At 32.6% G+C, this 72,089-nt stretch overlaps 4 protein-coding genes across 4 annotated transcripts in view; 2 read left to right on the plus strand and 2 right to left on the minus strand.

Moving 5' to 3' along the window:
* The first annotated feature begins 14,815 nt into the window (after positions 1-14,815).
* LOC100259612 (LEAF RUST 10 DISEASE-RESISTANCE LOCUS RECEPTOR-LIKE PROTEIN KINASE-like 2.4) lies at positions 14,816-18,678 on the plus strand. Its single transcript, XM_010664520.3, has 6 exons — positions 14,816-15,881; positions 16,107-16,136; positions 16,283-16,318; positions 16,436-16,489; positions 16,696-16,719; positions 17,301-18,678. Exons 1-6 carry the CDS (start codon positions 15,014-15,016, stop codon positions 18,434-18,436), a joined length of 2,148 nt encoding a protein of 715 aa, XP_010662822.1. The 5' UTR covers positions 14,816-15,013; the 3' UTR covers positions 18,437-18,678.
* Positions 18,679-21,400: 2,722 nt separating this feature from the next.
* Positions 21,401-24,858, minus strand: LOC100854309 (rust resistance kinase Lr10). The gene is made up of 4 exons (XM_010664519.3): positions 23,942-24,858; positions 23,258-23,806; positions 22,770-22,799; positions 21,401-22,641 (listed from the first exon to the last, which is right to left on the minus strand). Exons 1-4 carry the CDS (start codon positions 24,633-24,635, stop codon positions 21,530-21,532), a joined length of 2,385 nt encoding a protein of 794 aa, XP_010662821.1. The 5' UTR covers positions 24,636-24,858; the 3' UTR covers positions 21,401-21,529.
* Positions 24,859-64,323: 39,465 nt separating this feature from the next.
* Positions 64,324-68,189, minus strand: LOC100854221 (LEAF RUST 10 DISEASE-RESISTANCE LOCUS RECEPTOR-LIKE PROTEIN KINASE-like 2.3). Its single transcript, XM_010664535.3, has 6 exons — positions 67,426-68,189; positions 67,269-67,316; positions 67,105-67,128; positions 66,632-66,685; positions 66,117-66,137; positions 64,324-65,621 (listed from the first exon to the last, which is right to left on the minus strand). Exons 1-6 carry the CDS (start codon positions 68,156-68,158, stop codon positions 64,501-64,503), a joined length of 2,001 nt encoding a protein of 666 aa, XP_010662837.2. The 5' UTR covers positions 68,159-68,189; the 3' UTR covers positions 64,324-64,500.
* A 1,394-nt stretch (positions 68,190-69,583) lies between these two features.
* LOC100854184 (rust resistance kinase Lr10) overlaps positions 69,584-72,089 on the plus strand; it is a 3,489-nt gene continuing 983 nt past the window's right edge. The window contains exons 1-3 of the mRNA XM_010664516.3: positions 69,584-70,377; positions 71,669-71,695; positions 71,808-72,089. The exon at positions 71,808-72,089 is cut by the window's right edge and continues 983 nt beyond it. Of these exons, the coding sequence (XP_010662818.2) occupies positions 69,705-70,377; positions 71,669-71,695; positions 71,808-72,089 (982 nt within the window). The 5' untranslated portion in view covers positions 69,584-69,704. The remainder of the gene's footprint in view (positions 70,378-71,668; positions 71,696-71,807) is intronic.

Here is a 72,089-nt window from a genome sequence, read left to right on the forward strand (position 1 = left end):
CCAGTCCATATCCATACACGACTTAGGATCACGAACTAGTTTTTGGGCTAGTCTCCCTAGAAGGCATTTTGGAACCCAATGAAATGGCCTGGAATATTGTTTATGAACTCATTTATAAGCCACGAAAAGTTAATGTACTAACTTAAAAGGAGATAATGTTTAAATTTCTGGAAGTAATAGTACCATATTATTTTTATCCAAAGATAGACTACTTTAGAATCTAATAGTAACAAATTATTATTGAAACTCACTTTATTTGATGGTTGTTTTCTAACTATTTCTAATCCTTGGAATATTTCACAGGCTATTTTACAGGAACATGAATGGTTTAGTAATTCCATGGCCTAGAAACTTGCAAAAGCCTACTCTTCAATGGCCATATAGTTGATCAAAGCTTTGTGTGTAGTAATTATTTTAATTTTTTTTTTATATTTTCCATAGAATGACATAGGCCAATTTCTACCTATAGTGATACTCTATGTGAAATTTTTAACATGTCTACTTGATCAAGAAGCAACAAGACCATGACTTCTTAATTATCATGCTTTTTACTTGACTGACTACATAGCATGGTGGGCTACAAAAGCACTGTATGGAATTATCACTCACTATAGCCTGGTTGATCATCCCATCGATCATCGTGGACCCTATTTCAACATTGATTGAAATCAAATGAACCACACAGAAAAATGTAAATTGTCTTAAGGAAATGCTATAATATAAATGATTAAAATCCTTGAGGCTTGTACAACCTATTGCCAATACAATCTTAGTGAAGAGCCTACCATTTTTTAATCATTTTAATAAAAAAAATTTCTTCAAAGTCACCATCACAGTGAATGGATTCATTATGAATATTTCCAAAAGCACATAATCAAAATATTCAATATCTTGAAGCTGTAAACAAAGAGTTCCCTTAGTAAAATTGCATAGAAAATGGGAAATTTTTCATAGGCTCTCCAAAAGCAAAAATATTAACATCAACATCTCTTCATATTCCCAGTAAAATAGTGTTGTTTATTGTTTCTCTATTCCTTAGAAAAACAGTAAAACATTTTTTTACTAGGTTTTCATCTATGAAACCTCTTCATGTACATAGATAATGATCACAACAAATATAAAATAAAATACATAAATTATACTTTAGGTGACCATATGAGACTAGGGATAAGTGACTCCATGTCACCTTAAGTTTTTACACTTACGGATGTATATGCTTGGCTCTTCTTCATGTTATGATTTTTTCAACTTGTTCCTTGGTTGAGTTTCATCTCAAAGCAAGATTAATATAGCTCCAATCCGCATTAGACCCTTTGTATCTCTACATATAAAAAAATAAACAAACAACAAGATCATAAACAAAAAATAAAAGAGTGAATTTTGCTTTCTATATGGGTATTATAGTAAATTTTTATTAACCAATAACAAATTTGTTGTATTATACATCTTTGGTAATTCCAATCACTGTTTTTGTTTCCATATGGTCAATCATATACATGTGAACTCATTGCAATTCACATTATTGTGTGGTACAATGTTCTTACATATGGCCCACTATTAATTTATAGTGATGGAATCTATACATATATGACTTTTGAAAAGAATACCCCCTAGTCAATCTTGGCATTAAATTGAGGTTTGTCATTACATTTGGAGTATTTGATTCCTTTGCCTTTGGGTCAATCTTGGCATTAAATTGAGGTTTGTCCTTACATTTGGAGTATTTGATTCCTTTGCCTTTGGATATGTGCAATGAGCTAGATGTGATAGATGGGAAATGGTGAAAACTTCTTAATGGTGGATTTTTTTTTTTGTAGAAAAGTGGATGAACAAGATGTGATAGATGGAAAGTGAGAACTTCCTAATGGTGGATTTTTCATGGAAAAGTAGATGGGCTAGATGTGATAGATGGAAAAAGGTGAGAACTTATTAATGGTGGATTTTTTGTTTGAAAGTAGATGAGCTAGATGTGATAGATGGGAGAAGGTGAGAAGCGAGTCAGTTTCGTTTTTTGTCCGTCTTCACTTTACAATATTTGTAAGGAGAGGACAAATTTCCATTTAGTGCCAAAGGAAATTGACGCAATGGGTTCTTATTGTCAAAATCAATTTAATCAATAGAAATTAACAATGAATTGTATGTAAAATGGACCACACAGAAATTATTGAAGAACTATGACCATTAATCTGAGCATTTTGAGTTTTTATTTACACTAAAAAATTTACAGTCTAAATAATAATGACTTTTGACTTGATATCATGATTTATTTTGATATGAAGTAGAAAACTGAGATTAGAGGAACCAAAGCATCCATTAATTAGGAGACTGTGGAATACTGCAATCAAACTATCCATGGATATTGTTTCAACCATTGAATATTATAGTTTTTTTTTTCAATCACTACGTTATTTTCATAGGAGTTTTTACTAATAAGACTTTAATGAGACACATTCTTTTATTATAGTGGACATCCGACATGTTATAAATGATCATTAATGATTGGAATCTCCACTTCAATTTGTAATTTTAATATTTACATTAATTACTTAATAAATGAAGTAATGGATTTATATGTTTAGATTCCATTTGTGAACCTATAAAAGGGGTATCCCATCCTGAAAATTATGACACACCAATTTTCGATAAATTATCATTCTTCTCACTCTCTCATTTCTTCCTAGCATTATTCATTTATTTTATTTATTCAATTTTATATTCTTTTTAGCATATTATTATTATTGCTATCATCATTGGTATGAATTATTTCTCCTACTAACAAAAAATAATACAAATTGAATTGGATTTTTGAAATTCATGAGAATGATGACATCTAGAAGGTCTTAATTAGAAAAATTAGACATTGTAGGGTAATTTCTACCATCGAAGTCTTACCCAAATTCATATAGAGCTTGACTAATTCTTTGATTGATCATTTCTCATTTTCCATGAAAAATGAACGTTATTTGTTTTCAAAAGAATTAATGAGAAGGCCATAAAAAAAATAAAAACATCAAACATGTAGAGAACAAGTTTTTTTTTTTTTTTTTTTAAGTATATAGTTAAGTAAGAAGTGAGAAAATAAAGGTTATGCTTAATTAAGAAAAACACCCAAAAGGGGGGGAAGGGGAGGGTGAATTGGGTTTTTCAAAATCTTTTTCATCACAACAAGTTCAAGCACAATATAAATAAAGAATAAATAGATAGAGTTAGAGAATTCAAACTTGGGTTTTATAATGGTTCAACACTTCCTTGCTTACGTCCACTCTCCTCAATCTCCTAACCAAGTGAGGGTTCCACTAACTTGAAGCTTCAATCAAGCTTCCAATCTTCTTACACTTGGATTCTGGTTCCAATAGGCTCTTACACAATCTCTTCAAGATTCAAACCTCTTGAAAACTTTAACACTCAGTTTTTACAAGAATGAATCCCTCAACCTAGGTCAAAGATAGCTCAAATACAAAACAAGGATAGGATGACTCCCAAAGGTGCACTAAAGGATATGCAAGTGATGATTTAATGCACTAAGAAAGAAATGAGAGTTTTTAGGCCAAGAACAGGTAGGTAGACAATTGATTGCAAGTGTTTTCTATGTCATAAATGAAGTGGAGCTCTCAATTTATAGGTTTCTAAGCCAGGGAGTCAAAAACAACAAAAGGTAGCCTCGACCAGTCGAGCTAAGGGTCGACCGGTTCACTAGCCATTGGAGTATTTAATGCTTTGGTAGGTTATTGTTGTCTCGACTGGAGGTCGACCAGACCTCAACCGGGAAGGGGTGAACCTCAACCGGGAAGAGGAAGCTACTGGATGATAGAGAGTGTTTTTGGCACTCTTCGACAGGACCTCAAAGGGACAAGGGCAACCTGATGACCTATTCCCCAACCAGTTGAGCCAGTTGGCCAGAGCCTCGACCGGTTCAGCCTTTTTGGCCCCGGAAACCTATCTTTTTCAATTTCTTTCTTTTCTAACACTTAGGCAAGATCTTTAGGTGAATTAATATGTTAATTTTAAAATGTTTTGCCTAAGGTACATTTGATAAAAGTCAGGTTTTAATTAAATCGAAATTTTAAAGGATAAACCGAGTTTTCAAATATGAATGAAACGGTATGAAAATCCTAAGTGCACCCATGCATTCATCTTACATTCATTTTCTATGATCAGGAGTCTTCTAAAAGTCTCGATCTTGTATCCATTTGGCCCTTTGATGAATTTATGAACTTATACCTGAGATTCTTACCAATCAAATTAATTAATCACTTAACCATGGTTTACTATCATCAAAACCCGATTAGGAGAACCCTTGGGCTAACAATCTCCCTCTTTTTGATGATGACAAACCTCGGTTATCTAGGAGAAAAATAAATCTCCCCCTCAAACCAATCATGGATCAATCAATTCGAAATTTATGAATTTAAAACCGAGATAATCAGGACATGCAAATTTTCAATAGAAAATAATGTAAATCATGAAAATAGCATATCATATATAGTAAAGTCAAATGTACACGAAACAAAGCTAATCTATGATAATGACATGCATGTATAGGTCTCCTAGATCCTAAATATTTCTCCCCCTTTGGCAACATAAAAAAGAAACGAAGAGGGTCTCGATGAAATCAAGGCTGAGGAAATGGAAACACGGAGCGGAGGTAAGCCATCATCTCCTCATGCTGACTCTCCTGGTGACTCTCAATGCGCTCAATACTCTGTTGGAGTTGCTCAAATGTAGTCTGCTGCTGATCCATACGCTCCTCCATACGCTCAAATCTCTGCTGGAGATGCTTAAACTGATAGGTGAAGCCCTTCTGAGACTAATCCATGCGATCCTCCATAGAATAGAATTGAGTATCACTGACTACTGCGAGCTCCTCCATACGAGTGTCAAGTGAACTGATCTGAGTAGATAAATCCATGCAAGGCGCATGATTAGGCACGTGAGGTGCCTAAGATGGTATCTCTGTGTGAGGAAGCTCAGTAAATGATGGCTGAGAGTATGGCCCCGTTGTGTAAGTCAGCTCAAACATCATAGGCTCAAACATCATAGGCTCAGAAAATGTAGCCTCAAACTGAATGCCCTCTAATTGGGGTGGAGGAGGAATATTAAGGTTGAGTCCTCTATGCTCAAAGTCTCTTAGAGGGTCTAACCCACCCTCCATCTCTCGGATCTCAGCCTCCTCCTCTACTCTAGGATACATCTGTCCCTGTCCCGGTGACCTGTGCTGGTGGTCGCTCAGCTCCCCTAATCCAGGAGCCATCGGAGGCCTTCTCAAACTTCATCCACCCCAATGACTGCTCATCATAAGTGTCATAAATGGTAGGGACCTCGAAGTCTGTTTCTCTGCTCAAGTCAACCCTAGCATCCTTGAACATTCTAGTAAGGAAGCGGTCATAGGGGAGTACTTGGGTCGTGCTCTTGCAGCATGATATTATGTGCATCATCATCAAATACCCTATGTGAATCTGTCTCCCCGTCAGAATTGAGTCAATGAGGAATGCCTCAAGATACGAGACCTCATCTTGGTCTCCTCTTCTTGGCAATAGGATGGAGCAGATCATGTGATAAAGGACTAGGTTGGTCATGGTCAGACTATGTGCCGATGGTTTGCCCACCCCCTAGGCGTCTGCAAGGTCGTACATTCTCTAAATAGCCTCTTTAGGCTCAAAACCCGGCACAGTGGGCCAAACCTTGGACTCATACACCCTGAGTCCAATTGAAGGGATGTCGAAAATGCGGCAAATGCTCTCCGGGCTTAGCCTGATCTCAACACCTCTAACGGTGGAAGTGATAGGTCACTCGTGAATAGAATGCAGGCACCAGAGTCAGGAAAATTGGCTTGAAAATCGTCACTACTGGCAGCCATCCCATCCATCCAAAGAGTCCCTCAAACCCGAAATACTGAAGTTGGGAGAAATTAACACTTCTCCCTAGAACTACTTTCCTCTGAGCAAACTTTTGCTTGTATCTCTGATAGTCCTTTACTGAACTGAAGAGGGTCGTGTCATACCTCGCCTTTCGGCAAGCCCCCGTTTGATCAGGCTAAGATGACTCAGCAGGGCGCTTGCCTTGAGCCCTAGAGGTTGTCGTCTCCTTCCTAGGAGCCATCAAAATAATAGAAGAGAAGAAGACGAAGCTGGTAAAGAGAGAAGAGAACACAACCAAGAGAAAAAGAACCCAGACAAAAGCCCTAAGCGCATGAAAATGGAGCTGAAGTTGGCTGAGGTGCACGGACAGCGGAGAACTCGTCCCAAATCCAAAGCCCTAGTCTCCAAAAATCAATCTGAAACCCTCCAAAAGTTGTAATGGCGTCAAAAATCACTTCTGGGAAACTGAAACGACACAACCCTTGAAGAACCATAGGGAATAGGTGAAAAAATAAGGCTCGGGGGGGGAGGGGGGGGGGGGGGTTTAAAACAACACCCTGATTAACTAGTCGACCGGTTCGCTAACCAGTCAACCGCCTGGTCAATGGTCAATGTGGTCAACGCTTTGATTTTTATGCATTTTCTCGTCTCGTGATCCTCCTACTGCCCTTTTCAGTTGAAATCCCTAATTTTTTATGTCCAATGCCAAGGGAATTTTGATTTTTGGTCAAAATTTGACCATTTTCCTAAGTGTATTTCTATATGATGCATATGATATGAAATTCATACAATCATAATGTATATTCAACAAGAATTCATCAAGCAATCATTTGATCATAAAGAAATCACCCCTAGTTGTCTTCTAATATCAACAAATTGTTCTTCATTTAAAGGTTTTGTAAATATATCGACCAGTTGATCTTTTGTGCTTACAAATTCAAGTGTAATGTCACCTTTTTGTGCATGGTCTCTAAGAAAATGGTGTCTAATCTCTATATGCTTAGTCCTAGAGTATTGCACGGGATTTTTTGAAATGTTTATGACACTAGTGTTATCACATTTAATAGGAACATGCTCAAAAGACAAATTAAAATCACTGAGTGTTTGTTTCATCCAAAGAATTTGTGCACAACACAAACCAACTGCTATGTATTCGGCTTCCGCCGTTGACAAAGCTACCGAATTTTGCTTCTTACCATGCCATGAAACAAGTGAGTGTCCTAAGAAATGACAAGTGCTACTAGTACTTTTCCTTTCAAATTTACAACCGGCAAAGTCGGCATTCAAAAATCCAATTAATTAAAAGTTATCACCCTTAGGATACCATAGGCCTATGTCCATTGTCCCTTTCAAATATCTAAGAATTCGTTTTATGGCACTTAAGTGAGATTCTTTAAGACAAGATTGAAATCTAGCACACAAGCATATGCTATACATGATGTCGGGTCTACTAGCGGTCAAATATAGCAAAGAACCTATCATGCCTCTATACATAGTTGAGTTAATGGATTTACCTTTCTCATCCTTATCAAGCTTGATGGATGAGCTCATTGGAGTCTTCATTGTTTTAGCTTCTTCCATGTTGAACCTTTTGAGAAGATCTGTTATATACTTTGCTTGATTGATGAAGGTTTCTTCCTTTAGTTGCTTGATTTGAAGTTCAAGAAAGAAGTTGAGTTCTCCCATCATGCTCATTTCGAACTCACTATGCATGCATTTAGAAAATTCTTTACAAAGAGAGACATTAGTAGCTCCAAAAATGATATCATCAACATATATTTGCACTAAGAGCATGCCATTTTCTTTGGTCTTTATGAAAAGAGTTGTGTCAATTTTTTCCATTTTAAAACCCTTTTTCAAAAGAAATTTACTCAATCTTTCATACCATGCTCTAGGTGTTTGTTTCAAACCATAAAGTGCCTTTTTAAGTTTAAAAACATGATTAGGAAAGTTAAAACTTTGAAAACTGGGTGGTTGTTCAACATATACTACTTCATTTATAAATCCATTTAAGAAAGCACTTTTCACATCCATTTGATATAAAATAAAGTCTTTAAAACATGCAAAGGCAAGTAGCATTCTAATGGCTTCCAATCTAGCTACGGGAGCAAAGGTCTCTTCATAATCTATCATTTCTTCTTGATTAAAACCTTGGACTACCAATCTTGCTTTATTTCTAACAATTGTGCCATTTTCATCCATTTTATTTCTAAAGACCCATCTAGTTCCAATAACACTTTGATTTGAAGGTCTTGACACTAATTCCCATACTTCACTTCTTTCAAATTGATTTAACTCGTCTTGCATAGCAATCATCCAATTTTCATCAATTAGAGCATTATTTATATTTTTAGGCTCAATTTGAGATATAAAAGCAAGATTATTGCAAATATTTCTAAGAGATGATCTAGTTCTTACCCCATTAGATGGATTGCCTATAATTTGATCTTATGTGTGGTTGATAACAAACTTCTAATCTTTAGGAAGGTATTGAATTGATTCACCTTGCACTTGTTGAGGAAGAGGTAGTACCAAAGGTGATTCCTCTTTCTTGGGGTCCTCTCCAATTTCTTCTTGTTGCCTTCTATCTTCAATTTGTAATTTTCCCATGGAGGTCTCCAAGCCTAAATCATCATCAAAACTCTCTCTTTCTAGGAGAGAATTGTTAGATTCATAAAAAATAACATGGATGGATTCCTCTAAACCATGGTTCTTTTGTTAAAAACTCTAAAGGCTTTACTTGAAGTTGAGTAAGCAAGAAAATTTCTAACATCGGATTTTGCATCAAATTTTCCAAGATTGTCTTTGGTGTTTAATATAAAGCATTTTCACCCAAAGACTTTGAAATAGCTAATGTTGGGTTTCTTGTTTTTCCAAAGCTTATAGGGAGTTTTATTAAGAATGGGTCTCAATAATATTTTATTTAAAACATAATAAGAAGTGTTAACTGCTTCGGCCCAAAAATATTTTGGTAAATTGTTTTCATTTAGCATGGTTCTAGCCATTTCTTGAAGAGTTATATTTTTCCTTTCAACTACCCCATTTTGTTGAGGAGTTCTAGGAACCGAAAAATTGTGGTTAATACCATGCTCATTGCAATAGTCTTCAAAATCAATATTTTAAAATTCTCTCCCATGATCACTTCTTATATAAGTAATAGTAAAACCTTTTTCATTTTGAACCTTATTGCAAAACTTTGAAAATTCATAAAAGGCTTCATTCTTTTGACTTAAAAACAAAACCCAAGTGTATCTAGAGAAGTCATCCACAATAACATATGCATAAGATTTTCCTCCAAGGCTTGGTGTCCTAGAGGGACCAAATAAGTCCATATGCAACAACTCAAGAGGCCTAGTTGTTGAAATGAAATTTTTGTTTTTAAAAGAGTTTTTGATTTGTTTTCCTATTTGACAAACTTCACAAACTTTGTATTTTTGAAAATTTATTTTGGGAAGGCCTCTAACAAGTTCATCTTTGTTGAGTTGGGAAATGAGGTCCATGTTAGCATGTCCTAACCTCCTATGCCACAACCAACTTTGATCATGCATGCTTGAAAAGCATCTATCATGGTCATCATATTTTGAAATATTTATAGCATAAACATTATCACATCTATGACCCATGAAGATGGTTTTATCATTTTGAATATCTTTGATGATGCAATGAGATGCTTCAAAAATCACTTTAAAACCTTTGTCACAAAGTTGACTAATGCTTAAAAGATTATGTTTTAAACCATCCACTAATAAAACACTTTCAATAAGAGAGAATGTGCCATTATCAATGTTGCCTTGACCAATGATCCTTCCTTTTGCATTGTCTCCAAATGTAACGTATCCTCCCTTTCTCTTTGTAAGGAAAGCAAACTTGGATTCATCCTCGGTCATGTGTCTTGAACATCCACTATCCAAGAACCACTTATCCTTCTTTGAACTCTACAAAATAAAATTCAAGTTGATTTAGGTACCCATATCTTTTTGGGTCCTTGAGGGTTAGTGACCTTGGATTTCTCAATCCAAACCTTTTTAACTTTAGCATTTGAATTCTTTTGAGAACCATTTCTTAAGGGACATGTGCTACTAATGTGCCCTCCTCTTCCACAAAAGTTGCAAGTAGTAGAAGGACTTGCACTTGAGGATTATTTTACAAAATAGTTTTTAAAATACTTTTGATTTTTTGAGGATTTGAATCCTAACCCTTGTTTGTCAAAAACACATTTTTGGCTAGCTAAGATCATTTCAAAAGATTTTTGTCCACAAGAAAAAATTGAAAGAGAGGAGGTTAACCATTCAGTTTTTTTTTTTTTTCAAAATCTCATTTTAATTTCTCAAAATCTCATTTTCTTTTTCAAGATGAGTTTTCGATATTTCAACAATTGAAAATTTTTCTTTCACTTCTTCAAGCTCTTGAATTTTCTTTTTAAGAGAATTATTTTTTAAACTAAGTTTTTCAAAATCCTCATATAATTCTTCAAAAACATCATGCATATCTTCATCACTAAAGTTAGAGTTTACCTCATCAAGGTCATCTATTGCCATGAAGCACATGTTTGCCACTTCTTTCTCCTTTTCTTCTTCGGAGGATTCCTCACTTTCACTCCAAGTGGCCATCATTGCCTTTTTCATTCTTCTCTTGGCTTCACTTTTGTAGAGAGGACAATCATATTTGATGTGTCCTGGTTTTTTACATTTGAAACACACCAAATCACTTTTCTCTTCCTATTTCTCCTTGTCACGACGAGATGAGGATTCCTTTTTAGAAAGGTCTCTTCTAGAGGTGAACTTTCTTCCTCTAAACCTTTCACTCCTCATGTATTTGTTAAGCTTTCTTATGATGAGGGCTAAATCATCATCTTCATCACTTGGTTTTTCTTCTTCAACATCTTCTTATTCCTTGGTTGTAGCTTTAAGAGCTATGTTTTTCTTCTTTTTGTCTTCACCCTTTTGTAGCTTCTTTGCCAAGTTAATCTCATATGTCATCAATGACCCTATGAGCTATTCCATAGGTAGCTTAGTCAAGCCTTTTGCTTCTTGAATTGCGGTGACCTTAGTATGCCACTTTCATGGGAGTGACCTCAATATCTTCATCACCTTCTCAGATTCCTTGTAGGTTTTTCCCAAAGCTTTAAGACCATTGACAATGTCAGTGAACCTAGTAATCATCTCAACAATAGTCTCATTTTCTTTCATTGAAAACAATTTATAGTTATGAACAAGTAAATTAATTTTTTACTCTTTCACTTGATTTGTTCCTTCACGAGTTATCTCAAGTAATCTCCAAATTTCTTTAGCTGATTTGCATTGACATATTCTATTATATTCATTTCTATCCATAGCACATTGCAAAGTAAAAACAGCCTTAGCATTTAATTGAAAATTTCTTCTATCAAGCTCCTTCCATTCTTGCTTGGGTTTTGGAACCAAAACTCCATCAACTAGTTTAGTAGGAAAAGTTGGGCCATCTTCAATGACATCTCATACGTCTAAATCCGTTGATTGTAAATACCAAGTCATTCTAGTTTTCTAATAGGGATAGTCGGTTCCCGTAAAAAATGGAGCTCTATGTTTTGTAAAATTTTCAGTTTGAGATGAGCTTGATGGAATAGCCATTCTTAGATGATGAAGTCTTAAGCAAGAGGTCTAGCTCTGATACCGATTGAGAAAATAAAGGTTATGCTTAATTAAGAAAAACACCCAAAAGGGGAGGTGAATTGGGTTTTTCAAAATCTTTTTCAACACAACAAGTTCAAGCACAATATAAACAAAGAATAAAGAGATAGAGTTAAAGAATTCAAACTCGGGTTTTATAGCGGTTCGACACTTCCTTGCCTACGTCCACTCTCCTCAATCCCCTAACCAAGTGAAGGTTCCACTAACTTGAAGCTTCAATCAAGCTTCCAATCTTCTTACACTTGGATTCCGCTCCAATGGGCTCTTACACAATCTCTTCAAGATTCAAATCTCCTGAAAGCTTTAACACTCAGTTTTTACAACAATGAATCCCTCAACTTAGCTCAAAGATAGCTCAAATACAAAACAAGGCTAGGATGAATCCCAAAGGTGCACTAAAGGATATGCAAGTAATGATTTAATGCACTAAGGAAGAAATGAGAGCTTTTAGGTTAAGAACAGGTAGGTAGACAATTGATTGCAAATGTTCTCCATGTCATAAATGAAGTGGAGCTCTCAATTTATAGGTTTCTAAGCTTGGGAGCCAAAAACAACAAAAGGTAGCCTCAACCGGTCGAGCTAGGGGTTGACAGGTTCACTGGCCGTTGGAGCATTTAATGTTTTAGCAGGTTACTGTTGCCTCGACCAAAGGTTGACCAGACCTCGACCGGGAAATGGTGAACCTGAATCGGGAAGAGAAAGCTACTAGATGAGAGAGAGTGTTTTTGGCACTCCTCGATCGGACCTCGATCGAACAAGGGTAATCGGCCGACCAATTCCCCAACCGATTGAGCCGGTTGGCCAGAGCTTCGACTGATTCAACCTTTTAGCCCCGAAAACCTATCTTTTTCAAATTTTTTCTTTTCTAACACTTAGGCAAGGTCTTTAGGTGAATTAATATGTCAATTTTAAAATGTTTTGCCTAAGGTACATTTGATAAAACTCGGGTTTTAATTAAATCAAAATTTTAAAGGATAAACCGAGTTTTCAAAGATGAATGAAACGGTATGAAAATCCTAAGTGCACCCATGCATTCATCTTACATTCGTTTCCTATGAACAGGAGTCTTTCAAAAGTCTTGATCTTGTATCCATTTGGTCATTTGATGAATTTCTGAATTTATACCTGAGATTCTTTATCATCAAAATCCGATTAGGAGAACCTTTGGGCTAACAAGAAGCATTGGACCAAACACACGATGCTAAATTAAGGTGGGGAATTGATTTACTAATTCTATTTATTACTTTCTTCAATTTTATTATCAATAGATGAACAAAATATATGCAAAACATGCATAAAATACTATTTTTACAATTCTTTTTCTTTGATTTCTTTCATGGTATCAAAGCCATTTGGTTCATTGCTTCTTTAGAAGTTCTTAATGGCAATATTTAAGTTCCTTTTCTTCCATTTTCTCCTTTTCAATTCCTAATGAAAGATTTTTTTATTTATTTTATTTCTAGTCTTGATATAATGAAACTATTTAGAAGGTATTGTCTTTGAATTAATCACTATATTAATATTTTATTAGTTATTTTAGGTTTGTTCTTTTATATTAATTCTTTGGAGAAAACAAAAATCTTATGTAAATAAAAAGAAAATTAATGACTCAAATAAACACATGATATAATGTGGAAAACTCACATAGTAACCTACTAGGTATAAAAAAATCATGAATGGTCTCTCGACCGCTAAATAATCCATTAAATATGAGAAAATGATACATAGTTTTATCAGATAAGATGCATCTCCTCTCTAGGGTCTTATATGGTCTGCACCTACACTTTTTTTTCCACGTTCTTGACACAACACTCCCCTATGCTCTTTAGTCGATTCTTTGAAACTCTTATCAAAGTTTCATAATAAGATTTTTGACCTTTGTTGTAGCCGAAAGTTATTCTTTAAAAAGATCTTGAAAGCCCATGTGGAAAGTTTCATAATTCTAAAATATTCAAAAGATGATTTTTAAACTCAAATACCAATTTGGAGATTTAAGAGGGCTAAGTTCGGGGGATTAAATTAAACAATCCCAATGACATAGCATCTGACCTATGGATCCTATGAATGGATAAACAGGTCGATCTGTAGAGACTTAATTTGCATTTATACTGTTACACAAAATGCAATGAAGATATATATATATATATATATATATATATATATATATATATCAATATCCTCTCTATAGACATTTCCTTTTCCATAAATAGCATTTAATCAATTCTTTCAGCAGCATATTGGCATATGCCTACCTGCTTTATTGATGAACCTTTATTAAATGTGACCATGTGAATAATGAGAGCTCGAGAAATGACTTCAAAATACATAATCACCCAATTTACTTAGTTTTCTAATTGTTGGACGAACTGTATTTAAGTCATTCATAATTAATAGGTCATTATTGGAGGTAAATTTTCATATGACACGAGAATACAATTCAAAAGCGATGACATGAATTTTAACAAGTTTCAATTAAGAATAATTATTACCGTATCATAATTATGTCAACCCGTGTAACTCATTTAATTAACCAATTGTGTTAAGGTTTGGTTACTCAATCCATCTAATTTGTTGAAAATGTTTATTCAATCTTGTTAAAATGACTCATTTATGACTCAATTCAACCTGGTTTTATTAACCCAAACAAGTTTATTAATTTGTCTATTTAAAGTTATAAAAAATGAATTTTTTTTAATTATAAATATGATATAGTTAATAAATTAACTGTGTAAACTTTTATAGATTTTATTATAAAAATAGAAAATATTTTAAATAAAATAATCAACAATTGTAAAATTAAAATTTTAATTTACTTTCTATATTATAAACATGTTATTACTAAAATTAAATAATTAAATTAATTAAGATTTAAAAGATTAAAACTTCAAAGGTAAACAATTTTAAAGTATTTTAAAATAATATATTTATAAATTTAAAATTTTAAATATGAGTTATAATCTAATTAATAGTTTAATAGGTTATATTAGAGTTTTATTAAGGGATTCTAGGAGTTAGAATTGTATTGTGGAAAATCATGTCAATTCATGTACAATCTAAATTTACATTTATTAACCAAGTTAAATAAGTTATGTTATATCAGTTGTGTAAATATTATTATTATTATTATTATTGATATTATCACTTCAAAAGTATTATTTCCAATACGTTCATGACAAATAGAGTGGACTTGGACTTTTTCAAAGAAGACCCGTGAAATTAATTTCCCAGCGGTCCAACTTCTACGTCCACATTTTAGAGGGATTGACTCGTCTGTGAGGAGAAAGCAGCCTCTGGCTAGATGTGACTTGAAGAGAAGAAATCACTCCGAGGGAAGCAAATCTTCAAAGACCTCCATAAATTTAGAGGAGGATGAGAGGCAGCCTGCTTTACTTGACCATGGTAATGGTATCAATATACTGAAAAGTCTGTACAAGAATCAAGTTACCAAAAAGCCCCAACTTCCAAGCTGGTTTATGGCATTGGGTTATGTGTGACTTACAACCCAATACCGGAGCATCTCTCTCTCTCTCTCTCTCTCTCTCTCTCTCTCTGAATATGATGTGGAGGGACACAAAGCTACTGGCGTTAGGCCTCATAACTGTACTCCTACATGCCTGCTTCTTTTCAATTTGTGTTGCTAATTCAAACAAGACATGCAGGCCCTCTTCGTGCGGAGATATTCAGAACATCAGTGACCCCTTTCGATTAAAAGGTGATCCTGATGGCTGTGGTGATCGGAAGTATGAATTGGTTTGTGAAAACAATCATACGATGGTAAAACTGTACCATAGGAAATACTATGTTGCGGAGATCAACTACCCTAATCATACTATTCGGGTAGTGGATCCTAGCCTAAAGAAGGGCAACTGTTTCTCCACTCCTCCTTATTCCTTGACAAGAGAAAACTTCGGTGATCCATATGGATACACTTATGGAGATCCATATCAATTGCCTTGTGAATGGAGACTGAAGCCTACACTTTTGATGAATTGTGATGGTCCAGTCAGTGGCCATAACTACATTCCTATTGTTCCATGCAATTCTCCTTCCTCCCAAACATATGCTTATGCACTGGTAGGAGACTCCATGCAGGTCAGTGATATTCCGTATTCATGCACCATGGGCGTGACCATTGTTACTCGATTGTTGAAGGCACATTCAGATCACAGCAATCGTTCAATGGCAAATTTGCAAGAAGAGCTTCTTCGGGGTGTTGAGATTTCATTTTTGCCCTTCCGCTGCAAAGAATGCGACGTGAATGAGACACTGTGCTGCAGTCCAGATTTCGCTAAGAATACAATACAATGCGAGACCTGCAGCTACGGCTACGACGACGAAAGACCCACCAGAAATGGTAAGAATTATTCCAAGATATTACTGAATGAATATAATATTGATTTACTCAGAGTAATGATGTAGGGTGTAAGGACTGGCTTCTGTGCATCATCAGCTCATTGAGACTGATCCAGATTCAACCCAGAATTTTTGAGAGGAAAATTTCAGGGAAATCCACTTATATATGCAGTACTTCAGTCAATGACTTTAATAACTAACCTTATTGCTTGGTTTAATCATGCAGGCTTTATAGCTTTCTTGCGCACTCTAATTGGTAAGATGACCTTGGGAGCTACTTCAATTGTCTTTAATTTTTTGATGAATTGAACTTTCTCCAATTGTACCAAGGATATTATTATGGTCATTTCACTAATATTTATTCCCTCGTATTAAGGTTAATATGTCCTCTTTTATTAACAGGACGCCTGATTAGCCCCAAGTCCATTACACTTGAAGGTAAGAGGATTAGCCCCAACCCAGAATTTTTTTTTATTTTTATTTTTTGCTTCTTTTCAAAGCCCAAGGCTCTCTTGACTTTTTGAACCAACAGTACTGGTTTGGTTATTCGTGCAGGATTTAGAACCTACCTCAGCAACCATTACTACTACAACTACTACGCTATAATTGGTAAGGTCCTATTCCTATTCTTAGTTTCCTTTAATTCCTAAAGCCTAGATAATTTTATCAGTATCCTTCACGATTTTTGTTTTGGATCGGGATGATGATGATAATAATAATAATATTTACATTTTACAAATTGTCTTAAATTTACTTTGTATTCCTCTTGTATCTCTTTCCTTTTTAATTTAATTTAATTTTTTATTTTATGTTAGGAGGCTGGATACTTCAAAAGATCGGTAAGACTTCAAAGCCCCAACTACTAATTTCTTACAAAAATTTTCATATGAAAATCCTCGAAATTCTTGCATTTGGGACTGCAGAGTGTAGTATTGAGTTTTTTGATTGAAACAAAGGATGATTCTACAATTCATTGCACAAAATTCCATAAAATAAGTGAAATTTCAATTGCACAAAATTCAAATTTATCTTTATTAAGGGATTGTGTTAATGGATTTGAGATGTGTCACATTTAAATTTAATTCCAAGTTCGTTGGCAAACAAAGAAGCTGGAATTACGGAATTGGAATTGATGTTCCCAAAGGCCCCAGTTCTATCCAATCAAACAACAATTGATGTTATCAACCACTAATCAGTAGTAGCTGTGCAATCAATAAGTGATTGCCAAGTAGCTGCCCTGCTCACATGGCTCTCTATCAACCACTCAAATGGTTTATTTAATATGGAAAATAGAGTGGCTCTTTTTTATTTGGTAATTTGTGTATTTGATGTCCAATGCGTATGTCATAAGTCTTGTTTATGCTTGTTGTGATCCTTTTTCTCCGTTATTCCGTACTTCTAACATTTGATTTCTGTTCAGCCATGCTGATGGTTGGAAGATACACACTCGGGGGATTGTGCATGTTGTCCTATTTAATTTACAAGTTTCAAAGGAGACACTTGTCATGGGATGATAGCATCGAAGAATTCCTTCGGATTCACAAAAATCTTCAGCCGATCAAGTACTCATATTCAGATATAAAAAAGATGACTCATAATTTTAGAAACAAATTAGGTCAAGGAGGCTTTGGCTCTGTTTATAAAGGAAAGCTTCGAAGTGGTCGCATTATAGCAGTGAAGGTGTTGATCATGTCAAAATCTAATGGACAAGATTTCATCAATGAAGTTGCTACCATTGGAAGGATTCATCATGTTAATGTGGTGAAACTTGTCGGATTTTGTGTACAAGGACCAAAATGGGCTCTTATATATGAGTTTATGCACCATGGATCTCTTGATAAATTTATTTTTCTCAAGCAAGAAAACAACACTCCTTTGAGTTGGGAAATGTTGTATAAGATTGCGCTTGGAGTGGGACGTGGGATTGAATACTTACATCGAGGTTGTGACATGCAAATTCTACATTTTGATATTAAACCGCACAATATTCTTCTTGATGAAAATTTTACCCCAAAAGTTTCAGATTTTGGTCTAGCGAAATTATCTTCAATAAATGAAAGTATTGTATCTCTCACTGCTGCACGGGGAACATTGGGATATATTGCTCCTGAATTGTTCTACAAAAATATCGGAGGCGTCTCATATAAAGCTGATGTTTATAGTTTTGGAATGTTGTTGATGGAAATGGTGGGAAAAAGGAAGAACGTGAATGCATTAGCAGAGCATTCAAGTCAAATATACTTTCCATCATGGATCTATGACAGATATGGACAAGGAGAGGACATGGAAATGGGAGATGCCACTGAGGATGAAAAGAAACTTGTAAAAAAATTGGTGATAGTTGCTTTATGGTGCATACAAATGAAACCTATAGATCGTCCTTCAATGAGCAAAACATTGGAAATGTTGGAAGGAAAGGTTGAACTCTTGGAAATGCCTCCCAAGCCTACTCTATACTATGAGGAAATCTCAACTGAGGATCATGAAGGCAATTCAAAAGGGGCACTGATTTCTTCATGCAATTCCATGGATACAATTACCTTGGATGGAAGGTAGTGTATGCCTACTTGCATTTTCTTTGTCCTGTGATACCATGTGTTTAATTGGCTTAAATATATGGTGTCCCTCTCATCTAAGGTTCATATATGTTATATGGTCTTGAGACACTGGGTTGGTTATGTGGAACCAATTAAGTATGTATACATGTAATAACACAGCGTTCCAGGTGTTTGAGAACTTGTCCACTTACTTGCCATCAAGATTATTAAGTAAAATTTTCCTATTCCGTTTGCTTCACAGATTCTAATATAAAAGTTGTGATGGTTGCAGAGCCCAGTAGTTCTGGCTGTCAAAGTTAAGCAATGCCACTTGCAACATATTTTTACTTGATTGAGTTGTTTTGTTTGGCAAATTGCAAGCAGTACAACACACACACGTACAATTTTCTTCTTCTTTTCATCTCTGTATTAAAAATAAAGAGATGTACCTAATAGACAATGGACTATCATTTTGACTCTTTTTTCTTTTTTTTTTCTTTTTTTGATTTATTTGATAGTAAATCAATAGTGAGTAGAGATTATGAAGAATCAATAACCTCGATAGGAGCAAAAAGAAGTTTATGCGAAAGAGGTAAACACAATCTTCAATGAGGGAAGAATCCTTTCTTAGCCAAATAAAAAACAAGACTTGGTTAATTTCATACAGAAAAAAGAAGTTGTATTCATTTAATTGGACAATCAACTTCAAGGAAAAATTAATTTCTCTCAAGCAAGAATAGAACAACCTTAATCCTCAATTCTAAAACAAATTAAATTCATCTCTCTAACTTCATTCTACAAAGAGGATCAATCATGTTCTTGAAACACAAATATCCTATATTTTTCTTGGATATATATATTTTTCTATTATTATCAAAGAATACATTTGGTGATAAAAAGCTTGTTCCTACAACATAGAATGATCAACAAGGACAAGAGGAATTAATGAATTGACCTAGGATCAATTTCGTTTTAGATAATATCTTTGTTCCTAAATATTTATCGAATTTAAATAATTCAAAATATAATATTCTTGAAAATTTTGTTGTTTGATGTGAAATTTAATTTGAAGCTAGTTCTTAAAAAAAAAAAATCTATAAAATGAAATTATATTTATATATAATATCAAAAGAATAAATAATTTGTAATTTTAAATAATTTCCTATAAATGTCTTTTATGTTAATAAAAGCTAATATTTATCCTTAATTTAAATATTATTATTTATTTATTATTAGTTTGAATTAGAGTAGATGATATACTTGTGTTAGAATTAAAATAGAAGATAAAGGTCGAATTAAAGTAGGAAATAGACTTGTGTTTGAATTATAATAGAAGATAGTTTGAATAAGAGTAATAATATTAGACTTGTCCTTTATTTAAATATTTATCAGGTTATGTCATCTTTTCTCTATCTTCTTTCTCAATATGGTAGTCTCTTAATCCTAAACCCTAGCCTCAACATTCATGGCTAATGATGAACCAATTGCGTCATCATCCATGATACCAACATGCTTCACCGTACTCTTATCACCATTAATGTTGCAACTCAACTTTCTCTCAAACTCACATCCACAAATTATCTGACATAGAAACTACAATTTCAATCTCTCTTTGTTTGAAGATTTTAGAAGGTTAAGAATATTATATAGAGATACAAATCAAGTTTATGGAGGTATGTTAGAAAGTTAAACTTTAATTTAAGAAGATTCTATAAGTTAAAATTTATTAATGTTTTTAGAATCAAACTAGTCATTGAATCGAAAAAGTTATCAGTTCATGATTCAGTGATTGGATCGATGATTGAATTACAGTCGAACTAGTGATGTCATAAATATATAATTCATATTTTATTAAAATTAAAAATAATTTTTAAAAATTATAAATGTATTTCAAATTGAAAATTAATAATTTTTATTTTTTCATCTTTTATATAAATATATTAATATTTTAAATTTTATTAGATAAAACATATAATATTTAAATGTGAAAATATATATTGAAAATGGAAGAGTATTATGTCATTTTATATATATATATATATATATATATATATATATATATATATTATTATCTTCTTTACAATTCCTCACACAAATTGATGAGCAGCAAGTTGGTGGAACCATGCTTATCTTGAACCTTTGGTCCAAGTTCAAACCCTTGGCTTGTAAGTTCCCACAAGTGGTCGTTGGGCCATGAGAGAAAGCATGGTCCAATAGCCCAAAAGTGATTAAAAAAAAAAAAACCCAGTGTAGAAAATTTGAACCGCTCGGTTCTCTTCGGTTTGATGGTTTAACTAGTTCTTAACCGGTCCATCTAGTAAGGTTTTTAAAACCTTGAGATTTACATTTAGTTTCCATAAGTCAAAGAAAATATTTTTTTTGAATAATGATTTAATTTCTATATTTAAGTAACTTAGTTCTATATATAAGATTTCTATATTTTGTTAATAGGAGTTTTTATATGTTTATTGTTAGAAGTTTTTAGAGTGGGATATAAATTAGAGTTATTTGAACAAGAGTGGCAAAAGACAATAAATTTTTAATTCTTCTAAATTTTTTATATTTTTTTTTAATGTAATTGTTTGTGTTTTTCTTTTAACCCATTTACTCTAATTGGAGAATTTATAAGTATATTTTGCATTTTTCGATGCACAAAAGCATACTACTTCCTAAGGCGTTGACATGAAAACTATGCAAAATTAAAAAGTAATAGATAATATATTAATGGGAAATATTTGATTCATTCTTCCATTTTCATTGATTTCTTTGCAAATCACTATAACTTGTTCTTATGAAATTTCCTTGAAAGTAAGGCAATTTAATAAGCTCATTCCAAGCGGCTTATTAATTTCAACGCCTGCTCGATCTCTTTGAAGAATGAAGGACTTGATTCAAAATTTGTTATTTTCCAACACCTATTCTGTGCATGGAAAAGGAAAATTGATGATATGGGCGTTAAAACTTCTCAAATCTAATGTAAATAGATAGAGAATCAAGAGTAATCTATTGTACAAACACTACTTCAAATAGAAATAATTACATTGTGAACTATTAAGACATGATTCTTGTTATTTGAATTACACTCTATAATAATAAAACTGGACACCTTTTTTCACTCTAACTCTGAAATGACTGTCAACTCTTGAAGAGGTCGTTGAAGACTTTTGATATTTGTTCTTGTGGGACCTGTAAATGCAAAGGGATTAGGAGGTATGGTTACATTATTTCTTTCTTCTTCCAACATTTGAACTACATCCTTCATTGAAGGACGATTTATTGGACACCATTGAATGCACCAAAGTCCCACAATTGTTAACTTTTTTGCTATTTCAAAATCTCTCTCTTCTTCAATACGAATGTGTATCTCTTCGCCTTGATTTAAATGATTATAGACCCATTCCGGGAAGTAAACTTGACTAGCATTCTCCACACTAACGTCAATGTTCTTCCTTCCTCCAACCATTTCTAGCAATAACATTCCAAAGCTATAGACATCTGATTTATATGATACACTCCCAAAATTTCGAGATAAAACTTCTGGTGCGATATAACCCATCGTACCTCTTGCCGTTGTCATAGAAACTCTACTTTGTTCCTTCGAGCATACTTTGGCTAGACCAAAATCAGAAATTTTTGGATTAAAGTTATGATCAAGCAAAATATTATGCGGTTTGATATCAAAATGTAAGATTCTTTGATCACAACCTTGGTGAAGATATTCAATTCCTTTGGCTATGCCTACAGCAATACCTTGAAGCTTCTTCCAACCAAGAGAATGGTTCTTAACTGCTTCTGAGAAAATGAACTTCTCTAGAGATTCATTTGGTTGGAACTCATAAATGAGAGCTCGTTTAGATCCTTCAGCACAAAATCCGACCAAACGAACTACATTAACATGGTGAATTCTACCCATTGTTCCTACTTCATTAATGAACTCTTCCCCATTTCCCTTGGAATTGTTTAGAATCTTTACTGCAACAAGAACTTCATTGGATAACTTTCCTTTATACACAATTCCATAGCCTCCTTCACCTAATTTGTCCTTAAACTGATTTGTAATCTTCTTTATATCAATATAGGTGTATCTTGAGGGCTTAAGAGCTCTATAATCTTCCAGAAACTTCTCAATCCTTATCTTATATTCTCTTCCCATTTTATTTGAATCATAGACTTTGTATAGTGCGATGATAATTGACATGAGCAGAGGAAAACCAACTATTACGCCTGTGCATGCATGGAAGAAAATCAGGAATGTTTTTTGGGAAATGAAGAGAAAAAAAAAAATCAAGTTTCTTGTTCTTATTTTTCATGGTCCCTAATAATAACTGAAATATGGGCAAATAGAAAATTACCTGTAACTATCAACGGTTTTATTAATGCACCTGCAAAGAAAGATAAGTTATTAGTTTGTTGTCTATGAAATTAAAACAAATGCTAGTATCTTATGCTAATCTGATATGATTTTACTATTGTTGTTCTTTTCAATTCTTAGACTTGGATCTTTCTGTCCTTTCATTGGAACATTTTTTAGTCAAATTTAGTTTCGTCGGGATCCTGAACGGCCTGAATTTTAAAACAATGCTACACCAATCAGTCTCCACTAGTTTTTTTTTTTTTGGTGTACCAATTTCGAAGCAATATATATATACAAAATGGAAACAAATAACATAAGTTGCTAATAATAATAATAATAATAATAATAATATCTTGAATTTTTTGTTTAAAATGACTCTTAAAAAATAATTTTAAAATTCGTTCTAAAAAGAATATTTCAGATATTGTGATTTTCTTTGTGTTTATTTATTTATTTATTTTTAGGAGCAGGAAAAATGAATTTTACCTTTTCCTTTGCAGTGTGAAGGAGTGGTCCAGTTGAGATGAAAATTATTTTTTATTTCCCCATACTCATCCTTAGGAAGTGATGAAGCGTACATCTTGTTGCCGCACGGTAACAGTTCTGGGAAACTCATGACCTCTGAAGATGGAAACTTCCAAACTTGGTACCCAGGGACATCAAGGCAAGGGACACGCTCGCCAAAAGTTTGTCCATTTACTGAGGAACAAATGAAGAAAGTGGAGTTCTCCAATTCTTCAGAGAATTTGAAGGGGGTGGCAGCTAAATCGAGATTTCCAAGCTGTCTTGGAAGGCAATAATCAGGGTCATGGACGAGAATTTGCTGAGATTTGTAGTTTATATTCTTTACCAAGAACTTTACTGAATGCGGCAGCTCCAGCATCGTCTGATTCTTCTCTGTGCAAGATAGCTCAAACAAAGGGCAGCCACAGTGGTGTGGGTGGCGGTCTTTAAGCTGAAAGGGAAACCTGATGGCTGGACCCTGGTCGCTGCATTTACTCGATGCCATGCACTCATCTTGGCTTACTTTAGTATCTGCCAGGTTTCTCAACAACAATAACAAAGATAAAGAGAGGACTATAGTGAGTAAAAATGGGGGAGAAAAGGCAAAATATATATATATATATATAAAGAAAATGAAACAACCAGGATAGGAAATGAATACAGTACCTGTGATACATTCCGTTTCAGGTTTCTTGCCATTGCTTTTTTTGAGTCTGCATTTCTTACCTTCTGCTTCGCAGTTTCCACATATTGATTCTTCCCACTTCAAATAAAGCCTATTTTCTCCCTCATATATATAATAAGTCGGGAGTGAAAGGTTGTAAATCCTACGGCAAGAGGATACATCCAAATCAGTGAGACTAGTGCTGGAATCAACAGCATAAAGTGGATTACCTGGGAGAAAACTGCAAGATTTGCTGAACGATTTGATGGACTTAAAATAACTTGAATCTGAACGATTTGCTGAACAATTGAAGAAGGTAAAGGCTTGTAGCTCAAAGGAATGATTGAGTTTGAAGTGGAAAGGAGAGGCAGATAATCTGAGGTTTTGAAGCTGACTTTGAAGGCAATTATTCGGGTCCTCGACGACAATTTCCCTAGATTTGTACTTTATATTCTTCACGGAGAGCTTTACTGAAGATGGCATATCAAGTATAGTCTGGTTCGTTTCTGTGCAAGACAACTCAAACCCAGGATAGCCACAGTTTTCTGGCTGGTCCTTCAGCCGGAACGGGAACCGGATGGCTGGTCCCTGATCACTGCACCTTGATACCATGCACTCGTCTTTGCTTGCTCCAATCTCTGCACAATTAATACTACTTACAAACAATAAGCAAAAGAAATAGAGGAGTTCCACCATTTTTAAGGAACTGCTTATATCTAGGGCTTTTACACTGATCCTCAGGCCTTCTGTATGAATTTTGAGATTTTTACCAAGAAGAGATCTCTCTTCAAGACAAAAGAAGTGGAAGAGGAGATAGGAATTAAGAAAAGACCACCTCCCAAGTGACTTTACTCTCAAAATTCGGTGTGAAGAAGAGTTTGATACACTATTTTAGGAAATTGATCCATATAAGTAGAGGTCAGAAAATATGGTCTAATTATATATGTAACCATTACTTGTATTTTATATTGTTTATTATAAATTACTATTAGTTTACAAGAATTTTGAAGCGTATAAAATGCAGTTCAGACAACATTGATAACTTGTTGATTATAAATGATTTTTTTTTTTTTTTTTCATGTTGAAGTCTTAAAAGACATATATATTACTACTTTCTATATCATTATGATATTATTATTATGTTCTTCCTTACATTTGAACTTTTCAAACGAAGACCCCCTAGTCAATCTTGGCATTCATTGAGGTTTGTCCTTACATTTGGAGGATTTGATCGATTCCTTTGCCGTTGGATATGTGCAATGAGCTAGATGTGACATATAGAAAAGGTGAGAACTTCTTAGTGGAATTTTTTGTGGAAATTGGCTCATTGGGTTCTTATTTTCAAAGTCAATTTAATCAAATAGAAATTAATAATGGACCATATGTAAAATGGACCACAAAGAAATTATTGAAGTATGACCCTTTGTAGAAGACCATTTGAATATTTTGGAATTTTTATTTACTCTAAAAATTTTAGACTAAGGTGGTGTTTGTTTTTTTAGTTAACTCTAAATAAAACTTTAATCCTTAATAGTGTTCAGTATTAGGTTATTTGTTTTTGTAATATTTTATTTCTATTAAGTATTAAAAAGTAAAAAAAAAATTAATATGTTTTTTTTTTCTATTTAGAAAAAAACAAAATATTTTGGTTTTTTCTATTTAGAAAAAAGTTTATAATAAGTCATAAAAAAGTAAAAAAAATAAACAATCTAAAGTCCGAAAGCAAAATGCTTTTAGCAAAAAACCAAAAAAAACAAACGTCCACTAAGAATGAAAAAAAATATGAATTTTGACTTGATAGCATGATTTATTCTAATATAAAGTGAAAAATTAAGATTTAAATCTAAAGACTATGAAATGATGCAATCAAACCATCTATGGATGTTATCGTAGCCACCAAAGAATATCAAGTTACACAATGTACTTCTCTAAGAGAAAGAATCTAGAATTAGTTACAAAAGAAATGTTGGAATTGACACTGTTAATCTTTGGTAGCCAGGGATTGCTAGAAACAGATGCATAACCTATGAGCAACCTGATAATTATTTTTGCAGAATCTGTAGACAAATGGATCTAACTTCCAAGGAAATGGAGAAATGTATTTGATAACTTGAATAATGTTAAAAAATTCTTGCTCTAAGAAGGCTTCCATTTGATATATATTATACTAAAACAATACACTATGCCCATGAAGGGCAATTACTAACAGCATCAACAGCTCCTCAACAAACTAATGTATTGATCAGTTAGATAGTTACACCTGCAAGCAGTTAGAATAGTGGTTAAACCAAACCTGTATATAAAAACTCCTTGCAATAACAGTATACAAGTCTTGTATTCTTTCATAATTGTTCTCTTTTATTGTATCAGAGCAATTTTTTTTTTTTTTTCTATCTTCCATTATCTACAACCTTGATGTTGATAGAACTCCATTACAATAAGAATGCAGTCCATATTCAACATGGCTACTACAACAGAATATTCAAACCTACAGAATACACAAGAAGTGATTTCTGCCCAACCTCCCATCTCAGGTTAGTCCCTACACATGTTAAGCCATTACAATAAGAAGATGAAGTATCTCTCCACTCCGTCCACAGCATTCTGCTCGCACATGAGCAGCGCCTCCAATTTCAAAACTCCATCACAGAAGAAGAAACTCTATCTGCTCATATTGCCTCTCACAGTCGGACTACTCAATCAAGAACATCCCAGAATAACAGAACTAATTTTTCTCTTCATCAACAAAATGGTTTTTCTCATCCTTCAAGAAGAGGATGCCCAAGAGGTCATGGACAAGAACACCGCAACAATCACAGTAATAACAGACCTCAATGCCAATTATGTGGCAAACTTGGTCATACTGTGATCACATGCTATCACAGATTTGCCATTAATTCCCAAAAATCAGATGTATTGTCATCAAGCTCAGCAAAATCTGCCTCTCATACATCTACTAGCAGTGATGTCCATGCAATGATGGTATCACCCTCGTCAACCATCAATGATTCTTGGTTTCTTGGTTTCTTGATACAAGAGCAACTCACCAGCTAACCTAGAATAGAGATCATCTTGTCGATCCTCATCCATATCAAGGCCATGACAAAGTCACCATTGGAGACGGTAAGCAACTCTCCATTTTTCATGTTGGTTCTACATGTCTTCATACCCCTCATAAAACATTCAGATTACAACAAGAACTTCATGTTCCTCACTTAGCCACAAATTTGATCAGTGTTTCAAAATTCTGCCAAGACAACAATTCATTCTTTGAGTTTCATCCTACTTTCTTTTTTATTTAAGGACAAGAACGCACAGAAGATACTCCTTCAAGGAACCATTGAGTGTGGCTTGTATAAATTCCCCAGTCTTGGTTTCAAGTCCTCCTCTGCGTCTGTCTCCGGCTCATTAGCTCTCACTGCTCGGTCCCAAGTTGATTTCAACACATGGCACAAAAGACTCGGTCATCCAGTCGCACCTATAGTGAAACAAATTCTTTCATCATGTAACATTCCTTGTTCATTCAACAAGGGTCAAGTTTGTAATACTTGTCAATGTTCTAAAAGTCATAGATTACCATTTCCACTCTCTACATCCAAAGCTTCATAACCTCTTGAACTAATCCACACTGATCTTTAGAGTCCCTCTCCCACCCTCTCAACAACATGTGCCTAATATTTTTTACTCCCTATTGATTATTTTTCTCGCTTCTCATGGATATATGCTCTAAACTCAAAAGACCAAGTATTTTCTACATTCTGTAAATTCAAAACTTCGGCAGAAAATCAGTTTAATCTCAAAATTAAAAGCCTCCAATCTGACAATGGAGGAGAATTCCAAGCACTAAACTCTTTTTTTCACTAAACATTGCATTGAACACCGGTAAAGTAGAAAGAGATAATAGAGTAAAGGTTAAAAAGTTTCTAGAAGACTATGAAGCTCTCAAGCCCTCAAGATACTCCTATGCTGATATTAAAAGGAGGATATGGAACCATATACAAAGGAAAGCTTTCGGATGAAGTTTTTGTTGCAGTAAAAATCGTCAAAAATTCTTAGGAAAATGTGGAAGAGTTCATTAATGAAGTGGCAACAATGTGTACAATCCACCATGTTAATATAGTTCACTTAGTTGGATTTTGTGTTGATAGATTTAAACGAGTTATAATTTATGAGTACTTACCAAATGAGTCATTAGAGAAGTTCATATTTTCGAGAGCGGTTAAGAACTATTCACTTGGTTGGAAGAAACTTCAAGAAATTGCTATAGGTATAGCAAAAGGAATTGAGTATCTTCATCAAGGTTGTGATCAAAGAATCCTCCATGTTGATATCAAACCTCATAATATTTTACTTGATCACAACTTTAATCCAAAGATTTATGACTTTGGTTTGGCCAAATTGTGCTCCAAGGAACAAAGTGCAGTCTCTATGACAGTTTAAGGGGAACAATGGGGGCTATATCGCTCCCGAAGTGTTATCTAGAAATTTTGGGAATGTGTCTTATAAGTTAGATATTTTCAGTTTTGAAATGTTGTTACTTGAAATGGTTGGAGGAATGAAGAACATTGATGTTAGTGTGGAGAGTACTAGCCAAGTATACTTCCTAGAATGGATTTATAATCATTTAGATATAAGGAAAGAATTGCATATTCAAATTGAAGAAAAATGAGATGTTGAGGTTGCAAAGAAATTAACAATTATGGGACTTTCATGTATTCAATGGTGTCTAGTGGATCGTCCTTCCATGAAAATTGTGGTTCAGATATTGGAAGGAGAATGAGACGAGTTAACCATGCCTCCTAACCTTTTTACTTCAACAATTCCAACAAAGACAAACTTGAGCAAGCCAAGAAAAGTTTTTCAACAAGAGTTGGCAATAATTTCAAAACTAAAGTAAAAATAATTGTCTACATGTTCAAATTATTATGAATTTATAATTTAATAAAAATTCATATTGTAGTTGTTCATCATCATAGCATTTCTATTTATATTTCTATTAATTGAACAAATGATTATACCAGTGGTTCAATCAATGTTAGATTCTAATTGATGTTAGATTCTTGAAGTTCTTGTTCCCTTGTAATGTATTTCTCATGTATGATATTTTAATAAATATGTCCAAGAATATTCTCACAACCCAATTTATAGTTCAACTACACATGACTCTATGGATGACCTTTCAATCAAGTAAGAGTAACTACACATGCTAGTGGTGAATATCACTTTTAAAGAGAGGCAAAAATGTGTCTCACCTTAATATAAACCAAGTGTACATGGTTAATTACCATAATAAGCCTAACTAATTCTTGAGTCCACTAATCCATGTTTTTCCCCTCTTACTTTCTCTAGATTGCTCAAATATCATTGGATCATCAAACATCATTTTTCCAGATTTGGACCCGATTTGTGAAGAACTTGTTGAAGTTGCAGCTTGACCAGTCCACCTTTTGCTTCTCCTTGCACTTGGATGATGGTTAAACATGGGAAAATATAAGTTTGAATCACAAGTTCAAAATCAATTAAGCTAAATTTTCTATTAGCTAGGTTGTGTTTAGGGCATTGGGGCTCATTAGTGAAAGTTAAGATTCAAAACACCACTCTATAGTTCGTAATTGGTTGTTAAATGCTTTGATCAACTTTCTCCTAGTGTTCGATTTTTCTATAGCATTGAATATCATAATCAGTATTAATTTATGAGGGTGAATGGGTACATCAACTCAACTTACCCACAATGTTTGATTTTTCTATAGCATTAATTAACCATTATAGTTAGTATTGAAGTATGAGGGTGACTAGGTACATCAACTTGTCCACAATGTTTGATTTTTCTATATGTAATGTTCTATAGCTAGTCAAGCACGAGGAGCTATCAAATTATTAGACATACGCACATGCTTGTGAAAGGAGGAGGTCCTTGCAAGTTATTATCCTATTTAATAGGTGAAGGATTAGAATTCCTTAAAATAATTGTCTTAAGTATGTGTGCATGTATTTTTTTATTATATTAAATACATATTTTAGACATTGTTACTAAATATTGGATTAAAACATGAATTTCCTAAGTAATTAAAATGACTACTCTTGAACTTGAATTCCCTTCTTTCCCATTTGAGCAAAAAAAAAAACAAAAAAAAACAAAAAAACAAAAAACAAAAACCTCCCTCTTATAGACGATAATTACTGCAAATTGTCAAATTGTTGGAAAATGCATGTTTTAGGGTTTTGCTTTGATATTTTGTTGCTACTAAATAGATTGAACCAATTTAATAGTCTTTTATGCTCTCCACCTAAGACAATTATATGTTATTTAAAGGGGATTTAGGGTGGAAATTTCATTGCAAAGCATGATGGAAGGTTTTTTGTGTGTTTTTTCAAAGAACTAACATAACTAAAGTTGATCTCAAAAGCAAATCCAGAAATTTATTAATATCAAATCTGAAATTTAAAGGAGGGAAAAAAATAACAAAGAAAAAAAACTCATATTTTGTATAAGTATATATTATAATTGATTTTTATAAATTTATGAACCTCCAAGCTAGTTTAATAAGTTCTATCTTATCTATACACCTTTCTCCACGGATTATTAGGTATCAATCAATTCTGTTAGTTGCATGTTGCCATCTCTACTTCAAGTCATATTTATGTCTGGACATCTATGGATGGACCTTCTACTAATGCAAAGCAAGTGGAGTAGCAAAATTTCTTAGTCATTGTATCACGAATCTTACCATATTTTTTCGACTCTAATTATGACAATGAATGGCATCTGACACTCAGCCTCTCAAAACTTGACTAGGTCCCTGTGGGGCCAATGAGGAAAGAAACCGATTCATGCATCATTTTACATAAGGGACTGCAACTTGGAATCATAAGAGATCTTTTTTTGTTTGTTTGTAATTATATATCTTTCTTGATGCATCCACCTTCAAACTTTCAAATAATTCTTTTTTTTTTTTTTGTGAGTTTCAATTAGAATTTTGCCTTTGTGGAATTTGATACTACATTCCTAGTGAAACCTAAGTTGGTATCTCCTACATTTTCCAATTTTAAAAAGGATGCCTTTATTGACTAATGTAAGGCTCTCCAAAATCTGATTTTGATTTTATTTATTTCTTCATGAATCATATGATTAGTTTTTCTTATGAAATTTCTCTTAAGAATAAGGAAATTAGTAACTCTCTAAAGCATCTCATTTCTTAATAAGAAAATTATTGGTAAAAAGGGAAATTGATGTTGTAAGCCTCAATTTCTCAAATGAGATTTGTTTAATTTATCTTAAAGCTAAATAAAATTTAATTTGACTTAGGTTTAAATAGAACTTTATTTTTATTATTATTTTATTATATTTTAAGACTTAAGTTTAAAGATAAGAATGACCTTAAAACAAAATAAATGAGCCTAAGTAGAAGCATATTATATAAAGATCACATTGATTGAAACATTAGCTAACTACATATTAAAAAATAATAACAGAAAAGAAAATGATTTTTTTCTTCACTCTAATTATGAGATGATTGTGAAATTTACTTGTAATTAGGTGAATAATAGCATAACTTGTTCTTGGTAGGTGAAACATTAATGATTGTTGTGCATAGGTTATCAGTTTTAAAATTTCATTGAAATTGTTTACTTGGAAAGGGGGTGGTACAACAACTAAACATAACAAAACTATTTATTTAGAAGGGTGAAAAGAAAAACTTTATGGAGAGAAAACCAATCTATGGAAAGAAAAAATTTCATTGAAATTAAGTTTTCTCTAAGAAACAAATGAAAAAAATGAGTGAAACAGAAAATAATTTTTTTTCTTGTATTTACATAATTGAAGTGTCCTAAAATGATAATTAAGCATATAGAGCATCTTCTTGAGTCAATTTTGGTCTTCAAATATTGAACTTGTGAATTTACTTGCTAGCTTTGTATTTGAACTGCCCTGAACTCAATGATTGGAATCTGAAATCCTGTGCAAATTTCCATGCAAGTATTAGTCTGATGCCTTTCTCTGAGGTTATGATCTTTCCAAAATCCCCCCTGGTTAGATCATGAGTAGAATGAAAATTTTAGAGTCCTAAGTATGGCCTTTCTAAGGTTCTCTTTTAAAATACAAGTTAATAGGTTCATTATGTTGCATCACTAGTTTGGTATCTCTTAAATTCTATTATTATTATGTCTGCATTCCATATTTTGACAAATTGAAAATACCAGTAGACGTTGCTTTATGTTTTTATTATAAAGCAACTAGATTTTTTATTATACTAAAACAATCTTTATATTTTGGTTTTTTAAATTAGGTGTTTATTACATGTTCCAGGCCTAAGCAGTTTAGTAATTTATTCTTTAAAGATGGTTTGTACTTATAAGTAGCTATCCAAGTCAAATAATCACTAAATTATGCTTAAGGTGAAAATTTTCAAATTACGAAAATTTTACATTTGTCAAAAGAAATGAAAAAAAAACCAAGTTCTTATGTGGAATGTTTATTTTTATTGATCTTAAAGGCTAAGTTCTTCGCCTGATTGCCGAAGAAGTTGTTGGACAGGTCTAAGCAAGTGAAGTTTGAAGCATTTAAAATAAATTAGAAGACCTGCATAATGATAATTATTTGCTTGTGATAATAGTTGTAGCCTCAACTTTTTTTTTTTTCGATATTAAGACAATCAGTTTTTGTTGATCCTTAAAAACTTCAAACCTAATTTACAAATTTAAGGGTTGGCCAAAATCTTTGGGAAAGTAATAATACACTTGGAGACTTAGTTATCTCCTTACAAGGGTTGCAAATGAAGTAATTATCATTCTTAGTCTATTTCATGCCTCATTTCAGATCTGAATTTTTCTTACTTGCTCTATTGTTGCCCAAATTTCTTAATCATTTTTCATTCTCTAATTATTCTGCCCAAGAATTTGAATAGAACCTCCAAATAATCATCCAAATTTTCAACTCTAGACAAGCAACCACACTTGGACACTCATAGTTCCACTCTGTTTACAGTATAAGATTCTAAACTTAAGGAATTTTGATTTCTTGTTCAATCTTACTGTCTACTTTGCATGTTATTGGTAAGATTATGGCAGGTCCACACAAGTGGAATGGCATGAGTAAGGTACATGTTGCTACAAGGATGAGATGGAGACCAAAAAAATTCTGTCATGATTTGAATTATTGCCCAAAACAGGTTCTCTAATTGCCATGGTATAACTCTCAAATTAAGCTCATTTGTAATGTATGGGAAAATTATGTGCTAATAATGTTCGAAAGCTGATGGCTAGTAAGGTTTCTGTCTATATGAATGTGCTTTTGAGTTTTGAACCTTAATTTACAATTTAGAGATTAAATATGGAATCTTGTTTTTTCTACAAATGTTGGAGGTTACAATATTAGAACTATTGATTTTCTATGATGCCTTGATGTCTTTTGATAAACTTAGAATGAATTGTGGACTTGGGAAGGGAGGATTTCATCAATAAGCATGTAAGAAAACACCATAAGCACACGTCAGTATGAAAATGACTAAACTGAGGCATGGATACCAAAAAATGTAAACCTTGGACCTATATATAGTAAAATAATGGAAGTTCAAACTCTAGAAATAATGTGTTTTTCCTTTTTAAACTGATCCATGCATGGAAACATGAAAAAGATTGCTGAGGTTGTGGCCATTAACAATATATCCCTAGAGGGATAAAGCAACATCATAAAGAGAAAATTTGGAAAATGTACACCCTTGGGCAAACCTAGAACTACAAGCTAGGACAAGAATTGGTCACAACCATGTACCTACAAAATCTACTTATAATTTCTAGGGAACTTCAGAGTGCATAATACATGTGTGTATGCATGTTTGGATGTATATATATGTTTACAAGATAAAAACAAAACCTTGTACTAAATGTAGGCAAAGGTATTCACTAGATACGAAAATTTCCTTGTGTCACTTGTTGAGACCAAAGAAATACCTATTTGGATGTGGTGATTAGATTTCAACATAGCCTTCTTGATGGTTTGGTTCTTGAATTATGAGGCGGCGGTGTCTGTTGTACCCTTAAATTTTACTTTGTATCAAGTACTTACTAATTTATGGAGGCAAAAATCCTTGTATCATGAAAGGAATATCAGTTTCTTGTTCATATTATTTTGTTTGGATGTTGGGTTCTTATATTGTTCAAAATGCGATTTTGATTGCTTGATTGTTGCAACTCATATTTCATATGTTGTTTGTATTTTGCCTACAGGTAATATGATACTGTCAAATATTGGACATGCTGAGAAGCGAATATATCATTCTACTCTTAATGTTAATAATAGCCTGCCTAGTATTTTGCATCAGGAACACAATTGATGATATCATGGCCTCGCCCCCTAGTCCCAGTTGGTTTCTTTAGTTTTTGTCCATGAATGACACTTTATTCAAATAAGCATTGGTGTGTTGTTATTCGTGTAATCTTTTTTCTTATTCATAGAAAGAAGTAACTATTTAAATATGTTGTTCTATGTCCTCATGGATCTCTATTAACAAAACATCAAATCTCAGAGCTTCTTGGCCTTTCTTTTTTAGTGTCAAGTCACTTTCTCAATATGTTGATCTAAAAAATCTCTTTTGTGTTCCTACAGGTTTGTTTTGTCCATGCTAATTGGGACTCACCATCAGTGTATATCCATTGTATGATTCTATTATTTTTTTGCGAAAAAAAAGGTTTATAATAGATATCATGTTCAGGAGAAACATTTTTGTTGACCTATGAGTTTTGTATTTCTCCAAATTTTGGAATATTACCATGAAGCTTTTGTGCCAATCTTGAAGGGGTTAGCTCTTTTCTTTTTCTGTTTACCCAATCTAAACTTGCTATTGACGTTGAAAGGGATCTAGAAAAAATTGCCATTCAGTTATGAGGTGGTTGGTATAAGGTCAAGTTGCTATTGTAGTATGAAATTGAATGTAACATCAAGAGAGATTATGCTTACTTAAATTCTCAGAAGAAAATTTTTTCTGTTCCACACCATTTTTATAGTGTTTTGAAGGATTTAATGGGGAACTTTAGAAATGAGCCTAAAAAAAATTAATAATAATAACCTATAGCTGTGGCCAACTCCAAAATGCAACTATATGCCATTTAGTAGGGGCCAAAAACAAGATGTAGCTGTAAGAACCATTTGCTGCACTTTACTGTGGCTGCTACTATTGCTTTGACTTTTGTTGCACTTTACCTGTGGTTGCTACTATTACTTTACCTTGTGTTTACGGTCACCTGATTACTACCAAAAAGTGCTATTTTGTAGACCTAATTATAATGGTTTTAAGCACCTTTGAGTAGTAATCATATTCATTTAACCCAATTAATTCATTAAGGTCCTTAGTAATTGGTTTTAACTATTTTGTGGCAAGTTTACATGTTTTTATCAGCTTATGAATCAATTCAAGCATGCCAAATGATGGATGAGCTATTTGGAATTCATGGCAAAGCTTTTGGAAGCTCAAATTCATGAAGAAACCAAGCTTTGGAGCTCCATATCCCTTTGCCAAAGTCGTTCAAAGTATGCAAGGAGAGAAGCAAGGAGAAAGGAAAAACAGAGTGAAGAAAACAGAGGACAAGCAGCTGCAGTCTTCATGCGCACTTTTGGAGCACTTACCGAAGTCCATTGTCTACATTCTATATACCATTTCAAAGATCAGGAAGTCAAGAATCCAATGCTTCAAACGGTACGCGATTCGGAGTTGAAACGAAGGAGTTACAGCCATTGCAAGCAGATCACTCCAAAGTGTTGCGAAATCAGCCTTTTGTTGCGAGAATTTCGCAGCCTTTTTGTACAGTGCTATGGAATTCCTCCTGAAGCTACCCGATACATGCCGCAAGCTGGAACTCTGAGAACCTCAAGGTGGAAGCCAATTTCGCAGCCCTGCGAGTTTAACTTGTTGTTGCGAAAATATTTCGCAGCCCTCTTGAGTGTCTGCGAAATCTCGCAGACACCATTTTTCACCTGCGAAATGTTCCTGGAGCTTCCCGATATTTTTGCACCGACTCTTTTAGATATTTTTCTTCAGATTTTTGTGTATAAATTTCCATTCTTCTCCTTGTAAGCCACCAACCACAAGATTTCTTAGCTAGGAAGGTTGGAAAAACTCCTCTATATATATTCCCTTGCATCCACTGTAAAAGAGAGAGGAGGACCATATATGTAATCCGTAATATTGATCATATATAGAATATACAGAGCCTTGCTCTGTTTTTCCTTCTCTTTCATTTTTCATTTCATTTTCATTTTCTAGCCAACCAAACTCTGAGGATTTTTCCTCAGAGGATGAGAGGCTAAGCCTTTTGTCTCTTGGAGTGAGGAAAGCCGGGTAAGTTTCCACATGCATAATTTGGAAGTTTTGTTGTTTTAGTTTTTAATGAAGAGAAAGTGTAACCCGTTAATGGTTTTTATCTTTTTAGTTAACTTAAAATGCCTTTAAATCACCTGGGCCAACACTTGGTAAGGCAAGTGATCTCCGTCCATGGAGATGCACTAGTTTACCCCTTGCGAGCCTTTGGGAGGTGACTTGAAGGTAGGATTTTCTAAAATAGCCAACACTTGGTAAGCTTTTGGACTCCAAGGAGACATCCATTAGTTATCTCTTGCGAGCTTTTGAAGGGAAGTCCAAGGTTAAAGATCATCTTGAATGGTAAGTGCTCGTGAGAGGCATGAACCATTGCAAGTTGCATCAGTGAGAGGGATTTAGTGTTTGAACCCATTGATGGGAAGCATCTGTACAACACCGGTTGGAGAAGGAACTATATGTTAATTCTCTAATGCGAGGAAAAGAAACAAGTGACCGGAACTCCCATTTTGTATGAGGAACGAGCCTAGTGATCTGAACTCCAAGAAACATCTTTTCTTTGTAAGTAAAATCAATTACTATTTTTGATTAGTTTAAAACCAAACCTTTTTCATTCAAACATCTTTATGTTTTCTTTTAAAGCTAACCTTGAAATGAAAAGACACCAATTCAGCTTTGAATTAATATCATTTGCAAAGTGAAAACCCATCCCAGTGAACGATCCTAGAGCCACTATACTATAGTAGCTTTGTCTTTGCTACCCTAGTATATAGTGTAATAGGTTATAAATTTTGTTGATTACTCCCTCAATCAAGGAGCACCAGCTGGACACGAATCAGCTGAGACACCAATTGGGCACGAATCAAATGGCGCCGTTGCCGGGGATCGAACCCCGAATCAAATGGTGCCATTGCCACTGCCACTGCTAGGGACGAATCAAATGGCGCCGTTGCCGGGGATCGAACCCCGAATCAAATGGTGCCATTGCCACTGCCACTGCTAGGGACGAATCAAATGGCGCCGTTGCCGGGGATGGTGCCACTTTACAGTGATATCACCTTTCTAGAGTACTTGTGATCTTCATCACAAGTTTGGTGACTTTTCTTTTCCTTTAACTAACTCTTTTTATTTCTTTATTGTTCATGTTTTAGTATACCTTTTCTTTAGTTTTTAGTTTACCTTAATTTTCTTTCTTTGAATTGTTTTTCTTTTGTTTTCTTTTGTGTTCTCTGTTCTTAATTCACAAATTGCTAGTTGTGCATGCCATATTGAATACGAGATAGCAGAGGAAGCCATGAACTTCATGAGTTATGTGGCTGAAGTCTCAAGAGAATGGGGTGAACCAAATGCTAGAGATATGGGAAGAATGACGTCTCAACCTAAAGCTAAGGGTGAGATGTATATTTTGAATGATGGTATGAACATTAAGGCAGAAATTGCAGCTATGGAAAGGAGATTGGAAGAGCTAGAAATGACAAATATGCAACCAGTGCAAGCCATCTCTCAAACACCATTGCAAGCTATGCCTTGTGCCATTTGTCTATCATATGAGCACTTGGTGGATGAGTGTCCTACCATTCCAGCCAAGAGGGAAATGTTTGGTGATTGCAACACCTACAATTCCAATTGGAGGGACCATCCAAATTTCTCTTGGAAACCACAGCCACCTCAGTATCAGCAACCTGCTCAAGCACCACAGCAAGCCTCAAACCTTGAACAAGCTATGGTGAATCTTTGCAAGGTCGTGGGAGATTTTGTGGGAAAGCAAGAAGCCACCAATGCTCGAGTGGATCAAAGAATGGACAGAGTGGATCAAAGAATTGATAGAGTGGAGAGTACTTTGAATAAAAGGATGGATGAAATGCAAAATGATCTATCTCAGAAGTTAGATATTCTCCAAGATTCAATCTCAAGGCTTTCCAACCTCAACACAATGCAAGAGAAAGAAAACTCTCCTTCTCAACCTTGTCAAAATTCTATGAGTATCCATGAAATGGAGGCTAAGGAGGGAAAACCTTCACAAAAGAAGGAAGTCAAAGAAGTGATCACTCTGAGGAGTGGTAAAGAGGTTGATCTGCCCACATGCAAGCTAGAGTATAAGGTAGAAAGTGAAACAGAGAAAGAAAAGAGGGAGGAAATCAAAGGAAAGAAAAAGGGGAAAAGCATAGAGAAAGATGGCTATACTGTTAATGTACATGAAGAACCACAGAGGATAGTCATCAAGGAAGAATTGATGATGAAACACATGCCTCTAACTTTTCTCCAAGCTTTGTATGGGAAAATCATACAAATCACGTCCCAAGTGAGAGATGCAAGCTTCATATGGGATCCGGGCAAGCTAAATCAGGATCAAATTTTTTGATGGACTTAGTCTTTTTAAAGACTAGTTAGTCCATATCTTTTTGTTTTGTTTTTTTTACTTGTTTTAATTTTGATTTCAATGCTTTAATTTTGATTTCAATGCTTTAATTCTAGTTTGTTTTGATGTAATATAGGTTTTTGGATGATCAAAATCAAGAGGAATTGCAAAGAAATTGAAGGAAAAAAATCGGAGCAAAATCGGAGCAAAATCAGAGTCAAACGGAGCGAAAACAGGGGAGAAACAGGGGAAAAACAGGGGTCTGCGAGATTTCGCAGCCTCTGCGAAATCGAAATTTTGCTGCGAAACCAGTTCGCAACCCAATTGCCCTCTCTGCGAAAATTTTCGCAGCTGCGAAACCAATTTTGGCACACGAGTGCCACTTCGCAGCACAGGAGCCCCCATTTCGCAGCTGCGAACCACCAAAGCATAAAATCCTCCATTTCGCAGGGAAAGCTCCATTTGGAAGGGTGTTTGGCAGCTGCGAAGCCGATTTTGGCACACGAGTGCCATTTCGCAGCACAGTAACCCTCATTTCGCAGCTGCGAAAATGGCTGCGAAACCCAAAAAAAAAAAAAAAATAAATAAAATTTTGGCAGCCAAAGTCCCATTCCGCAGGGTATTTCGCGGCTGCGAAAGCAATTTTGGCACACGAGTGCCATTTCGCAGCACAGTGACTCTCATTTCGCAGCTGCGAAATGGCTGCGAAATCCCAAAACATGAAAAATCCCAATTTCACAGCCGCACCCCATTTCGGAAACTGTTGGACATGATTCGACCACTTCCTGAAGTTCAAATTATGCATGCAATATCTCGTTGGAAATCTTGGGAAGTCACGAGTCCATAGCTTCAAACGGTGCTCGATTTGGATTTGAAACGGAAAAGTTATGGCTGTTTGAAGAAGACTGTACAAACCATGAGCGGAAATGTCGCACCTCAATTTCGCTACTGTTGGACACATTTTTGAAGCACTTTCTGGAGCTCAAATTATGCATATGATATCTCGTTTCAAAGCTTGGGAAGTCAGGAGTCCACAGCTTCAAACGGTATGCGATTTGGAGGTGAAATGAAGAAGCTATGGTCGTTTGAAGACAAACGCGCAAAGTTGAGCGAGAATTTCGCGGCTGCGAAATCATTTTGAAGCTGCGATACGGCTGCGAAATCAATTTTGAGCTGCGAAATCACTTTTGAGCTTTGAAATGGATGCGAAATGATCTCCAAGCTTCAGAATGGCTGCGAAAATGCTCCAAGCTTAAAAAATGGTCTGTGAACATGCCACTTTTCTGCGAAATGATCTCCAAGCTTTGAAATGGTTGCGAAATCACCTCCAAGCTTAGAAATGGCCTTCAAATTGCGAAATTGACTTGTGAAATGGAGGGTGATTTACAAAAACACTTTGCAAAGCCAAGGGAAGTTGCTAAAATGCCAACAGAGCCCTACGATCATGCATCTGAAGAGGAGAGCCCTGCACACCCTGGGATCACACACACCAAGCCTCTCACTCCATTTCTTACCTCCTTAAACCATCAAATCTCATAGCTCCAGCTGAGAGCTCCAGTTGAGGAGACTATGCCACCTAAGGAGACTACCAGAACAGAGGCCAAAGTCCTGATCCAACCCACTCAAGAGGCCATCACAGACACATCAGCTCCACAGGATCCTACCACTACTTGATCATCTCTTTACTTTTTTGTCTCTACTTATTATATTCCATGTTTTGATGTCTTACATTTTGGGATTGGATGTATTACTGATGATACATCATACATAGACATCAATTCTTGTTTAAACTTGGCATTTTTCTATTTCCTCTACTCACTAACTCTTATGTTTTCTTTGAAACATGTGGTTTCTCCTATACAACTCAGACTTCATGTCACTCATGAGGTACCACTTCCTCCCTATTTTTTAATCGCTTTTGTCACATTGAGGACAATGTTCAGCTTGGTTGGGGGGAGAGTTGAGGAAGTAAGTATTGTTAATAATGCTAAGTTATTTTGGTAATTTAGTTGCTTTTTGCTTAATTTTTAAAATTTTGGCTTTAAACTCCATGGATATTAAGGATTAACTCTCAAAATTAAATGAGAGAAGTCGAGTTTCAACTTGATTACATGAGTCTTAGAGTTTGTATTATGCTCTTCTAAAAGTTGATGAATTGTTGAAACTCCCATTGCATGCAAACTTATATCTTCCACCTTAAGCTATTCGCACACACATACATTAGATTCCGGTTATAAGATGTGAAACTATCTCACCCTCTAAGCTTGAGAAATCATAATTTGACACCTTTAACCTCTCATTAATAGTGTTGGGACACCTCATAAAGACCAATGAGTCTTTGTAGAAAAAGAAAAAGAAAAAGAAAAAAAAAAAGAAAAAAAATAGAATAAACTTCTTTACTTACCTTGAAACCTGAGCATGGTCCGAAGGGGTGGCGAAAGCCTTTAAAGCCTGGTGCCCTAAGCCTTTATTGGTTGGGAGTCACCGATCCTCTGCTTGTTACATGGGTGAATTGGTTAAGTTTAGTAAGTGAAAAGAATTGTGAATAAGAGGTGCGTTCCTAGCCTATCAAGAGATGGTTAATTTTGCTAAGCTTAAAGAAAGACTTAGGTTGGGGGGAGATGATAGTTATCCATACTATACTCGGAAGCTAATCACATTAACACTTAGCTTTTAGTGGAAGAATTTGATTTGGATCTTTTGAGAGTGGAAATTCTTTTGATGCTTAAACTTGCATAATATCCATTCTTTGTACTCTATGATCAAGTGAATGCTTTGACAACTCTTATTATAGGTTGAGTTTCACATCTTTATTGATCCATGGATGTCCATCATGCCACTCATATAATTTTTTGGAGTGATTTGCATGATCCCTTTTATGTATATTATTATAGTTACTTAGTTTTTATCTCCTCCATTGCTAAGGGACTAGCAATGAGTCGGTTGGGGGGTGTGATTACTACCAAAAAGTGCTATTTTGTAGACCTAATTATAATGGTTTTAAGCACCTTTGAGTAGTAATCATATTCATTTAACCCAATTAATTCATTAAGGTCCTTAGTAATTGGTTTTAACTATTTTGTGGCAAGTTTACATGTTTTTATCAGCTTATGAATCAATTCAAGCATGCCAAATGATGGATGAGCTATTTGGAATTCATGGCAAAGCTTTTGGAAGCTCAAATTCATGAAGAAACCAAGCTTTGGAGCTCCATATCCCTTTGCCAAAGTCGTTCAAAGTATGCAAGGAGAGAAGCAAGGAGAAAGGAAAAACAGAGTGAAGAAAACAGAGGACAAGCAGCTGCAGTCTTCATGCGCACTTTTGGAGCACTTACCGAAGTCCATTGTCTACATTCTATATACCATTTCAAAGATCAGGAAGTCAAGAATCCAATGCTTCAAACGGTACGCGATTCGGAGTTGAAACGAAGGAGTTACAGCCATTGCAAGCAGATCACTCCAAAGTGTTGCGAAATCAGCCTTTTGTTGCGAGAATTTCGCAGCCTTTTTGTACAGTGCTATGGAATTCCTCCTGAAGCTACCCGATACATGCCGCAAGCTGGAACTCTGAGAACCTCAAGGTGGAAGCCAATTTCGCAGCCCTGCGAGTTTAACTTGTTGTTGCGAAAATATTTCGCAGCCCTCTTGAGTGTCTGCGAAATCTCGCAGACACCATTTTTCACCTGCGAAATGTTCCTGGAGCTTCCCGATATTTTTGCACCGACTCTTTTAGATATTTTTCTTCAGATTTTTGTGTATAAATTTCCATTCTTCTCCTTGTAAGCCACCAACCACAAGATTTCTTAGCTAGGAAGGTTGGAAAAACTCCTCTATATATATTCCCTTGCATCCACTGTAAAAGAGAGAGGAGGACCATATATGTAATCCGTAATATTGATCATATATAGAATATACAGAGCCTTGCTTTGTTTTTCCTTCTCTTTCATTTTTCATTTCATTTTCATTTTCTAGCCAACCAAACTCTGAGGATTTTTCCTCAGAGGATGAGAGGCTAAGCCTTTTGTCTCTTGGAGTGAGGAAAGCCGGGTAAGTTTCCACATGCATAATTTGGAAGTTTTGTTGTTTTAGTTTTTAATGAAGAGAAAGTGTAACCCGTTAATGGTTTTTATCTTTTTAGTTAACTTAAAATGCCTTTAAATCACCTGGGCCAACACTTGGTAAGGCAAGTGATCTCCGTCCATGGAGATGCACTAGTTTACCCCTTGCGAGCCTTTGGGAGGTGACTTGAAGGTAGGATTTTCTAAAATAGCCAACACTTGGTAAGCTTTTGGACTCCAAGGAGACATCCATTAGTTATCTCTTGCGAGCTTTTGAAGGGAAGTCCAAGGTTAAAGATCATCTTGAATGGTAAGTGCTCGTGAGAGGCATGAACCATTGCAAGTTGCATCAGTGAGAGGGATTTAGTGTTTGAACCCATTGATGGGAAGCATCTGTACAACACCGGTTGGAGAAGGAACTATATGTTAATTCTCTAATGCGAGGAAAAGAAACAAGTGACCGGAACTCCCATTTTGTATGAGGAACGAGCCTAGTGATCTGAACTCCAAGAAACATCTTTTCTTTGTAAGTAAAATCAATTACTATTTTTGATTAGTTTAAAACCAAACCTTTTTCATTCAAACATCTTTATGTTTTCTTTTAAAGCTAACCTTGAAATGAAAAGACACCAATTCAGCTTTGAATTAATATCATTTGCAAAGTGAAAACCCATCCCAGTGAACGATCCTAGAGCCACTATACTATAGTAGCTTTGTCTTTGCTACCCTAGTATATAGTGTAATAGGTTATAAATTTTGTTGATTACTCCCTCAATCAAGGAGCACCAGCTGGACACGAATCAGCTGAGACACCAATTGGGCACGAATCAAATGGCGCCGTTGCCGGGGATCGAACCCCGAATCAAATGGTGCCATTGCCACTGCCACTGCTAGGGACGAATCAAATGGCGCCGTTGCCGGGGATCGAACCCCGAATCAAATGGTGCCATTGCCACTGCCACTGCTAGGGACGAATCATCACCTTCACAACTGCAACTATAAGAAATAGTTGCACCACCTATGGCTACGCCATGTGGCGGTCAGCTTGGTGTACAACCATAATTTGGAGGCACACCATTTCTGACCTCTAGTGAGGGTCACTAACTGTTGCTATAAGACATTATTCCTGTAGTGCTCCTTCTTACTATTTGGACTTGGTTAATATCCTACAAGTTTGAAAATTTTGGGTATATGGTTTCTAGAGATGCATTCGAAGTTCATTTGTTAGAGAATATTTGAATTTTGGGAGTTAGTAGTGGAGTATTAATTTTTCAAGGTTGAGATTTGTTGGTTTTTGGTGTAATTAATATTCGTTAGTTTAGGGACTCCTTGTCCCACATGGATTATGAATTGGTTTGGTCAATGCTTGGAGGCTTATATATAAGCCCATGTCCTTTTAGCTATCTTAGCGGCTTTAACCAATATTAGTATAAAGAAAGCTCTTTGCCAAGTAAGAGCCTCCTAGTTCGATATTCTTCCAATTGTGTAATTTTCTATTTTAAAAGTTAATGAATTGATTGCTATTTCCCATGGACATAGGTAAGACACTCGTTTAACGCATCATAAATATTGTGTCCTTTCTTTTATCTTTGTTAATCTTATTGTTTTTATTTATATTTAGAGTTAGTTTACTTTGTTTTTTATTATATATATTTGGTGTTATTTAAGTCATGTGAGACTATGCAATACAGCAATAATCATTTGAGTCCTTTGGTGTGCATTAAAGCAATAATCATTTGAGTACTATGGAACTAGGCCTTAAAACATTAATTGGTATTCCTGTTTGGTGCTATTTGAATCATATAGGACATAGGTAATAATTATTACATGTTTATATGCTTGTTGCTAGGGTACCATGCCAATGCCTTAAGACAATATTACATTATATGGACCTTGCAAGAGGAGTTATAACCCATACATCTAATCCAAATTACAAACATATGATATCATAGGAGATAGCATGCAAGTGGAAAAATGCTACACTACCTTCCATCTAATGTAATTGTACCCATGGAATTGCACAAGGAAATTGGTGCTTCTATTGGATTGCTCATATGATCCTCAACTAACATTTCCTCAGAGTATAGAGTAGGCTTCGGAGGCATTTCTAATAGCTCAACCTCTCCTTCCAACATCTCTAAGGCTTTGCTCATTGAAAGACGGTCTATGGTGCTTACAGGTGATTTCCTATTCATATTCTTTTCAATAATGAGGGTGACATCATGATGATGATTCTTGATTTGTTTGTTTGTTTTTTTTCGTGTTTCATTTACTTATAGAAACTTTTTTTCCCCTATGTGCAGAAGCAATCCTTGGTTTCCTTCATTTCACTTTTGGAATCTTTATAATATTTATTGTCTATCGCTCTAATAAGTTGAAAAGAGAGCATAGAATAAATATTCAAAAGTTTTTGGAAGATGAGACACATTTTGGGAATGTGTCTTCTAAGTCAGATGTTTATAGTTTTGGTATGTTGTTGATTGAAATGGTAGGGGGAAGGAAGAATATTGATGCTACAGTAGAAAATACTAGTCAAGCATACTTCCCAGAATGGCTCTATAATCATTTGGATCAAGAGCAAGAGGTACACATCCGAATTGAGGACGAAAGTGATATTAAAATAGCAAAGAAACTAAGCATCATAGGGCTTTGGTGTATCCAATGGTATCCAATAGATCGTCCTTCCATGAAAATTGTGGTTGGAATGTTGGAAGGAGAAGAAGGCAATTTAGTTATGCCTCCTAATCCTTTTACCTCTATGGGACAAACAAGGACAAGTGTTAGAAGACGCAAAACATCTATCCAATTAGAGTTGACAGTCATATCAGAAATAGAATAAGAAGTTGTCTATTATGAGTGTTTAATTTGGGTAATAATCATGTTGTAATAAATGGTGATAATGTAATCTCGTTATTTATTGCTATAGTTTAATAAAATAGGTTGCTTTTGAGGCCCCACCTTTATTAATTGTTTCTTTCCTTGCACTAATTGAGATCTTCCAGTAAAGTTTGCAGATGGATCTCAAAAAATAAAAAACGTGGAATACTCTTGTTCTCCAAAGAGAGTAGGCTTTGAGGTTAGGTAAGCAACTATAAGGGAGCTTATTAAAAAACTAGCCTCAAGAAAATAACGTTAGTCATTATGTCTTGCTTTCTTGGGAGAAGCTTCAGTACTATTAAGGTAGCTAGGAGGACTTGTTCTCATGTGATTTGTTGCCTTGTTACTTGCAAAGATCTCGCAACATTCTTTTGCATCTTGCAAATTAGATCTAAGAAATTGCAAGGTTAGGCTCTCGTAAGAAAATTTGAGGCATGGTGGATAATATTTTCAAAAATAATTTTAAAAAATAAGTGTTTGAGAACAATTTGTAAAAAACAATTTTATATCATTTTTAGGAATAAAATTCTATTTGAAATTCTAAAAAATGGTTTTCTTTATTAGTTATAGGTGAATGTAATTTACCATGCAAAATGAAAAAAAAAAACACCAATCACTCTGTTTTCATGATATTTTTATTCTAAAATCTGTTAGATGTATTTTTGAGGTTGGAAAATTATTTTTGTTTTAAAAAATAAAAACTAATTTTAAAAATATTTGCAAACAAACCTTCAGTGTGTTAGTTGAAAGTACATCTTTCCTTATCGAAAACCACTTAGGTTAGTTCTTTGGGGGTTGGGGTTTGTTATTAAAAAATTTCCTAACTCAACGATGGATATAACTACATTGTTGAATCATGTGAACCCTATTGCTATGTGTCTATTTTTTTTTTAAAAAAAAAGACTTTAAAATTTTTAAATCATCCCCATAAGCATCGTCATTTCAAGAAGTCTATGAATTTTTATAATCGACTATTTCTCACTAATGGTCGTGGACCATATAGTCCATTGTATGTATGCGACCAATTTCTCACTATGTTTCTTTCTTTATGTGGTCCATTATATATAGGGTCTATTTTCAATTTGTGTGGTTCATACAACTATATAGTCCATTATATATGTGGGACCATTATATCACTATGATTTATTCTTTGTGTGGTCTATTGTATATGGGGTCTATTTTCAATTTGTGTGGCCCATTGTATATAGGGGTACTCATCGAGTTCATTTTCTTGGTACTAAATGGAGATTTGTCCTTGCACTTGGAGGGACTTGATTCCTTTGCCTTCCTGGAATATCCAATGAGCTGGATAAGATAAAAGGAAGAACCCATGAACCTCTCAATTATGAATTTTAGGAAGAGGATAAATTAATAGAATTTTTGGTTTTGTCTTGCTTGATTGACATTAAAGCCACCAAGCTAGTTCATAATATAACTAATTTTTATGAATTTCTAAACCTCCAAGCTAGTTTAATGGGTTCTATCTTATTTATACAACTTTTTCCATGGAATATTAGGTACCAATCAACTCTTTTAGCAACATGTTGTCATCTCCATGGAATATCTCAGTCATTGTGTTATGAATCTTATCATATTTTTTGGATACTGATTATGACAATGACTGTCAATTGGCATTTAGCCTCTCAAACTTGACTAATTTAGTCTCCTATGTCCCTAAGGGCCCCATGAGGAAACAAATTGATGCATGTATCATTTTTTAGGCAAGGGATTGCAACTTGGACTCATGAGAGATCACTTTTTTGTTTGTAATTGTATATCTTTCTCTACATGCCTACCTTTAGAGTAATTTAGATAAAATGACTTTAAATTATTCTATTTTTGTGAGTTTCAATTAGCATTCTAGTTACCTTCATGGAATTTGCTTTTAATAGTGAACCAATCTTGGTATTCCTTGCACTTCCCAATTTGGAAAAGGATGCCTTTAGTTAATTAATGTAAGGTTGTCCAAATTCTAATTTTAATTTTTATTAATTTCCTCATAAATTGTATGATTAGTTTTTTTTTTTAATGATTTTTCTCTTAATAATAAGAAAACAATAAGCTCTTTAGAGCATCTCATTACGGAATAGGAAAATTAGTGGAAAAAAAAAAAGGAAAATTGATGTTGTAAGCGTTAAATTTTTGAATGAGATTTGTTTAATTTATTTTAAAACTAAATAAATTATAATTTGACTTAAGCCTAAATAGAACGTAATTTTATTAAATATTTTATTACATTTTAAGACTTATGTTAAAAGATAAGCATGGCCTTAATTCAAAAGTGAGCCTAAAAAATAGTTTATTGTACAAAAATCCCATTCATCATGAACCATTCATTACAACATTTGCTAACTACACATTCATAAATAATAATAGACAAGAAAAATATTTTTTTCACTCTAATTATGAAATGATTATGAAATTGACTTGTAAACAAGTGAATATTAGCCTAACTTGTTCTTAGCAAGTAAAACATTAATGATTCTTGTACATGGGTTATTAGTTTTAAGATTTCATTGAAACCATTTGTTTACAAAGGGGGCAACACCATGACTAAACAAAACAAAGGGAAGAAGGGAAAATTTTATGGAGAGAAAATCAATATAGAAAACCAACGGATCAAGAGGTTTGGGTTTAGATTTGCTTTAACAATTGTCTTAACCTGTTAGGGAGTTTCAATGAAGGATCATACTCTCATCAGGTAATATAATTTCATCTAGATTGATTTGAAGTAGGATATAGGATAACAATAAAATCCTAACAAAATTTATTTCACCAAAAAATATTTTTAGTAATTTCAATCCTAGCCTTAATCAACTTGCACGACTTATACTTTTTATGGAATAACAAGTTTCTAGGCAAATACTTCATGTTTTAATTGAATAATAACTTGTTCAAGACTTCATAGAATAAGACATTTGTTGGAACCAAAAGTATCAACGTTTTGATTTTTACTAGTTGAAATAAAAAATTATAGGAAATCGTGTGGGGAACATGAAGAAACAGTAGAGGCGTGCAATGTGGATGGGTTCACTTAATCTGCTAATCCAATCTGAATCCAACCTATCTTTGAGTGAGTTGGCACAATTGTTTTTAACATTTAAGTTGAATTTTGATTAAATTTTTTTAATTTGAACTCAATTTCAGCTAAAATTTGACGAAGATTTGGATAATTTGAAACTAATTCAAACTTGACCTAATATTTTTATAATATTTACTATATGATCTTGTATAATAATATTTTTTAAAATATCAAATTATAATATATATATATATATATATATATATATATATATATATATAGTTTTTAGAGAGATACATAAATTTTTTTTTATTTTTTTTTATTATTATAAAATGTTATCATAATTACTATTCAAAATTTAATAAAAATATATATAAAAAGTAATTGTCATATTTCATTAATATTTTGTCCTAGTCTAGACCATAAATTAAATATGACCTTAATTTACATAATTTCATCATTTACATTTACATGTGTTTAACATTCATAAGAAGATTATAGATAACATTTTGTGTTTTTTGACAATGATAGTGCAAACCAAGCAAATTTAAATATTGAATTTTCCTAGCTACTTAAAGAATCTGCCGAGCAACCTTTGCAATCAAGATTAATTAATATCTTATTTGGTTAGTCAAGCAAGACAAAACCAAAAAAAAATATTTATCACCTTCTTGAAATATACCACCCACTTTTCCACTAAAATCCATATTTGAAAAGTTCATAGATCATTCCCTCTGTCATATTTCTTAATGCAAAGGAGTTAAAGTCTTCCAAGTCAAGGTTCATAGATCCATTTATTGCTAAGAAAATCCATTAGTATTTTTTGAAATTGAGACATGTATAATGGACCATATGATTTAGGACAATATAGTGGTCAATGTTAACAAAACCAGTCTTGTTAGAATTGTTGAAGGAATATGATGCTGTCCATTTATTGCTAAGAAAATTCATTGGTAGGCCATTGTTTGAAATTGACACATGCATAATGCATTGTATGATTTATTAGAATTATTGAAGGAATGTGGTGCTTGAAAGGGACCAACTAAGAATTTTGATCCACATGCAAGGGTTGTTGATGTAGTAATTGACATTCATATTCTTCAAAATAATTGATTTATATTTTAGTTTTATTTGCAAATCATAATAACCTTTTTATTTTTTATTTTATTTTTGTTTATTTTATCTAAGATACATGCTATGCTCTTAAGATCATATCAACTTTATTTTATGTTTGGTTGAAAAATAGACAAGATAAATGATTATTCATTTTATTTATCATATCCCTTTATATGAGATTTAATAATCTCATGAAAAACATGGAATATACATGTCTTTTAGACAATAGATTTATTTCTCATATTCATTGGATTTCTTAAATATTCATTTCGAAATTTTTTTTTCATTTTAATCACTTTGAACAAAATAAAATAAAATAAAATAAAAATCTAATTTTAAAAAAATAAAATTTTTATTCCAAAAAGCAAAAAATAAGAGCATATTTATATTATAATACAAATTAAAATTATATATATTTATATATAAAAAACAAATTAATATTTTATCCTAGTCAAAACTCTCTATTAAATATGACCTTAAATTATATAATTTTATCCCTTTCCATTTGTTTAACATTCATAAGATGATGATACATAATATTTGGCTTTTTTTGACTACTTGAGGAAGTTGGCAAGGCACCTTCATAGTAAGGATCAATCAATATCTTATTTGGTTAGTCAAGTAAGACAAAACCAAAAAGATTATTTGTCGCCTTCTTGAAATATATCACCCACTTTTACACAAAAATCCATATTTGAAAATTTCATAGATTCTTCCTTTGTCACATATCTTATTGCAAAGAATCAAAGTCTTCCAAGGCAAAGACATCCATTTATTGCTAAGAAAATTCACTCGATAGGCCATTGTTTGAAGACGACACATGTATAATGGACCATATGATATATGATTTATGATAATATAGTAGTCAAAGTCTTATTGGAGGGCTATGATTTATGATATTATTGAATTTAACAATCTCTTGAAGAAAAATGGAATATACTTATATTTTGGATAGTAAATTTATTTCTCATATTCATTGGATCTCTAAAATATTTATTTTCAAAAATTTTCATGTTAATCACTTTGAATAACAAAAAAAAGAAAATCTAATTTTAAAAGATAAAATTTTGGTTTCAAAAAAAAAAAAAGTATATTCATATCATAATATAAATTAAAATATTACACACACATAGATTTCATTGGTATTTTATCCTAGTCTAGACCATCAATTAAATATGACCTTATTTTACGTAATTTCATAATTTGCATATGTTTAATATTTATAAGAAGATGATAAATAACATTTACCTTTTTCTTGCAATGATAGTACAAACTAAGCAATTTTAAAGACCAAACTTTCCTAGCTACTTGAAGGAGTTGCCAAGGCACCTTCATGATAAAGATCAATCAATATTTTATTTGGTTATTCAAGCAAGACAAAACAAAAAAGATTATTTGTCGCCTTCTTGAAGTATATTACCCACTTTTCCACAAAAACTTATTGTTGAAAAGTTCATAGATTCTTCTTCTATCACATGTCTTACCACAAAGGTGTTAAAGTCTTCCAAGGTGAGGAAAAATGTCCATTTATTGCTAAGAAAATTCATTGGTAGGCTATTGTTTGAAATTGACACATGTATAATGGACTGTAGGATTGATGACAATATAATAGTCAATGTCAACATAGCTAGTCTCATTGAAATTATTGAAGGACTATGATTCTTGAAAGGAACCAAGTAAGAATTTTGAGGGAATTTCTATTTACTCCATCAATTTTACACTAAAAATGAATACTAATGATAGACATATATTATAAGGTGCCTTGAACTCTTAAACTATCATTTGAAAGGCATTCACTAGACAAGCATGTTTTTGTTTAAGTATATATATATATATACTTATCATCATATTTCATTAATATTTTATCCTAGTCTAGACCATCAATTAAATTTGACCTTAGTTTAAGTAATTTCATAATTTTCTTGTTTAACATTCATAAGAAGATGATAAATAACATTTGGCATTTACTTGCAATGATAGTACAAACTAAGTAATTTTAAGGATTGAATTTTCTTGGTTACTTGAATGAGCTGCCAAGGCACCTTGACAATAAAGATTAATCAATATCTTATCTGGTTAGTCAAGCTAGACAAAACAAAAAAGATTATTTGTCATTTTCTTAAAGTATATTACCCACTTTTCCACAAAAACCTATAGTTGAAAAGTTCATAGATTCTTCTTCTATCACATGTCTTACTTCAAAGGTGTTAAAGTCTTCCAAGGTGAGGAAAAATGTCCATTTATTACTAAGAAAATTCATTGGTAGGCTATTGTTTGAAATTGGCACATGCATAATGGACTATATGATTGATGACAATATAATAGTCAATGTCAACATAGCTAGTCTTATTGGAATTACTGAAGGACTATGATGCTTGAAAGGGATCGGCTAAGAATTTTGATGGAATTTCTATTTACTCCTTCAATTTTACACTAAAAATGAATAATAATGATAGACATATACTATAAGGTGGCTTGAACTCTTAAACTATCACTTGAAAGGCTTTCACTAGAAAATCATGTTTTGGTTTAGGTGCTAGCCTATGCAATCGGCCGAGGGTCAGAGATAAAAAGACAATAATCAAATAAAATCAGTAGAGTAGGTCATCTCTTCATAAAAGTAATTTATTTAATTATTTGTATGATTTGAGTTGTGAAGATGGAAAATTTAATAATGTGATGTTGTTTTAAACATTACTCCATTTCAGCCAGAACATTAACATAAAAGGCTTATAAACGAGTTTATCAACTCTTGGCTAATTTCATTTAGTTCCAAAATGCCTTCTAGAGGAGCAAGCCCAACAATAGGCTCTTGGGGTAGTCCTAGTGATCAACCCATACACAACTAGGCTATTTCATTTGATTCCAAAATGCCTCTCAAAGGATCAACCCCAACAATAGGCTCATGGGTCAAGCCTAGTGGTAAGCCACAACTTAGGCCGGTCCATATCCATACACAAACTTAGGCCGAGTTAGGATCATGGACTAGTTTTTGGGCTTGTCCCCCAGAAGGCATTTTGGAACTCAATGAAATAGCCTGGAATATTGTTTATGAACTCATTTAGCATCTAATAGTAACATAAATTATTATTGAAACTCAATTTATTTGATGACTATTTTCTAACTATTTCTAATCCATGGCATATTCCACAGGCAATCTAGCATCTAACAATTACCAACTTAATATTGTAATATTGAATGCATAGCCACCAGAAAATATTTTAATATTGTAGTGATTTTTATATACTATTTGGTCGTACATGTGATTCTTCTTAAAGCACATGAAATAATGTTTTTCTTAAAAATTCGTCGTATATACTATGTGGTCATGATAGAAAATAAACCATGACTTGTAACTAAAGCATAAGAATTCCAACAATAGAAATTTTGTCCAAACAGCCCCCCCAACAACAAAAAAAAGAAACAATAACAATTGTTTAATTGCTTCTTGCTTTCTTACTTTTAGGTTCTGCCTTTCCTGAAAGGACTCCATTTGCAGACCAGATTTTCAGTTTTTAAAGACGGGGTCTCTAGAATTAATATGCAGTATTTGGTCCTTCAAGGCCCAGCAGACCCATGGGCTAGTTGGCAGGGCAGGGCAGGGCTAGCTAGCTTGGATTTGGGCTAGCCCAGCACGTTTGAGGCCTAGCATTATCAAAGCCCAATTTGGCCTAGGAGGCAACTTTAGGGTCAACACAAACCTATCTGGGCTACCCCTAAACTAAGATTAAATGGCTAGGACCTAAAGGGAGAGCTCAATATGGGTCTATATTTGCCATAAGATGAGGAATATATCAGCCATTGCTAGATTCTAGCATGCTATATTTTAAAGATTATCTCCAAGTCTTTTTATCTTTTTTTTCCTTTTTTCTTTGTTCTCACTTCTCCCTAACGTGAAGTATTTGAGACATGCTTTTTCATCTTAGCTCATGTGGTAAAGTGGTGAAGTAGGGTTGTTGCTTTAGTTAATCTTAGGATACGTTGAACTTTGATGATAAACTTTAATTTAAATAAAATTTAATGTGTTGGAATCATGGATAAATCTAATATTTTTTAAAAATAATTTAAAACTCAAATAATAAATTCATTAATTCTAAAAATTTATGGATTAAAATTGTTTCATAATTACTTTATTGATTATTTTCTGCATATAATTATATTTTTATAATTTTTTTTTTCCAATTTTCTATTAGAAAAATGAACTTTATAAGTGATATATTATGAGTTATAACTTTATTATTTCTCCTATACAAATCGATTATATATTTTTTTTTCTCACTAAGTAAATAGATTATAAATTAAGTAAAATATAATTAATAATTTAAATATTTTAATGAATCTTTTGATTTTTAAGAATAACTTGAAATTTAAAAACCAAACCAATTAATTGCACATTCAATCAAAACCTTATAGCATATTATATTCATAATTGAGTATTAAATGTGTACGTATAATAAGAAAACTTAGTTTATTTACATGTTAAAAAAAATTAAACTTTATTTGTTATTCATTTTAAATGAAATATTATTAATGATAATTATTTTAAAATTATGTTTATTTTTTTTAATAATAAAAAATTTTACAAAGATGTTAATATCCTTATATTTCTAACATAAATTAAAATAGTGTATTTCTTAATAAACAAAATATAACTTATGATTTTATCATAATATTACTATTTATGTTTTACTAAAAGCTATTTATTTTAAATTTATTTGTAATTACAAAACTATTTTTATTTTTAATAAGATTTGAATTAAATTTAATTAACATTATACAAATTAAATTTACAATGTTTTTATAAAATCAAAACAAAAAATTATTTCGAAAAACAATTTATCCAAACAAGGATTTTGTTTTTTAATATTTATAAACATATTAATTTCGTTATGCTTCTAACATATATTGAAATAATGTATTTTTTAATAAAAATATATAACCTATGATTTTATTATAATATTACTATTTATGTTCTACTAAAAACTATTTATTTTTTTATTTATTTGTAATTAAAAAATTATTTTCATTTTTAATAAGATTTGAATTAAATTTTATTATTATTATATAAATTGAATTTATATTTTTTTTATAAAATTAAAACAAAAAAATTATTTTTAAAAACAACTTATTTGAAACAAGTTTTTTGGTGTCTCCACAACAACTAGTTTGAAAACAAGCTCTTAAGTTCACCTTATCTTTCATTAACACAATACAATCTTCTCTTCCTATTTTTTTTCTTCATTTAAAACATTCAAAGGAATGAAGTAAGCATAAAGAGAATAGGGCTTTTACTAGAAAATTCAAAACTACTCTTATAATGAGAGACACCTAACCACAAAGATGATACAAACAATGCCAACAATATTAAATTATGATATAATAAAAAATAAATTATGATTAATGTATAATTTTTTAATATTTAATTAATATATTAAAAACATTATAAAGAATATTATAGTGATCACTTTTATATTTTTTCTAATTAATTAAATAATTTTTTTTAATGTTTGATGCATGTTATTTAACAAATTAAGAGTAAATTTGCTCTAGTGGTGCTTGTGATATTAGCGAGCATTCACGATATTTTAATAACTTATTAAAATAAAAAATAAAAATATCGATAATTACTTATGTCTATATATATATATATATATATTAATATTTCGATTTTATTTAAGTTTGAAGTCCACCGGGTCATTTGCACAAGAAAGATGATCACACTGCACAAGAAAGATGATCGCATATAGTGTACTTGGGACGCGTGTACTATTCCCATCCCGGGGGTGAATTATCATAATTGTATCTCACCAGCCTGAGAAGGCAGAGGGGTCGACAAATCCAGCTCATGCAGACAAAACGGTCAGCAATTGTGGGCCATGCGACCTAACGACAAACTTGATGATAAACCAACCTGAGCTCACTCATGCCACGTTTCCACATTTCATTGGGTTGACTTGTAAAACTCAAAAAGTTTGGTCTATTTAAAGGGGGTCACCTCAGTCTAGCCAATTAATACTCAATTCTGAGCTCGGACCCCATCACTCGCAGCTATGGGCCTATGGCAGAGGCCTCTGTGCCCCTAATCTCTTTACTCCCTTCACACCCATTTGATTTTTTCATCTGAATTTCACATTTTCTCGCTGGTTTATATATATATCAGCCATATATATCATTCTGGAGCTTCATCAATATAATCTGTAAAGTTTAGATTTCCACAAAGTCCTCTCTTTTTAAGCATGCTTAAGCTGTTCTGGAGCTTGAGTGCAACACTTCAGGTGCCTTTTTAGTTGATCATAACACTTGAGTGCGTGATCTTAAAATCCTGTCTCATAATTAAATCAAACACCTAGTTTTCAATTCCCTAGAGTCCTTTTTTTTTTTTTTTTTCATTTTTTAAAAGCCAATACCTATATTCCCAAGGCTGATTCCGCAACAATCTTGAGTCTTCCAAGTGGTGTAAGTCACAAGAAAATATATAGAGTTCTAAATCAAGATGAACGAAATAAAAATACCAACTTAATCTATCTAGGTCAATGCATTAACACTTTCCATGGATTATTTTGAAGGTGTAAATTTTTATTTTTTGTCATTTCCTCTATAGCGATGCCACTCTTTTGATTCCAAGACAAAAGTCAGCTAATGTAATTTAGGGTTTGGGGTTTGTTCTCCAATACTGAGATCTCTAGTCAATCAAGTATATTGAAATCTCTAATCAATCGAGTAAAAGCAGGATGATTAAGCCGTTGCAATGCCTCCCACTTTTCCACCATGGTAGTGTTCTTTTCCTAAGGCAAAGACATGATATTTTATTTTCTTAAATATGGATATAATTTTATTTTCTAGCATGCTTCTTTCTCATGAATTTATTTATTTATTCATTTTTAAGTTGATGCCACTAGGACTGACATTATAATTAAATATAAGAAATATGTCCAGCATGAGTATAGTGATTATTTTATGTAATCAACAACCTTGAATATAGCAAATGTTTTGTTTTTCTACATTGATACATAAATATTAGTCTAACAGAATAAATAATTTGTTTTTTTATTCTAAAATATTGACAAATAAATAAACATGTCACATGGTGTCGTCATTGTTTTCTCTTGGGGTACATAGCTAACATGATATTTTGTTAATTGTGACTTGCGATCACCAGAGCAAGTAATATAATATTTTATCTCCTAAAGTATGAATACAATTTTGTAAGATGACCTATTTTCCTATGCAATTATTTTCTTGCTAGAAACAAACTACTTTTCGTAGTTTTCCCTTTGGAATTCACTTCAGGAAAAAAAATAAATAAATAAGAATTTACTTCACAAATCAAAAGATGTATGATGCCTTACTACCATTAAGCAAACTCCTCCCTACATTTTGTTCCAATACATCTTGCTTTCTTACTTTTAGGTTCTCCCTTTCAACTCCATTTGCCCTACTCCTCCCTGTTGAACAGACTCAATTTTCAGTTTCTTAAGATGACGTTTCTAGAATTGGAATGCAGTATCATGTCGACCCATAGGCTGGCTCGGATTTAGCCTAACCCAGCACGTTTGAGACCCAACATCAAAGCCCAATTGGGTTGAGGAAGCAATTCTAGGCCCAACGCAAAGCTATTTGGGCTATAGCATGAGGAATTATGCCATGGCTAGTGGTGAATATCACTTTTAAAGAGAGGCAAAAATGTGTCTCACCTTAATATAAACTAAGTGTACGTGGTTACCATAATAAGCCTAACTAATTCCTGAGTACACTAATCCATGTTTTTCCCCTCTTACTTTCTCTAGATTGCTTAAACATCATTGGATCATCAAACATCATTTTTCCAGATTTGGACCCGATTTGTGAAGAACTGGTTGAAGTTGTAGCTCGACTAGTCCACCTTTTGCTTCTCCTTGCACTTGGATGATGGTTAAACATGGGAAAATACAAGTTTGAATCACAAGTTCAAAATCAATTAAGCTAAATGTTCTATTAGCTAGGTTGTATTCAGGGCATTGGGGCTCATTAGTGGAAGTTAAGATTCAAAACACCACTCTATAGTTCTTAATTGGTTGTTAAATGCTTTGATCAAATTTCTCCTAGTGTTTGATTTTTCTATAGCATTGAATATCATAGTCAATATTAAATTATGCGGGTGAATGGGAACATCAACTCAACTTGCCCACAATGTTTGATTTTTCTATAGCATTAACTATTATAGTTAGCATTGAAGTATGAGGGTGACTAGGTGCATCAACTTATCCACAATGTTTGATTTTTCTATATATAATGTTCTGTAGCTAGTCAAGCACGAGGAGCTATCTAATTACTAGACATACCCACACGCTTATGAAAGGAGGAGGTCTTGCAAGTTGTTATCCTATTTAATAGGTGAAGAATTAGAATTACTGAAAATAATCGTCTTAAGTATGTGTGTATGTATTTTTTTATTATATTAAATACATGTTTTAGATATTGTTACTAAATATTGGATTAAAACAGGAATTTCCTAAGTAATTAAAATGACTTCTCTTGAACTTGAATTCCCTTATTTCCCATTTTAGCAAAAAAAAAAAAAAAAACTCCCTTTTATAGACGATAATTACTACAAATTGTTAAATTGTTGGAAGATGCATGTTTTAGGGTTTTGCTTTGATATTTTGTTGCTACTAAATAGATTGAACCAATTTAATAGTCTTTTACGCTCTCTACCTAAGACAATTATATGTTATTTAATAAGGATTTAGGGTGGAAATTTCATTTCAAAGCATGATGGAAGGTTTTTGTATTTTTTTTTTTCAAAGAACTGACATAACTACAGTTGATCTCAAAAGCAAATCCAGAAATTTATTAAAATCAAATCTGAAATTTAAAGGAGGAAAAAAAATAACAAAGAAAAAAAAAACTCATATTTGGTAAAAGTATATAATACAACCGTTACTTATGAATTTATGAACCTCCAAGCTAGTTTAATAGGTTCTATCTTATCTATACACCTTTCTCCACGGATTATTAGGTATCAATCAATTCTGTTAGTAGCATGTTACCATCTCTACTTCAAGTCATATTTATGTCTGGACATCTATGGATAGACCTTCTACCAATGCAAAGCAAGTGGAGTAGCAAAATTTCTTAGTCATTGTATGACGAATCTTATCATCTTTTTTCAACTCTAATTATGACAATGAATGACATCTGATACTCAATCTCTCAAAACTTGACTAGTTCCTATGGGGCCAATGAGGAAAGAAATTGATTCATGCATCATTTTACATAAGGGACTACAACTTGGAACCATGAGAGATCATTTTTTTTGTTTGTAATTATATATCTTTCTTGATGCATCCACCTTCAAACTTTCAAATAATTCTCTTTTTGTGAGTTTCAATTGGAATTTTGTCTTTGTGGAATTTGCTACTACATTCCTAGTGAAACCTAAGTTGGTATCTCCTACATTGTCCAATTCGAAAGAGGATGCCTTTATTGACTAATGTAAGGCTCTCCAAAATCTGATTTTGATTTTATTTATTTCTTCATGAATCATATGATTAGTTCTTCTTATGAAATTTCTCTTAAGAATAAGGAAACTAGTAACTCTCTAAAGCACCTCATTTCTTAATAAGAAAATTATTGGTAAAAAGGGAAATTGATGTTGTGAGCCTCAATTTCTCAAATGAGATTTGTTTAATTTATCTTAAAGCTAAATAAAATTTAATTTGACTTTGGTTTAAATAGAACTTTATTTTTTATTTTATTTTATTATATTTTAAGACTTTAAGTTTAAATATAAGAATGACCTTAAAACAAAAAACGAGCCTAAATAGAAGCATATTATATAAAGATCACATTAATCATGAACCATTGATTAAAACATTAGCTAACTACATATTAAAAAAGAATAACAGAAAAGAAAATGATTTTTTTCTTCACTATAATTATGAGATGATTGTGAAATTTACATGTAATTAGGTGAATAATAGCACAACTTGTTCTTGGTAGGTGAAACATTAATGATTGTTGTGCATAGGTTATCAGCTTTAAAATTTCATTGAAATTATTTACTTGGAAAGGGGGTGGTACCACAACTAAACATAACAAAACTATTTATTTAGAAGGGCGGAAGGAAAAACTTTATGGAGAGAAAACCAATCTATGAAACAATCAATCGAGAGATCTGGATTTAGATTTTGCTTTAATTACTATCTTAACTAGTTAGAGGTTTGAGTGAAAGTTACCACTTATAATCACAAACAAATGATGTACTATATTTTCATCCACGTTGATTGTGAAATAGGATATATGATAACCATAAAATTATGAAAAATTTTATTTTACCAAAATATATTTTCTATTGTAAATGATTGAAAAAGTGGTGTATATATAATTAAAATAACAAGTAATTTTCTATTGTAAATTAGATTATAGAAAAAAAAATTGAACAAAAATTGAAATTTGTAAGTTTTTGCTTATATATTTTTATTATAAATATTTTTCTACTAAAAAATAAAGGTTATAGTAGAAAGTCAAATATTATACGATAATTATTCTTACGATAGTTTAAAAAACGAAATGTAAATTCATGATTGAAAGTGATATTTTGCCACAAATAATTTTGAGGTAAAAAGTGGAGTTCATGGCACAATGTTATATACTATGCAAAAATTATTCTCACCATGTTTTTTACAATAAAAAATAACTTCTTAGCTATATGTAATATTTTCAAAAGAATTTTGGGAAGTATCTTTTAGGAAGGTATCAACAAAGACACATTAAACATTGTGGCGCAGTTAATGTATGTAACAAGAGTATAAACAAAGGTAGAAAAGTTTGATTAATTCTTTTGGTAATTTCTTATTTCACATAGCAAGTAAGCATTGAAAAATTTTCCACAAAATTTATGAGGGAGGAATAATGTCCAAAATGTGTCAATCAAATAGACTAAACACTATGTATATATATATATATATATATCTACAAACACACACATATATATTGTTTTCCATAAGAAAATGGGTGCCATTATTTTTAAAAGAATTATTGAGAAGGACCTTTTGGGAAGGTGTTAATATAGAAACATTAAAAATTGTGGGATTGTTGATGTATCTTACAAGGATTGAAATGATGGTGGAAAAGCTTGACTAATGGTTAGATGGTTTCTTATTTTCCATTGAAAAATTGGCTTTGAAATTTCCCCACAAAATTTATGAGGGACGAATAATGTCCAAAATCTGCTAATCAAATGGACTAAACATGGTGGAGATAACCAATATATATATGTCATCATTTTCAAAAGGATTATTAAGAAGGACCCAACAAATTCTAGGATACCAACAAATTCTTAACTAAATTCGTATAGATCAAGCTTGACTAATTCTATAATGGTTCTTGAAAAGTGGGAGTTATTGTTTTAAAAACAATTAATGGGAAGGCCATAAAAAATATCAAACATATAGAGGACAATTTTGAAGTATAGTTAAGGAACAAAGAGATTTACTAATTTATTTTATTATGTTCTTCAATTGTACCATGCATAGAAAAATAAATACATGCAAAAATATATATAGAACACTAATTCTACTATTTTTCTACTTTTATTTTTTTCATGGTATCAAAGCCATTTGACTCATACCCTCTATAATTTCTTAACAAGATATTTAAGTTCCTTTTCTTTCACTCTCTCCTTTTCAATTAATGGTATTTCTCATCCCATTTTTATTGAGTTAGATATGAAGGATAAGGTTTCCTAGAAGCATTCATGTATCCAAATTCATTCCTTGACATGATATAATATGATGCTTTAGGTGAGCCACTTCATATGTCTTTCTTGATGCTTAAAAAGCTGTCATTGTTTCCTTTTTCCTTATAGTGGTTTCTACAATTTCTTTGTAGCTATTGTTTATAAATTGAAACATGCCCATCTAAGCTCATCCAATACTACAAGGGAGAAGAAATAACAAAACCACAATTTATAACTCAAATAAATAGGATTATAGTACATTCTTTGTTTTCTTAAGAACATTGTATATGAAATTTATTTCTTCCTAAAGATATCATGTAGTTGTGGTTTAATTGGGATGAACTTTATTCTTCCTAAAGAGGCTTAGGGTGCATTTGACAGTGTTTTACTCAAAGTGTTTTTATGAAAATCACCCATCGACTGCTTCTTTAGAAAACACTAAAAATGATTTTTCAGATTTTTAAAAGTTTTTCATAAATTTTTTCAAACATTTGTTTTTTCTAAAAACACTTTTTACGCTAAAAACATTTCCTATAGTTACTACCAAATGAATTCTTAGTATTGTTTTATAGTATATGCTATGATTGAATTATATTGGATATATTGGAATGCTACAAAACGATCTATGTATATGTTCTTATCCTCTTCTATTTTTACCCTATCCCAAATGCAGCGCATTAATAATATTGATTACCATTTATTGGAGAAGAGGTTCTGTATGCTGACATTTCTGCCAAATGCATATCAGCTGTTGATCAAGTGGCCTATATTTTTATGAAATGCCTTACTTTCTATCTGTTTCCTTGAGGAGGCTCTTCAGGAAGAAGTAGCAGACTGAATACATGATCCTGAGTCAAGGGGGTTAAATGAAACAATCCCAAATTCCTTACTTTCTATCCATTTACTTGAGGAGACTCTCAAGGAAGAAGTACCAGACTGAATACATGACCCTAATTAAGTTAAGGGGCTGGGTTAAATTAAACAATCCCAATGACATAACATTTGACTTGTCAACTCTACGAATGGATCAACAAGTCTATAAAGAGTAATTTATGTCAAAATACGAATAGATAAAATGAAATTATGTCAAAATTTCCATTACCATATCAGGGTGCAAAGGAATATGGCATGGGCTAATATCCTATGTCGTAATTTCTCCTTTCAAAATGATATGGAATATTGTGTAGTACGTACCTTTTGTTGGCTTCTTTATGCACTTGATTTCAGGTTCCGTGTCATTACTCATCTTCAGCCCGCATTTCTCACCTTCTGCTTTGCAATTTCCACAAAAAGGTTTTGACCAATTCATAGAAAATCTAGATTCCCCATATGCTATATTTAATGGGAGTGAAGTGTCGGAAATCTAGCAAGCAAAATAAATTTATAAATAAATTAAAATAGACATCATTCCTCATGCTTATGTTTGGAATACAATGCATGGTATTATCGGCATAATTCATATAGTATTATGGCCTTATCACATCGAGGGCATTGCACATTTATGAAGATAAAAGAAATGAAGTCCTCTAAATGTAAGGACCAACTTTCTTTTAGTGCCAAGAAAAATTGTCTTGGTGGTTTTATTTGAAAAGTCATATGCAATAAATAAAGCATCAAAATCGACCAACATTTGTGTTGCTAAGAGGATTTGAACCTGGGACAAAAGGCTCAAATTAAATCTATAGCAGCCACTAGAGCATGGTACCCTAACTAGGAGATATGCACCAATATATATATATATATATATATATATATAGGAGTACTAAAGATTATTTTATTAAATAAATTAATTTTAATTATTTTATTTTTGCATTTGATATAATTTATTGCCAAAAATATAAAAACATGATTTTCTATCTATTTTATATAATCTATATATTTATTAAAAATGAAAACTATAAATATTAAAAAAAAAATTATACATATTTTAGTATTAATTTGATATCATTGAATACATTTAAATTAAAATGAATCATATTTTTAATATTAAATATATTTTAAAATTAAACATGGTATCATAATATTGTTGTAAAATAATACATAGTGAAACTTAATAATAAATGTACACTTATAAAATTTATATATATATATATATATATATATATATATATATATATATATATAAATTTAAAATAACTTTAAAATGTTACTCCTTATATCATTTTTTTGAGTTTTTTTTTTCTAATATTTTTAAAATTTTCATTAATTTTTATGTCATCAATATTTTGTGTTAAAATATCTGTTGATATATCTCCGATATATTCACAAAATCAAAATACTTATATACCCATAATTACTGATATTTTTATCTTTGTGTACAATGAATTACAGAAATTATTGGAGTGTGAGAGTTGTAGGAGACCATTTTAAAATTTTGAATATTTATTTGCTCCTACAATTTTATGCTGATAATTAATTATAATAATAGACATACCATGGAAAGCTTTAAGCTCTCAAATTGTTACATCTTTGTTAATTCTCTCTCTGTTAAAATGCAACTTTTAATTTGAGAGACTGATTTAAAGTGTGAAGAGTGAGATTAGAGTCCTAATTAAATTTCAAGCAGTACAAATCTAAGAATGGAGAAACCAAAACATCCATTAATCTAAAGAACCATACATGGAATGGTGCAATCCAATGTCCAAGAGTGTTATTGAATTGTAACATTTGGAGGGGGCAAGGATATTTCTCTAACAAAAACTACATGTAATTACTTACAAAAGAAATGTTGTAATTGGCACTATTGATCCTTGAAAGCCCATATTACTACTGGCAACAAATTCATAACAAAATAGCTTACCTGAACATCTACAACCCCAATAATTATTTTTGTAGAATACCCGAAAAAAAAAAAAACAGAACTTAAAAGGAAATGAAGGATTTTCTTTGATAATTTTAAGGGCAAGCAAGAAGACTTTTCAAATTACATCTAAAATGATATTTTATTATTTGTACATAGCCTCACTTACAAGGAACCAAACTATTGTTTGAAGAAGAAACTTTATCTTATTACATAGACCGATCTCATAGAAACCTTACACATAAGACACAATCACACATTATTATTGGATCACAAAATAAGCAACTACATGGTGTAGTACTACCTTCCATTTAAGGTAATTGTACCCATGGAATTGGATGATGAAGTTGATGCCTCTACCATGAATTGCTCATGATTATCAATAGACCATAGAGTTGGCTTAGGAGGCATGTTCAAGAGTTCAACCTCTCCTTCAAGCATCTCCAATGCTTGGCTCATTGAAGGACGATCTACAGGCTTCATTTGTATACACCATAGTGCAACTATCACCATTTTCCTTACATACCTTTTTTCCTCCTCAGTGGCATCTCCCATTTCCATGTCCTCTTCTTGATCATATTTATAAATCCATGATGTGAAATACATTTGACTTGAATGTTCTGCAAATGTGTTAACATTCTTCCTTTTCCCTACCATTTCCAATAACAACATTCCAAAACTATAAACATCAGCCTTAAATGATACACCTCCAATGTTTTTGTAGAATAATTCAGGAGCAATGTAGCCCAAGGTTCCTCTAGCAGCAGTGATGGATACGATACTATCATTTGTTGAATATAATTTTGCAAGACCAAAATCTGAAACTTTTGGTGTGAAGTCTTCATCAAGAAGAATGTTGTGTGGCTTGAAATCAAAATGGAGAATTTGCATGTCACATCCCTGATGTAAGTATTCAATCCCACGTCCCACTCCAAGTGCAATCTTGTATAATCTTTCCCAATTCAAGGGAATGTTGTTTCCTTGGTCAAGAAAAACAAACTTATCAAGAGACCCATTTGGCATGAAGTCATATACAAGAGCCCATTTTGATCTCTGTACACAAAATCCAACAAGTCTCACAACATTAACATGATGAATCATTCCGATTGTAGCAACTTCATTGATGAAATCTTGCCCATTAGCTTTTGACATAACTAACATTTTTACAGCTACAATGCGACCACTTTGGAGTTTTCCTTTGTACACAGAGCCAAAACCTCCTTGACCTAATTTATTCTTAAAATTATGAGTCATCTTTTTTATCTCTGAATATGAGTATTTGATTGGCTGAAGATTTTTATGGCTATGTAGAAATTCTTCAATACCATCATCCAATGATAAGTGTCTTCGTCGAAACTTGTAGATTAAATAGACAAGCAAACACAAAATACCAGGTATGGCCCTCCCGATGATGATCATGCCTATAAATCACATGTTAAAAATATCAAGAAAAAAAATAAAATTAGAGGAAGGTGTATCATCATCTACATTCAATTATTGAATCCAAATAAGATTGTTTAAAAAGTCATTTCACCCATATAATTGCTTATTGGTTGACTCAATAGAAAGATGTTTTTAGGTTTCCAATCAATATTGTACATAATGAAAGAGAAAATTTGTTTGATTGCTTAAAATTGGGAAATGGAATTGGATGCCCAATTGTTAATTTGGTTGTACTCTAAATAAATTTAAAATTCAATACATAACAAATTTGCAAAAATATATGATTTCATTTGAAATTAAAATTCTGAATTTCATAAAAATGGAATTCCAATTTATATTTGTACAACCAAATGTAGAACAATAAAACTAGGCACCTTTATACAATCTTCTTTGAAAAAACTTCTAAAAGACTAAGGCAAAATGAGTTCTAAAAGAAAAACATAAGATTAAAAAATGAGATTTGAAAGACTTACCTATGTATCTTATTATCCAACCTGCAAAAATAAGATTAAAAAATGATTAAATTTAAAAACAAAAGATTTGCATATATTACATATTAAAGATGAGCAATAGACTGGTATAAGAGAGTTATTTTTACTATTATTTATTGATTGAAAAGCAAGAGATATGGATATACAAGAAAAATTATTACTATTATTATAGCTATTTAAAAATCATCTATACCATTATTAAGTGCGCATATAAATTATGTGTATTATTAATTATCAAGTTGACAGGGAGATTTTCTCTTTCATCTAAACATTTATTATACTAACAGTTAATAATAAAAATAAAGTAGTAGTTTACTTACTTGGATTATCATCAATAAATAAAATAAATAATTCAATCACTACATAAATGAGAATCTCAATTATATATATATAACACATGGGATTAAATATGTAATTGAATATAACAAGTCTTTATTATTATTATTATTATCCAATTTATGAAAATCATATGATAATAGAAACTCTAGAAGCCTTACCAAGGTAAAGTGCAGTTTCATAGTGGTAGTAGTTGTTGTATCTTTCTCTCACACCTACATGATGAAATCAAGTAATTAAATTACATTAGTGGTAAAAGTTGAAGAATCTTATGCATTTTGTCTTCAAATCCTACATGTTGACCAACTAGATAATGATAATTTATCTCAAAAAAGGAAGAAAATAAAATAGAGAACCCACAATAGTAATCACCAACTAACTAAACCACATAATTTAACCCGCTTGGCTCTTTTATATATATATATATAACTAAAAAGTGATTAATCCTGTCTTTTTGGAAAAAAATGTCATGATAACAATTCTACTTTTAATAATTTCACATATTGATTCTTTAACAACACTCCTTTATTTATTCCCAAATTGGAAAATCCAGTTTAATGGCATGCTTTATTCAAATTCAATTTTATCCTATCAAAGAAATGCTTCATTCAAACAATTGTTAAGTAGGCCTTACCGTTGCTTGAAAAGGTGCTCCGATCTGTTAATTAATAATAATAAATAAATAAAACCAAAAAAACACAAATTAAATTTAACATGAAAAAGATATAGGACAATAAAAGATGAAATTTATCAAGAAATAAAACATGAAAGATAAAAACTTGACTCCAGGAGTCTCACCCCTTAAAGATTCCAAATATTCAGAGAACCAATACCCAAAAGAGTACCCTGCAATATTAAGCCAATTAAGCAAGTAACATTAGTTGCCTAGTTGAAGAGCCTTTTTGTAGGAAGCAAAACAATAAAATAAAATAAAAAATATTTTTCATACTCGTACATTTTACAGTATTTTTGGTCCAATCTAGATCGCAGTATGGCCCTTTCACATGGCATTCGCTTTTGCAACGGAAGGGCAAGAATGAAATATCAAGCCCCTGAAGAAGTATTTCTTGCAAATCTGACATTGAAAGATTGCCGGGCTTCAAGAATTGAGTAATAATAGTCCTGCTAATGGTGCATGAATACTTAATATCATTCACCAGCAGGGAGTCTCCTCCGCCGACTAGTGCATAAACATATGCTTGTGAGGAAGATGAAGTCACATTGCTTCTGTTGCAAGGAGTGATAGGAATATAGTTGCCATCACTTATTGACTGCTCGCAGTTCATCAAAACCGTTGTATTGGTCGCTTCATGCGGATTCAAAAAATATGCTCTCTTATCAGAACGGAATATTTCTCTTGTCAAGGAATAGAGAGGAGCGGAGAAACAGTTGCCCTTTTCCACCCCAGGATCCACTATCCGAATGGTGTAGTTATCGTAGTTGATATCGGCAACATAGTATTTCCCATGGTCCAGGTTTACCATAGTACGATTGTTTTCGCAGACCAATTCATAGTCAGGATCACCACACCCAGACGGATCACCTTTCAATCGGAAAGGGTTGCTAATTTTTTTAATATCTCCACAAGAAGAAGGCCTGCATATCTGGTTTCTATTAGCAGCACAAATTGCAAGCAAGAAAGTGTGGAAGACTGTTAATGCCACAACTTTTGTTTCTCTGAGCATCATGACATTTGAGAGAGATACTGAGTTGGAATTCTTCTGCTTTTATGTTGAATTTAAGAGAAAGGAGACTTATTGACCGTCATAATCAAGTACTTTGATTTTTCTGTATGCGAATAACTGCACATTGAAGTAACGGATAGCCACCCCTTGTTCATGATAAGGTTCACTCTACTGCTTTGCAAGTTGCATTTTGACACCTTCAAGCATTGCCTGTTCAACAGGGAAAGACCTCTAAATACGTCCACATAATGAAAACCAAGAATCACTATATTTGATATAGTAATATTTGAAGTTAATTTCAAAAAGTAAAAAATAAAAAGGATCTTATAGCTGAATTAGCAACTTTCCTCGAAGCTTAAACGGACCATAATGTATACCAAATTAACTTTATATAAATATATGAATAATGAATTATGCATTGTATCATGTTAAGTTACCACTTCTCTAAAAATTTGAACCTTCTATAAGTTTTAGATACACAATATATACCAAGTTAGATAAAATTTTCTTTATAGAAATGACTTCGCATTTGATATTAATCATAATTATTAGAATAATCTTTTGTAGTTTTTTATTATTTGTATTTTAAGTTGTATTTCTCATCAAATTCCTACATCATATCAAAATTTGATTTTTTTGAAAACATACAAAAAGAAATTAAGCAAGACAGTACGTTTAGATTGAAATTATAATAAATGAAATATTATTAAATTTTAGAATAGGTACTATGCTTAGGTAAAAACGTTTTTATATTTTTTTGTTGGTCTCGACCATTATGACATTTGAGAAAGATACTAATTTGGAATTCTTCCATTTTAATTTATGTTGAATTTAAGAGAAATGAGTTGCAATTATTCAGCCAACCGGCTAAACCACCTTTTGGTCCCCATTTTGGTGCAATTTGAAATAAGGGTAAAGCATACCAACCTTTGGTTCATGATCAGATTCACTGAATTCCTTTGCAAGTCATGTCTGACAACTTCAGTCATTAAAGACTTTTGGCTGAGAACAACGGGAGACCTCTAAATATGGCGACATAATGAAAATTAAATATCGTGATGTATAACCAAAATTAATTAGAAGTTTTAATCAATGTCATCCAACAATCTTTAGTTATTACAGGTTTGTTATTTGAAAATTCAAAATCTTGACTCTAAATGTGTGGATACAAGTGAAGATGGCAAGTAGGAATGGAGTTTCCAAATCTTCTATCACTTGAAAAGTTCAAATCTTGATTCTAAATGCATGAATAAAAAAGTCTAGGTGATGGCAAAGTTATTATCTTCCTAGATCCTCTATCCATTGAGAAGTAAAAATCAATTACATATCATATAGAAAATTATATGTACAAATTAAATGGAATACTTAAATTTGAAAGAGAGAAGATAATTGACTGAAAATGTAACACCACAGTAATTCTCCTTCCTAGAATTCTTCTCTATAAATTTTCAGGCTAATCTCCTCTCAATATTTGTATCCCCCTTTCCACTTTCTTTCCTATCCCTGAGATTTCTGTTCTTGGCAAAAGTCACAACTTCCTTCCATAAAAATGGATCGATCTCTCTCTTTATTTTTGTTCTCGTTTCTGACCTTGTTTGTGGAGATGAGAGGGGGCCGAGGTGAGTGCCCGACATCAAATCGTTGTGGCGTCCAGGGTCCACTCATCCAGTTCCCTTTCCGTCTAAAAAGCCAGCCACACCACTGTGGATACCCGGGATTTGTTTTATCTTGCACTGAGAATAATCAGATCATGCTGGAGCTGCCAGATTCGGTAAAGCTCTTGGTGAAGAATATAATCTACAAATCCAGGGAAATCATTGTCCAGAACCCGGATAATTGCCTTGAGAGACAGCTTCGAAACCTTAGTTTAGCTTCGTCCCCCTTCCAGTTCAAATTTGAGGGGGACGTCACCTTCTTCAATTGTTCCTCACTTAAAACGGCAGAATCATTTGCTGCTCACTTCATCCCTTGCCTTTCTATCCCTGGTAACCCAGTTTATGCCGTTGACTCCTTCTATCCTCTCCAAAATATGGACCTATCGTCTTGCCGCAGGCTTTACAACGCTTCAGTTGGATATCATGTCTTTACGGATTATACATTCAATGGAAGTGCGTTTTCTTTGAAGTGGCCGAAATCAATATGTGGAAGCTGCCTACGAGCAGGACACATATGCAGACTGAAGAAGAGTAATAGCAGGGAACCAGAAACTGAATGTATTAAAGGTACTTTATGTATCTCAATTCCCTATTCATCTTCTTTTCATCTTTCATTCCCGCCTCATATCCTCTACAATGATCCAATAAACAAATACTCCATTTTGGAATTAAAAAGCCATTGCAAAGGATATGAGCTGATAAATTCTACTGATCGAGTTTCTAAGCTATGGAAAGTAGAACTAAAATCTTGGATGGAATTTACTTTTTATTGGGATTCTGAAAGTCTGAAAGATAAAAAAGAAAAAAAGAAAAAAAAAGATCAATTTGATTACAACCAATCAAAGTACTATATGTTTACTTACTATTTACATGAGGATTTTTTTTAAGTACTAATCATTTTGCATCTTTCACCAAAATAATTTTGTCTTATTAGGTCATAATTTGAAATAATAATTAATTAGTGAAAATAATTTTATACATTTTAAAATTATTGTTTATTTTGGAGTTAATTTTTTGAAAAATTAAAGAAATATAACAACAATGTTAAAAGTTCTTTTGTAATGGATTCTTTTCTAACTACTTATGACAAGTACTTTTTTTTTTTTGTTTCTCCATACTTTTCCAACAATGTGAATGTAAAAATGCAAAGTAATATAATTGATATTCAACTATTCATTTTGGATTTTGGAGATGTTTAAGGAACTAAAAGAAAATTACTAAAGATTGTTTAAAATAGATTATTTTCTCATTTATTGTTTCATATCCAAGTAGAGAATACTAACCTCCTTGGTAATCCATCTTTGTTGCAACTCCCAATAATTACAATTGTGTAAAAATTTTCATAAATATCATTTTCCTAATTTTAATGGGTATCCACATGCATGGATACCTTTGCCCTCTTATCTAACATGAGAAGTTATATGTTAATGGTCAATCAAATTGCCAAGTGTCATAGAATTCACCAATTGGAATCTCACTATATAAAATGTCATAGGATAAGAGTAGAGATTTGTTTGAGATAGAGTTTTATTTTTATTTTAGTTTTTTTTATAAAATAGGGTGAATTAGTGTTGAGGGCTTCATTATGACAGTAAGTTATTATGAAACAGAATAGTTTAACTAAGATACATAATAGATATTAGAAGGGTAAGTTTTAATCTCCACTACAAGTTAGAATGGAGTTACTAGTAGAATTGGTACTCAACATGTAGAGTATAAGAAAGAGACCCAAAAGATAGGGTTGAAGCCTAGAATAAAATTAAATTAAAATCATATCATATGCATGCAATTTAGCATGATTTTGTTAATTCCAAGAGCACAACAAGATAATTATTATTATTTTTTAAATATTTTACAGGTGTATCAAAGCAAGCAATGGTAACAGGTAATATTTTATTTATGCATTTTTATTATAGAAATAAGGATTCTTAACTTGGTTATTCTATCTATTTATTTAAATAAAAAAAGTTTAAGTTTTCTTCTTTTTATGTTTGCAGGCACAATCTTTGGTTTCTTTCTACTTGTGTTAGTAATTGCTATGTTTTATCGTCTCTATAGCTCAGATAAATTAGAAAGAGAGAATGGAATAAAGGTTAAAAGGTTTCTGGAAGACTATGAAGCTCTCAAGCCCTCAAGATACTCCTATGCTGATATTAAAAGGATTACAAATCAATTCAAAGATAAATTAGGCCAAGGAGGTTATGGAACCGTGTACAAGGGAAAGCTTTCACATGAAGTTTTTGTTGCAGTAAAAATCCTTAATAATTCTCAAGGAAATG

This window comes from Vitis vinifera, chromosome 16 (assembly GCF_030704535.1).
Source record: "Vitis vinifera cultivar Pinot Noir 40024 chromosome 16, ASM3070453v1".
In the NCBI taxonomy this organism is placed as follows: domain Eukaryota; kingdom Viridiplantae; phylum Streptophyta; class Magnoliopsida; order Vitales; family Vitaceae; genus Vitis; species Vitis vinifera.

What these genes read in the sequence shown, in the direction of transcription:
- LOC100259612 (XM_010664520.3), top strand. Translation starts at nt 15,014, where the DNA reads ATGTGTGACTTACAACCCAATACCGGAGCATCTCTCTCTCTCTCTCTC. An exon ending in TTTCTTGCGCACTCTAATTG is followed by an intron (nt 16,137 to 16,282) that starts GTAAGATGACCT and finishes TTTTATTAACAG; the next exon opens with GACGCCTGATTAGCCCCAAG. An exon ending in CTGGATACTTCAAAAGATCG is followed by an intron (nt 16,720 to 17,300) that starts GTAAGACTTCAA and finishes ATTTCTGTTCAG; the next exon opens with CCATGCTGATGGTTGGAAGA.
- LOC100854309 (XM_010664519.3), bottom strand. Translation starts at nt 24,635, where the DNA reads ATGGTGGAACTCCTCTATTTCTTTTGCTTATTGTTTGTAAGTAGTATT. An exon ending in TTCACACTGCAAAGGAAAAG is followed by an intron (nt 22,800 to 23,257) that starts GTAAAATTCATT and finishes CTTTCTTTGCAG; the next exon opens with GTGCATTAATAAAACCGTTG. An exon ending in AAAACCGTTGATAGTTACAG is followed by an intron (nt 22,642 to 22,769) that starts GTAATTTTCTAT and finishes ATGCATGCACAG; the next exon opens with GCGTAATAGTTGGTTTTCCT.
- LOC100854221 (XM_010664535.3), bottom strand. Translation starts at nt 68,158, where the DNA reads ATGATGCTCAGAGAAACAAAAGTTGTGGCATTAACAGTCTTCCACACT. An exon ending in ATATTTGGAATCTTTAAGGG is followed by an intron (nt 67,129 to 67,268) that starts GTGAGACTCCTG and finishes ATTAATTAACAG; the next exon opens with ATCGGAGCACCTTTTCAAGC. An exon ending in TGAAACTGCACTTTACCTTG is followed by an intron (nt 66,138 to 66,631) that starts GTAAGGCTTCTA and finishes TTATTTTTGCAG; the next exon opens with GTTGGATAATAAGATACATA.